The 70435-nt window shown below is 44.7% G+C and overlaps 3 protein-coding genes and 1 long non-coding RNA gene across 5 annotated transcripts in view; 1 reads left to right on the forward strand and 3 right to left on the reverse strand.

Annotated features, from left to right (window-relative positions):
- The first annotated feature begins 15342 nt into the window (after nt 1-15342).
- HNRNPU (heterogeneous nuclear ribonucleoprotein U) lies at nt 15343-29374 on the forward strand. The gene is made up of 14 exons (XM_087776481.1): nt 15343-16305; nt 17341-17452; nt 17583-17656; nt 20068-20207; nt 21774-21873; nt 23010-23122; nt 23533-23796; nt 24025-24144; nt 24663-24791; nt 25162-25330; nt 25865-26104; nt 26532-26734; nt 27766-27837; nt 28252-29374. The coding sequence occupies exons 1-14, from the start codon at nt 15564-15566 to the stop codon at nt 28303-28305; spliced, it is 2532 nt and encodes an 843-aa protein (XP_087632607.1). The 5' UTR covers nt 15343-15563; the 3' UTR covers nt 28306-29374.
- A 138-nt stretch (nt 29375-29512) lies between these two features.
- LOC148053262 (uncharacterized) lies at nt 29513-34821 on the reverse strand. The gene is made up of 3 exons (XR_015708733.1): nt 34622-34821; nt 32287-34005; nt 29513-31511 (listed from the first exon to the last, which is right to left on the reverse strand). It is a non-coding gene; the product is annotated as an uncharacterized LOC148053262 (long non-coding RNA).
- A 5616-nt stretch (nt 34822-40437) lies between these two features.
- Nucleotides 40438-45220, reverse strand: COX20 (cytochrome c oxidase assembly factor COX20). Of its 2 annotated transcripts, none has more exons than XM_087776485.1 (4): nt 44993-45220; nt 42721-42835; nt 42515-42598; nt 40438-41928 (listed from the first exon to the last, which is right to left on the reverse strand). In XM_087776485.1, exons 1-4 carry the CDS (start codon nt 45023-45025, stop codon nt 41864-41866), a joined length of 297 nt encoding a protein of 98 aa, XP_087632611.1. In that variant the 5' UTR covers nt 45026-45220; the 3' UTR covers nt 40438-41863. The 2 variants fall into 2 exon arrangements, with proteins under 2 accessions (XP_087632611.1, XP_087632609.1); XM_087776483.1 differs by having other exon boundaries at nt 42515-42578; nt 44993-45202.
- Nucleotides 45221-65486: 20266 nt separating this feature from the next.
- DESI2 (desumoylating isopeptidase 2) overlaps nt 65487-70435 on the reverse strand; it is a 15940-nt gene continuing 10991 nt past the window's right edge. The window contains exon 5 of the mRNA XM_087776482.1: nt 65487-69096. Within this exon, the coding sequence (XP_087632608.1) occupies nt 68863-69096 (234 nt within the window). The 3' untranslated portion in view covers nt 65487-68862. The remainder of the gene's footprint in view (nt 69097-70435) is intronic.

A 70435-nucleotide genomic window follows, 5' to 3' on the forward strand; every position in this document is an offset into this window, starting at 1 on the left:
AGGAACTAAGGCTACACATCTGAATGATCATATATGACACTTAATCAGTTTACATGACGCATGATATAGTACTTTTTAATACTCAGGAAAATCCTCCTAGCGTATGAGTAGCAGAACTACATTCTTTTGGAACATGTCAAGATTATTTGAGCATGGAGATATTGCTGCACTCACTAGGTTAGTAATAATCAAAATCAAAATGGACCTGGGTATAAGAAAGCCCATCAATTTAAGCACTTAAAATTTTTCTGTTTTCTTCGGAATGCAAGTTTTCATTTATTAAAAAAAAATAATCTAGACCATCTTCTTGTGAAGGTAATGTTTGGAGGATTCATGTAGCATTATCCTTTTAAATCTACAGTAGGACAGTAAAGGAGAAAATTGTATTCTATAACACGTCGCATTAACTTAATGTGTTTGGGATTTCACTTTACAAGTCTGACCCCACTACCTGCTCATGTTAACTTCAGAATTTCAGTGGGAATAAGGTTAAAGTCTGTGGGACTGATCTTGATTTGGTTCACAATTCATTCATCTCCACTGACACACATGGCACAGGATTAAGACTAGTGTTATAGCATAAGCATCACCTCAATGCTCCTTCATCTCAGAGTTTTTTTATTCAAAGGGCTAATTGCATGGCTAGCTTGTTTTTCCAGGTTCATGACATTTTCTTATTACTTAAAAATGAGCTTTAACTTTGCAGAGATTAAATTTATTTCCATATTTAAATAGTTAACTCTGATCTAACTAGAGATACTGTACAGAAAATGTTTTGTAAACTTTCTTCTATAGATATACTATTGTAAAAAGAAAGTGACTTTGAAATAAAAATATACTTTGTTGCATAAGAGGGGAAAAAAAGGAACAGAATTAAGACAGATCCAAGGAACATTTTCTCTACCTTTAGAATAAGAAAGAAATTGAACTCCCGTTTGATTCTGTCGCGAGGAATAGGGGACTTTGATGCACTGTGGCCAGAAGATAGATAACTGTATTAATGAAAATCTAATCTGTGCTCAGAGACTTTGCATGTTGGCTATGAATGTAAAATATTCATACCACAATAGACTACACTGTCAAAAGCTGAAGTTCAGCCAATTTTACCAGGAAGAGTTGACATTTTGCTGTATTCTTCATTCTAGGGAACAGGAAAAATAAGCCGTCAAAACTGCTCCTCCACTTGCAAATTTTGCCAGTGTAACTATTTAGATATGTAATAAATCTAGAATTAGGAAGCGTTTGTCTACTGAGCCATTTATACACAGTAACTCAAGCTGAGAGAGGTAACAAATACTTTGAATTGGTCGAGTTTTCAGTGGCACTGTGCCAGGAGGGCAAGCAGAGGCACCACCTGCTCCTGTATCGCCTTCTCTGCCATGCCCAGGGCATGGCCATGAAAGGATCTGAGTAGGAAACTGATTCAGCTAAAAAATACTCTTTTTTTTGTTGTCGTGGTTGCCAGGTTGTGCGCTGGGCTAGCGCAGCAGAAGGGGCAGCGTAAGACAACTGACTGGGGTTGAGGAAACACAGACCCACCACCAAGCACCAGCCTGGAGACTTTTGGCACAATCCTCCCTCAGTGGGTGGAAGGGGCTTTTGGTCCATCACTGGCTTGCCTTCTCCCAACTCGGATGCCTGCTGTTCTGAACTAGCTTCAGTCATGCTCTGTTCACGTGGAGGCCCACCGAGGAAGCAAAAGCAGGGCTTGAAGAGAGAAGCATCATCATTTATTAGACTAGCTGACAGAGCGGGAAAAAAAAAAAAAAGACTGGTTTTGGATATATGATCCCTTTTTCAGTTCTGAAATAGAAGTTGCATCCCTTCAACAGAGTGCAGTGGCCATCATTTTCAAACAAATTTACCTTTATTATGTTAAATCACTTGGACTATTGGAGTGAAATGGCTAGTTGGTACCTGCAAGGTAGAGGTGAGTGTTTGCAAAGGAAGACATGATAAGGACATTAGCCTTGTGGGACAGAAGGACAAGCAGTTATCACATGCAGAGCCCTAAGGAGTGGGGAAAACTGCAACATGCTAAACGGATTCTAATAGGTACTGGAGATAGATGCAGATAAAGGAGACTTAACAGGAAGAGGCACTTAAGTATCCTGATAAAGCCATTTAAATTGTCTTAGGGTTGGACATTCAGAGCTGTATCGCTTAGGCATTTATGAAGCTGTGCAATGAACCGCACCGGGGAAATGACAAACAGCCTGAAAAATAACCCAGTAAAAGCAAATAGGCAACAAAGTACTAATGGGTTATTTCTCCACGAGATGAGTTCTCATTTGCTGAATAGCCACGTAAATACTTCCACAGCATAAGGCAGGGAGCAACAACTGCTTAAGCCACAGTTGCTGATCAGACACACTGATCATACGCAGATCACAGTGTGTAAGATTACTCCAATGTGTAAAGATTTGCAGCATTAGGGAAGTTGTGATCAATTACCTGCTCACTTAAGGAAGTTACAGCTAGGATTATGCAGGACAGTGAAAATGGTCTACCTAATATATGCATGAGTTTTAAGCTGCTAACTGAACTTTACAAAGTAGAAATACAAGTTTAATAATCTGTCTGAAACTGAGGATCAGTAAACCCTAGATAGGTAACCTCTTCCCAGTTCTGTGTCATTGGCACCATGATTTATCATCAGGAATTGGATAGCTATGTAAATAAACCTCAAAGTGGTATCACTTACAGTGTGAGACAGTTATTTTCTTATAATTGCTTATTGAGGTATATAATTAAAACAGAACACATCTTTTATCTGTTTTATATATACTTTCATGATACAGCAGTATTTATTGGCATTGCTGTATTCATCATCGCTGCCTTGAGAGCTATAGTTACTGTCAGTTTAGATGAACTCAGCCAAACACAGAGTCTAAGAGGGAGGGTAGTTTTTAACTAAACCACAAGGTCTGGAAGCCTGAAGACCAAACCTTGCTGCAGTGATCTGAGGCAATACTGTTGTCTCCTGGTGACTTTACTGTCCACTGCCAGCTGGCATCTCCCCCTCTGTAACAGAAGAATCAGATAGCAATGGGTGTGGATGCCCCGGTATGTCTCCTTCCACCTCCTTTCACCTCACCCTGGCTCTTCAACCCAGCACAGCATATTTAATACTTTAAATTGATAAACAAAGCTGTGACCCAGGGAGTGATCACACATCCCATTTTGTCACTTCTCAAGCAGCGCAGCTGCTGGGACAGGAAGGTCTTAAACCATTGTAGCTAAACTAGACAGAATCTGCCAGTGAAGTTATTAAGTGTTGTTTCTCTGTTACCAGACCTCAGCTGTGACCCTGGCTAAGTCTTTTAACCCCCATTTTTCAAACACTAACACATGTAAGTGATTTTCCATCTGTAGTTATTTACAGGATTAAGAACAAACCTCCAAAAGTTCAGAATGCCTTACCTGAAAAGTGATATTGTATCATATATCAATTGCATGTGGGCTGTTAGTGTTGTATATTTTAGGATATCTTTAAGATAGTATAGAATATCCTTAGGTTAGTATTTGTACCTCTCTCCCCATCCCCTTTGCAAGTAGTTTGTCTCTTAGGTATAGTGTGGAGCACCCAGGATGCGTTGAAGATACATGATTGAAAAGAGAACTAAAATTTGTTATTAAAGAGGTGAAGCTGAGGTTAATCTGTAGAAATAAGAAAATGTAGAATAAGATAATGTAGAGCACGTAGCAAGAAGGGAGGCATGTGGGAACAATGTGGGACACAGATGGCATACCCAAGTGCTGAACCTTTTGAAAAGGTTCTTTTGTGTCCTGTGTGCCTCTGTAAGCAGCCAGAGATGCTCCTGGAAGCAGACACATCCTTGAAGCCTTCCCTTCAGTGGCACCACCACTTCTCCCCTTCCCATAGTGAAATATTTGCACACTAGAAGTCCAGATTTCACAGAGGTGTAGACAGGCCCATGACTGCCAGATCCCAAGACACTAAATGTGCCACTTGTTGATCTCTAACCCTGACACCAGCAAGTTTAACAAGGTCAAACAGCAAGGTGGTGCAGTAACGTCCTCACTTCTGACTGATGGTCAAATATATACAGCCTTGGTCCCACCAGCAAGCCTGCATGGCTACAGTAGTCTTTTCACTAAGCAGTTTATCTATGAAACCCTCCAAAATGGCTACCAGAAATCTGCCAGGATGCTCGAACCGATCTGGTAGCCATGGAGATACACATGATTCTTCTGATCTAAAATTTCAGAAGTCTGAGAATCTCTTGTTCTCCTAAACAACTCTAGCAGCCAAAATTTTGAGCATATTTTCAGAAGTCCAGTTTCCAGAGTGACTGAAGACCTTCTCAATAAATATGACACAGTCGCAGAAAGGACTAAAAGAGGTTTTCTGTCTTTGTGGGATTACTTTGATTCAATAGTAGAAGGAAGAAGCTGATTTTTAGAGCTCTGTTTTTATCACTTTCCAACCTATATTCATTGCCATAAAATACAAATGCATAAAGTTATCATCCTAGAGCTATTGGCTTCCCTATAGATTTGAGAAATGAGAAACACAGAGGAGAATCTCCGTTTTGAGACTTTGAAAGAAGTAAATACCCATCTCTCTTTCTGAATAGGGACAATCTTCAGTAATATCAGAGTTACAAAGGGGGGTGGGAAAACCTCCATAAATTCACAGATCACTCAATGCTCCAGGCCTGGCATTTGGATCTGAATAAGGTGTGGTTGGTTATGAAGGAGCCGTGCCATTAGCAGCAACCCAATGGCTGATGTTGGGAAGATGTCTTCTGCTTTTAAGAGAGCCATCACCAAATTCTCTTGTCCATCCTCCCAACATCCTTCAATAGCCTGGTGGATTGCAGCAGATACGAATTGATTTTATATTAAGCGTAAAGTTTCACAGACACACCTACCTTGTAAGAGCTCTTTTTTGTCAACTTTGTGATCACAAATAGTTGCACGGAATTAATCACTTACATTGTCACTTGGAAATCAAGAATAACAGTGCTAATATCTGGAACCCGGAGAGAGAGCATATGTGTTACCTACTGAGAAAGACAGATAATATGCACTGGGAAGAGAAAAGATCTGTGAGGTATCAGTGTTAGGAGGAGAATTAGAATGAAACCTAAATGAGAGGCTTTCAAAATAGAACAAAAATGAAGAACAGAAGCGAGAAAACACAGTCAAATGCTTGAAACAGAAGCATCAGAAAACAAAAGGATGAAAGGAAACTGGATATAGATAACAGATAGAAGAGTTGTATTTGTCAGAATGATATATAAAGGATCTTTAAGTTTTGAAAAAAACTGACAAGAGAGGAGGATCTAGTGATCCAAAATATCAGCAGATCTAAGTGGCTAATGGAAAAATCCCAGACTTGAGGCATATACTCATACTCAATCCCAATCATGAGGCATATATGTATGCTTAGCTTTACCTCACACAAGTAACACCAGTGAGTTCAGCAGTAAGCTCCACCAGTGTAAATCACACTTCTCCCTCTCTTACACCCCCAGTTTCAGCAGATGCAGCCACAGTAAAGACTGGAAAAAAAGAAGACAGAAATCAAATGCAATTTCCAATTCAGATAAAACATCAGACTGTTAAAAGTACTGAAAGAAAATACTTCTCCTTTATCCTTACAAATGTGGTTCCAAATATACCTAAAGGGCAGAAAGGGAAAAACTAACATACTGCTACCCAGTTTTAAGTGTTTTTATTTTAAAATATAGGCTGTTAAGATTTTAAGAGATCTTGGCGCCCTGCAACAAGCAACTTTATTGCTAATTAAAATACTGTGTTTCATAAATTCCCTTTTCTTAATTCTAAGGAGTTTTCTCATCTTTGTGATTCTCTAGAATTAACAGAATCTCTGAAGCAATTCCAGGAGAAGCAGTAATAAATTAGTTTAATGAACCTGACCAAAGAAGCAAAGTAAACTTCAAATTTCAACAAAACTGCTTAAAATCCAGAACACACTCTGGAAGAGCACAGTGTTTACCGCTGGTATTTATTCAATGTTTTTTTTAAACTTCGCTTTATTCAGACCCGTTCTGGATATCGCCCAAGAAAGCACCCTGTAGCATCCCAGCATGAGGCTGCTGACAGCCCACCCTTGTTCAGGCAGGCAGGCAGGCTCCTCGCTGCTCCACCAGCCCTTCTGCTTCAGCCCGCACAGGGTGGGCTGCTCCATGCTTTTTTTCCTGCCCTCTGCCTGCAAGCCACAGCTTCCCTCTAAGGCCACAGCACTCGTCCCAACCAAATTTTTCCCTTTGTTGCATCAGGCTGCAGACTTTTTCCAACCTTGGCTCAGAGGTATCTTTGGCCTCCAGGTGCGTGCTCCCCGGCAGATTGGGCCCAACGCGCTGCCAGCTGTGGGTGATGAGTGCATACCAGCCGTTGGCTCCTGAAGGGCTTGGGTTAGCTCTCTTGCAAAGGGAAGTGCTCTGTCCCTGGCTCCACCAGTGCAAGTTTCCAGTGTGGTCCCCACCACACCAGTAACTGTTCTCATGGCCGAGAGGAGGAGAAGGAAGGCGTGAGAGAGGGAGGAGTATTTTCACCCTTATACAAGTTTCCCTGCTGAGTACCCAAATTGGCTTCTGTGGATTTGTTACCTCTTCACAGCAATGAAAGTGAAAAGTGACTCAGCATCCATGTCCATTCACTTCCCCCCCAGGCTGTCAGTGCGGGGGTTATCTGGGGTAGCGTTCTCCAAAGCAGTCCTTGTTCACTTGGAAGCAGACGGAGATCTTCAACTCATTTCATGTGGGCTGCCGCACGCTGCGATCCACTGCCAGGGCGAGTCAGGTTCAAGCCAGACATTTCAATGTTCCAGCAACGTGAAGTTCTGCATCATTATGGTGAAGTATTTCAAGTATATGAAAGCATTGGAAATACATATAAATGGGGGAGAGAATATAGGGAAAGCTATAAACCAGTAAGGGAGAAGTACAAAGGAACAAAAGGAAATATTACCAGAGATATTTCCTAATAATAAGGGTGCTTCAAATAAACAGTGGGCCTAAAGCTTGCTAAAGCATGGCATTAGGTACAAACTCTCATATTGTCAAGCCTAAGAACTTGGACAGGGATTGCTAGAGTGAATTACTATGGAGTTAAAAAAACCTGTTGGCTTTCGTGATGAGCCCAGCTTCAGAAAAGAAATAGAGGGTAAAGGAAAAAAGTTGGGTTTAAGCATTCATTTAAAGATTTGCCATCTGAATGCTCTGCATTAGTTTCCTTTAAAGCTGATCAGCTATAACATTATTTTCTGTGTATTCATTTCATTTAAAGCTGATGAGTTATAACATTATTTTCTCACATAATTGCTTCTTTTTCAAGTGTTTGCATTTTTTTTTACTTTTACTCTTAATTGCACTTTGTGCGTCAGTGTATTAGAATTTCACAGTGCTGTCCAAAACTAGAGTATCTGAGCCTTTCCCATGTGGACTATACTGGCAATAAAAAAAAAAACAAAACACTTTCTAGATATTGTAGACAGCCTGATTCTTCTCTGTTTTGAAGGTGTGAGAGCTGTGCTTGGAGTGCATTTATCTTTTTTTCATTCCTTTTTAACAATACTTTTGGTTTTAAGTTCTTGAGTTTGTAAATGATAGACAAGCACGTTATTGTCACTTAGCAACCAGCTTTTATTTTATTTCAGAAACACTGTCCTGTATGTGATAATAGGATTGTTAAAACAGTTCCTTGTTATGACTGGTATGCTGTGCTCACCTTGCTCCTTACTTGTTTTAATTTTTGCTGTTAGGGATCTCTTACTTTGTTGGTAAGTGGAGCAGGAAGGAGCAGGAGAAACAAGTGCAGATGCCTCATCTCACAGAGGAACTGCCAGGCAGTTCTGTTTTCTTTTGTATGAAGAAGAACTCATAAAATCCAGAATCTCATTTAGGCCCTGACCCTGTGATGAACTCAGCAGAGTCATAGGGGTCCTGGGACACAGGAAGAGCTGTAGGATAGAGAGCCTTGGGTTGCAAATACTGATAATTCAGGGTGCCGCACAAAACGTGTTGGCCTGATGTTATGGCAAAGGATGGTTTGCTTTATATTCACCATCAGAAAACTTTAGCTGGATAGTTTAGGAGCTTGTTAACTCTTGGATTAGCTACCTTACAGCAGAAAGCCCCTAGAAAACTTCTGACCCTCCTCCCCCCCGGTTTTGCTGGGACTGTTCCTTTAAGGCAGCGTGACCTGATGGGATACCTGGCTGTGGTTTATAGTACCTGCTGGAAGGGCTGCCTGCCTTCTGGCAAGAGTGCGCCCCGGGAGTATCCTTGGACGATGGATGTGGAACAGCAAGGTTAAGTGACAGTGCTTTTCTCCTGGTGCTTATTGTCCAGTAATTGTTCTCAGAGAGTTAGCAGGGGGCTTACTGAGTTTTGGGATGCTTTCCTAGGAAATTACCTGTAGCCATTTGCTAGCAGTTACTTTCTTGTGTTGTCAGAAGAGTTTCGGTTGCTGCTAAGTCTGTCATCTGAAATGATGCTGGTTTTCCTCATCCTGAAAATAAAGAAAGGCTGAGCACATTTGCTCCAGCAGAGTGGGTTAAAGAGCAGTCTAGGGCAAAATGGCTTTCTTTCCAGGGAGCATTCTACAGTGGGGTAAACTTAATTGGACAAAATGCTGTTTCTTAAAAAACAAAAACAAAAAAAACCCAATGAAAACCTCTGACCTTATTTCTTTATCCTGCTTTTCTATATTTCTTGATTTATGGTGTACAGTCTTAAAGTTAAGTGTCACTCAGGCTTGTGCTTTTGTTTGCTAGTGCATAGTTAGGTTTTGTGTAGCCTTCTGAGCCCACGCGTATGTGAGGGGAGGCGAGAGGGCAGAAGGAAAAGGCTCTGTTTCCCCCTCCCACTGACTGTGCCGAGGGGTTTTTCCTCTTCTCTTCTGTCCTGACATATTCTGGGGCCTAACAGAAAAGTAGCTAGCCTTTGGGATGCTGCTTCTGAAGGTAAAAATGAAGAGATCCGAGGCCAAGCCTGTGGGGAAAGGCAGTTTTGCACTTTCCCAGTTGCTTTCTGATGCTTTGGTGTTTCCTGGAGCTCAAGATAGCAGACCTCAAGATTTTGTAGCAACAGCCTTGTAGGACTGCCAGAGCAGTGCCTAGACAGGCAAAGCAACCTAGCATCTAGCAATTCTTTTTTTTTTTTTTTTTTTTTTCTTTTTCTTTCTTTTTAATGTACTGGACATGTTTCCTATGTAGGAAGTAGTGCTGGGGAGAAGTCTGAGGTACTGCCTCTGTCTGCATGTACTTCTCCTGAGGCTGTAGAACTTTAAAAACAAATAAGCCAACAGCCTCAGGAAGGAAAAAATAAGCATCCTATTGCTGGGATATGTACGTTTGTGAATGCTCTGGGCTTCAGCTGTGTGGCATGTCCTCATTACAAAAAATGGCCATCTTGAAAGCATGCTAACATGGATTAATGAATATTCAAAAACAGTTTGTTTACTCAGCTTTGCCCATCACAGATTTCAGGTATGAGGTTGGATCATGGTAGTATCTTTTGTTAGCATACAATATTCTTTTAAGTTTTAGGGAGTTTATGTGGTTTTGTTTAGCAAGGCCTTCCCAGTCTGTAGAAGCCATTCGTTGTGAACTGAGGAGAGGGGACAGAGGAGATGGCCTGAGAGCTGGCAGCGCTCTGGTGCCACAAAAGGTGTGTGGCTGCTTTCCTTTTTGGACCAAAACGTCACAAGAGGAGGAGAAAGAGAAAGGTGTATTGAAGAGGCTTAAAGAGTAAAATGATGACAGGAGTGTACTGTGTGTACCGTAGAGGGTGCAGAGCATCAGAACAGGAGGGAAGGACAACCCAAGAAGGTGGTCATCTGGACATTAAATGTATGTGGCTGAGGGAGTGGGGGTGTTGTTTGGGTTTCTTGGCGTTTTTTGTCTGGGTTTCAGGGTTGGGTTTTTTTAAAGTCCAGTTGAACAGAAAAGTTGCATTAGGCAAGAACTGGTCTGTTGGCTGCCAGTTGTGAATTGTCCTGCCACGCACGCTTCTTGCATCTGTCTTCCGAGATCAGTTGGTCTTACTTACATATATTGACCATATGTTTCTTCTGGTATATTAGCAGGAAGGTACACTGGAGCTGACACTCAACTTTAAAACCTACTTATGATTGTCTTAATAGTCCCTTAAAGAGATTAATTGATACTCTCTTGAAATGGTTGTTTCACACTGTCTTCTTGCAGGAAGACAGTATTTTTTGGAAGTTGATTCACAATGCTACCTCCTCTTTCACAGACTGACTGCTCTTCAGAGGGGTTTAGTCTATCTAATTTTTCTGAGTTCACAGCCTCACTCTAGTAAACGTGTATACGTGGCAGTTTGCAAGAAAAATCTCAAGACACTGTATGTGTCTGATTTCCTGAACAGAATGTCTTCTTATAAATTAGTTCATATGTAACACTTGATAAGTGTGGTCAGGAAACTTTTGAATGGCTCTGAATAAAGCCAAAATGAATCCTGGTTTTAATGTTGGAGGATGCAGCCTTTTTTCCAAGGCCAGGCTTAGAAGCTGTGCAAGTCTTTGAATGCTCTGAATTGAGACGCTGTTTCTCAGAAACTCATGGTGTTGGTTTTTTGCCCTTTTTAAATAAGAAAAGCTACTTCTTGAAAATGGGGAAAGGGGGCTTCTTGTCTCTACGAGGTCAGTGGGTGCTCACCCTTTGAAGGGTGACAAACATGGGTTGTGGCTGATTTGTGATGTCCCAGTGTAGCTTTGCAGCCCTTCCTTCTGCTTGGTGGAATTGCTGAAGTACTTAATCTTCATCCAGCACAGGAAAAGCAAAATGGCATTGGCATCTTAAAAAGGACTTGTGTACTGACCCTTGACTGACAACCCACCTGGAGGCCCCAAGGGTACCATGGCAGCAAGGGGAATGCTATGCAGAAGTGTAATAAGAGAAAGATCCTACTGAGGAGGAACTGGCTAACCAAATCGGTGCTGGAAACCTGCATTTCAGTCCCTTCAATGCTGTTAGCTCTACATGTAGTCAGGCACTAACCGTCCTTAGGTCTGAAACCGTCCTTAGGTCTGAAACCGTCCTTAGGTCTGAAACCGTCCTTAGGTCTGAAACCGTCCTTAGGTCTGAACTGCTCTAGTTTCTGTGCAAGTAATAGGCCTTATTATGGCAAATGACCGCCTTGTTTCTGAGATGAATTGGACCTCATTTGATATTAAAATATCATGGAGAGATTATAGATAGTACAAGGCAAGGTCAATCTAGTTCAGCATCCTGATTCTGATAGTCAGCAGTAGTGAATGTCAGGGAAAGAGAGGAGCACAGCCAAGTGTAGTGGTACTTCTTCTCTAAAACAAACTCCCAGCCTCCTGGCAGAGTCTCTACAGATAAAGCCTCTCTATAGAGATATATAGATGGGGGGGTTCTTTGGGCTAAGAAATCATCAGAACTGAGCCTTTGTCATGCAACCTCACTTGTGAAAAATTAGCACTTTAAAAATGTCTGAAAATTCCTGACTGGCTCTAATAATGATTAATGAGGATTTCATGAGGAGAGATGAAAAGGGAGAAAGAAAAAGACTTGCTCCACATGCTCCCTGCTATCATAAAAGGCAGCAGAGTATTTCAAGAATGATATTCTCTTTTAAAGTAATGGTGTGTTGAATGTGGAACTCTGAAGGCAATAGTAATTGAGGGTAGATGGGTTAAGGACATACAGGAGAGACCAGGAGCATATTGTGATGGTCACACGTAGGGTAAAGCATGGGAAGAACAGCCAGAACAGGACAGACAAGGCTGTAAGAGAGCAGAACTAGGAAAAGATAAATGCCTGGGTCCTCCTGCAACACTGAAGGTATACAGTAAGGTTCAAAAAAGGTTCAAAGCCCAGGTGGGATCGGACCCCCGAGACTACCCCGTCCCCTCCTGAAGCCTGCTCTTTTTGTCACCCCTTTGCCACTGCTCTCCGCAAACAGGAGGAGGAGAGGCATTTGGAAGGACTAAGGGTGAATAATGGAAAGAACGTTAGGGGTGAGGACAGCAACTAATTGAAGCCTAAAGGAGCACAAACGGAAGTGAGGGAAACCAGAGTAACTGATCTGTTGAAGGCTCAAGTCCCAGAGGGAGGATCCCAAATTACTTTTGAGAGGGGAGACTAGTGTGGAGAGAAAAACATTCTCTTAAGTTAGAAAGTAACACAGTTAGGAGGAAAATGTTATATGATGGATAAATAAAGTGCATAGAATTGCATCTGTTATGTATGGGTAGATGTCACTTTCCATTTAAATGGAAAGTAAGATTTTTTTTTAATATATTTTGAGACCAAAGAAAGGGCAATTTTAATGGATGAGTACTTTTGGTTATCAGCAATGATGTTTTGTTTTTCATATGGCCATCGCTATCATACAAGTAGCAGCTTTGCAAATTAAAGCTAAAGTGCTTTCCTCTAGCAGTTTCTTGCTTCAGAATTTCACATTACCAAACACTCATTTTTATGATTTGGCTGGTATCTATCTGCGTGGTCTAGGAAAAGCTGAGTTGAAGGATCTACTGTCTGAATTAAGAGAGGGTACAGCAAGGAGGAGGCCGTATCCCCTTAGCTTATTTTTCCCCTTCAAAGTATGAATAGGGAAGAGGCAAACTCCTGAAACACAGGACTTGAAGAGGACAGGGAGAGAGTTTTTCCCAGAGGCAAATGTGTAAGAAATATGTATTTAACTTAAACAGCAAAAACTTAATTTGTTTGTTTGTTTTTTTACACTGAGAGGCTGTCATTAAGGTTACATGTCTATATCAATTATGTGTGTATTTGGTGTACTTAGCTTTATAAGAAATGCTGTTCTTACCACAATTAAATCACTTGGCATCTGAAAATAACTGGGATTTCTCACTTTTATAATAATGGGTAACAGCATACTGTAGTTTGAAAGCACAGTCCTACCACACTTGCGAGTCTTTGTTTGGTAGTGTAATTGAGTGGTTAGATAGTACCCTTACTACTATGATATGAATTAATCTCCTTTTGATAAAGTGGTTTAATAAAGAGATAGCCTTAGCAACTTAAAAAGAATTCTCAGGTTGGTTGTGTTAAATTTCCAGGAGGGGGGAAAAAAAAAAAAAAGATTCTTACTTTATGTACTTATGCCTTTATATACAGGCTTGAATGCTTTAGGGTAAGTAAGTAATCTCTTGACGTGCCTCAAAGCTGTTAGCTGTTTTGTTTCTCCATGGTAACAGGAGTATAAAGCAGTATGAGCATGTTACTGAAGCAGGCAGACATGACATTGTTTAGGAATGGGATTACATGTGAGGACTGCAGCTCTAGGGTGATTCTGAATGAGGGCACTTTCTAACACAGAGGTGCTGTGCATCTGTGCAGACGTGCTCATTTAAGGTAAGGCTCAGGGATCCAAAACTGGCCTAAAATAATTTATCAATCTATAATGTTTGCAGTGGTGAGAGGGATTATCAGATGATTATGTTGATGAAGCTCTTCCAGAAGCATGGCTCAACATGTGATGAGGCCTGTGCCAGCTCAAGGTCTAAACGTAGGGCTCTGTCTGAGGGTCAGATGTGAAGCCTTAATGATGTATCTTCCCTTTAAACTTTTTACATTCAAAAAAAAGAACATGGAGGTTGGACAGGCAGATGACATCTAAACTAATGCAGAGTTATCTGTAAGCTTCAGCCAGTAACCTTGCAATATTAACTAGGTGAACCCTGTTTACTTTTGTTCCCACTGTGGCAGAACAGTATATATCAAGAGTGCCTCAGCAGACTGGCTAAGACAGCTCTTTCAGGAAGAAATGGACAAAGGCCATGATTTATATCGGTGCAGCTTGATCGCACACTGACCTCTCCCTAGCACTGATGCACTCTTATCCTTTTCTTCCCCTGTTGAGATGACTCTGACCTACTAGACGGAGATAAAATCTACTAACTTGCATTTATAGTAAGGGAAAGGTTCTGGCAACCTTTTCCTCATCTGTACATATTGCATGAGGGAGCTCTCCCGGTCTCTGTTCCAACAAGCTGTTGTGTAGTGATGGGTTGAGCTAACCTTGCTGACTGAGTCATGTTTCCTCCAAATGGATCCAGCCTGACTGAGGACAGGGCAGCGTGTGTGTGTGTGTGTGTGTGTGCACGCTTGAAAGAGCCCTTTCCTTGTGCAGTGAAAACAGGGCGACTTCCTCATCTCTCCTCCCTTCCTCTCCGTGCAGGTAAACGTAACTTGTTCTGGTTCAGAAGGCCACGCGACTTGTACTAGCACTGGGCAACTTCATGCCAAACACACCTTTCCGTCAGTAGCACTTCATACTGATCTTCTAGTTGTTTGACTTGCGCCCTTTTTTTTTTTTTTCCCTGCAAGTGAAAATTAGCTTTTTATCCAGGCTCCCTAAGGAAGCAGATTTGTAGATCAGTGCTGCCTTTCTGTTCATGTGAAACCCTCTCTGCTGTTTGTTTTCAAGTAACTTTTGACCAAACTGGAAAAAATTCAACCGCTGTACAACTCTGGCTGAGGAGAGCCCCAAATTAATTCCCTGTGCAGAGGGGGAAAAAAGGAAAAACCGAGCAGTTTTGTTTAGCCGATCGGCTCTGTGCTGAGCTCCAGGCTAGGGCTTCTTGTCCAGTGGAGAGTTAATGCACTTGAAAAACCTTTGTTAGCCCTGTGGCTTTGTGAGCCCCAGCCTGGTCTAGTTAAAGATCAGGTCTGTGCATGCCTCTCACTGCTGCAGCCGGTGAAGAACTGGGTATATAGCTCTATTTTTGTCCTTACGTAACTGTGTTAACAAGGTTGTATCAGGCTAACTATTTTGAGTAGCAGTGTTCGTTTTCAAACCCTTTATGCAATAAATTCCGCGGACTAGGCCCGAGATGGGCGGCCGAGAGCGAGGGGAGGGAAGGAGCTGCCCGGCCTGCCAGGCTGGGGCCTGGAAACAGGGCGGGGGCGAGGCCGTTCCGTTGGGCTGGGACCGTATTCGGGTTTAATCCACGGCAGAAGGGCGGGCGGAGACCCGCTCGGCTCAGACGGTGACTGATTCCCCGTCCCGAGTGGATTATTTTGCCGAAGCGGTGCGCCGGCGAGGGGACAACAGCGGTGCGTGCAGCCGCGCTTCCTGCCGCCGCCTGCCCAACATGGCGCGGGCACGGCGGTTAGCGGGGAGCGGGGCGATCCGGCAGGGAGAGCTGCCCTTCCCCTCACGCTCGGCTCGGCCGCGGCAGCGCCCGCCGCCCCACGCGTGAGGGCGGCGGGGTCCGCGCGGAGCCCCTGCGCTCGGGCGGGTATTTACGGTACGGGCGCGCGCGGGCGGCCGTTACGGTAGCGCGGGGGGGGGGGGGAGGAGGGACTACGTGCGCGGGGGCGGGGCGGGCAGTGCTGCGTGCTCGGCCCCGCGAGGCGCGTCTCCCTCGCGAGCTCGGTGAAAGGATTTGGCGCCAGGCGGGTCCGCTCTGCAGCTGCCGCAGCCGCACGAACCAGCCGCGCCACCCACCCACCGCCTCCCGCCGGGGCCTCGACCCAGAGCCGCCGCCGCCCGCCCCAGCCCAGAGCCGCCCGCCCGCCGCCCGGGGATCGAGCCGCCGCCGCCGCCATGAGCTGCTCGCCCGTGAACGTGAAGAAGCTGAAGGTGTCGGAGCTGAAGGAGGAGCTGAAAAAGCGGCGCCTCTCCGACAAGGGCCTCAAGGCCGAGCTCATGGAGCGGCTCCAGGCCGCGCTAGACCAGGAGGAGGCCGGCGGGGGAGGCCCCGCCAGCAGCGCAGTTGAGCCTGGCAACGGCAGCATGGAGGGGGAGGCAGCCGAGAGCGGCGGGGGCGCCTCGCAGCTCCACCAGGGGGGAGGCCCCGACCAGGCCGCGGCCTCCACCGCGGAGGACGACGACGAGGAAGGGCTGGAGGCCGCCGATGGCGACGCCATGGAGCTGGGCGAGGAGAACGGCGAGCGGGCGGGGGCCGGGGGCGGCCCCATGGAAGAGGAGGCGGGCGGCGAGGAGGAGGAAGAGGAGGAGGAGGAGGATGAGAACGGAGACGACCAGGGTTTCCAAGAGGGGGAGGACGAGCTCGCCGACGAGGAGGAGGCCGCGGCCGGGGACGCCAACGGGCACGGGGAGCAGCAGCAGCCGCCGCAGCCCCAGCCCCAGCAGCAGCAGCCCCCGCCGCTCCTCCAGCCGCGCGGCGCCGTCAAGGAAGCCCCCGGCAAGAGCGCTGGCGGCGCCTCGGGGCCCCCGGCGGCGGCCCCCTCCGGCCCGGCGGGCCCCGCCAAGCAGCAGCAGCAGCAGCAGAAGAAAGCGGAAGGTGGCGGCGGCGGCGGCCGCCCCGGGGCTCAGGCCACTGGGGGTGAGTGTGCGCGGCGGGGGGGGAAGGCCGTTAATCCCCCCCCCCCGGGAACCCCCGTGGCGGGGGGGGGGAGGGGGAACGGCCAGGAGGGCGGTTTCCGGGGCGCGCGCGGGAGGGCGTTCGCGGTCGGCGCGAGAGCGGGCGCGACGGTGGCGCCTCCCCCGCGGGGGGGGAGGGGGTGTGGGGGGGTTCCACCGCCCCCCCCCCCCCCGCGCGGCCCCGCGTGCTCCACTCCAGGCGCTGCGCCGGGCCCCGCGCCGCGGGCGGGGGCGGGGGTCCCGCGAGGGGCCCCGTCGCCGGGGCCGGGGGGGGGGGGAGGAGGAGGGGCCGTTGCGCGGGGGAGGCGCGGGGAAGGGGCCGCCGCGGCGGGCCGCGGGGGGAGGGGCGGCGGCGGAGGGGCCGCTGGGGCGCGCTGTATTGTGCTGAGGAGCGCTCGGCGGCGTGACGTCACTTCCGGCCTGGGCGCCGCACGGGATGGCGTTGGGAAGGCCTGGTACAATGGAGGCGGAATCCCTTCCCCGCAGGCAGCCGGGCGGCCCCACGCGGGGCCGCCGCGCAGGGCCCGCCGAGAGGAGGCGCAGTCGTGCGGGCCGCTCGTTGTCCTTGCGAGCGGCCGGGAATGTCCTGCTTCCCAGGCGGGGGGGGCGGGTCTGGCGTCGCGGGAGGCGGTTTTTTTTTTTGTCCGATTTTTTTTTTCTTTTTTTTTTTTTTTCCTTTCTTTTTCACCGCTTGGGAGCGGTCTGGCGTTTCTGTGGGGATCATAACGTTGAGGACCGTACGAGCTGCTGCGTGCTGTGCTGGCCGCTTCTGTCGCAGATCAGAGATGATTTAGCAGACGAGTTTTAAGTCTTCTGAGAAAATTCGAGATACGGATTTTTATCTTAGTACAAAGCAAAATTCTTCTTTAGGGTGCTATTGCTTTTCTCTTGCTGTAGGTTCTTACAGTTTCCGAAGTTGGAACCATCGTGCAGGATTTTATTCCCAGTTAAAAGAGTTGACTCGTGTAATTAAAATAAATCACGAATTCTGTTACAGGAGATGCTAAAACGGAACAAAAGCCTGGTGAGAAAAAGAGGGGAGTGAAGAGACCACGTGAAGACCATGGCCGTGGATATTTTGAATACATTGAGGAAAATAAGTACAGCAGGTAGGTAAACTTGATGCTGGGCAGCATTTTGTTAATGAGGAGAAGTAAGGTACAGAAATGCTTATTTTAACACTGTGGAAATACATGTAGCTTTAATACCTTTTGTTTGCTGCTTTTTTGTTTTGTTCAGGGCCAAGTCCCCTCAACCACCTGTTGAAGAAGAAGATGAACATTTTGACGACACAGTGGTTTGTCTTGATACTTGTGAGTAGACATGCTTTCCTTTACTTTGGAAAGATGTGGTGTTATGCTTTTAATCTTAAAACCACACTTTCTGAAATGTGGGGTAAACACATTTGTTGGCTTCTCATTACCAAGTAACTTTAAAAAAAAAAAAAATCAGAAATGGTGTTTCCACACACTTTCAGTATACAAAAGCACACAAGGATACATGGGTCTTTATATTAGCAGTAATAAGCTTGGTTTTCCCATGAATTCTGTGATACCATACAGTTTTCTGAAGAAATCTTAACCAAAACACTAAACTAGTATGGAAACTAAGGTGGCCAAGTGCAGAGTGAACATAGAACACCCTAGAAACAGCTTGAGAAACAAGTTACATAGCACATGAGCTTTTCACTTCAGAAAGTTCTGAGAGTCAGTAGTGAGGTGGTTGCAGTAGTCCAACTTGTGCAGTGAGCTTCCTGCATAACTTGCTGAGGCTGTGTTTATGTACCAACCGGTGGAGTATTTTTTTTCACGTTTTCTGATAAATTTAACAAAAAAATGAGGTAAGGCCTCCTGGAAAGTGACCCATTTGCGCAACCTGGGACTTTGCGGGGCAGGGGGGTGATTTGTGCAAATGGGATGGCAGAGCAAATTAGTTACAAGGGCGTAGAAATTGACAAGTACCTACAAAGAGTGGGCTTTTTCTTGAGGCAGATTATAAATGTTACTGTGATGTACCACGACTGGGGTAAATTTGACATTTGTATTCTTGAGGGTATTTATAAGGACTTAGTGCAGTATTAAAAAACTTAATTAAGTGATGCTTGAACTTGCTGGATTCTTAAAGTGCCATGGAAGGAAAGCTTAAATTTTGACATTATCTGGCATATTTGCTAGTAGTTCCAGGTGTTTCTTTCCCAAGAAATGTTTTGAAATGGAAGGAGGTATTAGTGTACAGCCACGTAAATTGCTAAATATGCCATCATGACATTTTGGTAACTAAATTTCAAGTTTCTAGCTGCTAACCTGGTGCGTAGCCACCTTTGTGGGAACTTCTGATTTTTCCCAATAACTGAGTAGGAGCTACTTTTTATTATTTTATTTCTAGTAGAAAGTTTTTTTGCTGGACAAACTTTGTGATTTAGCTTAAAGTGTAAGCAGACTGCTTGGAGATCAGACATAGCTTTAAGACTGAATTGTGTAACAACTTGGAGCTCTCTTTTCTGGATCATAATGATCCAGACATATAAGAGGTTTAGCACTCTTAAGGGCTTTTTATTGCCTGTGTCTTACATGGAAGCTGGAACTTCAAATTCTGTTCTCATTTGTTGTAAAAGTAACCTGCACAGGTGGGTTTCTTCTGTATGATTTTTATCTTGTTTTCATGCAACAAATAAAAGTTACCAGTACTAATGAGAAAACACTTGGACCACAAATATTGTAGTTGAAACTGTGGGTGGCTTTATGCAAACAAAACGAGATCTCATGCATGAGAGTTGCCAGTAATACAGGGAAGACTGCATTTTAGTGTACTCGGGCAGCATGCAGACTTTCTACCAGGGCAGAAGAACTCACTGCTTTCTAATTTTGCTCCTTTCTTGTAACTGTCAAATAGGTTTGGAGTTTCTTCAATGGATTCCTTGCTCTGGGGAATTCAAGTGCTATATCCTGCACCTCATGTTACCATTTTGCATTGTCTTTTTGAAACCTGCTAGAAGATTAATTTGAAACTTCATGGTGCTGCAGCTCTGAAGATGTCTGTAAAACAAAGGTTCCACTTAAGTTCTTAGTGATAGGTGAATTCCTAGTGCAGATGGTGTTACTTAGGTGAAGTAGGTTCTCTTACCACATTCTGCGTGCTTAATGTATCTGCATTTGACTTAACTGACTTTATTTTAATTGGCTTAATCTAATTGGACTTGCTAAATGACTACATTAACCAAAGACAGTACTACTTTCTGTACTTAAACAAGAATACTTGTGTTCCTGTTTACTTCTCAGCTGCCCTTAGGTTTCGGCATGAGGGGTAAGAAGACTTCAAAAAAAAAAAAAAAAAGGCATCTGGCAAATAGTGCAAAGAGCACAACGCAGATTCCTTTGCTGTATATTGATGGAAAGATCTCGGATAACTGACCAAAAAGGTTCAAATAGATGAGATGAAATTTAAGTTTTTAAGCAGATAGAAAAAAATAGAGGGAATTTGGTGATAGAAGTGAAGATGGCACCTTGAAAATTATTCGTGTTAGTTAGCTTTTCATAAGATTTTTGGCCAAGGTTCAGCCTGCAGCTCTGTGTGTTCAGTTGCTTTCCGGAAAGATGCTGAGCACTTGCTGGCAGTTTGTCTTGAAAACGACCTTTGAAAGCTGAAATCCCCTTTAATGCATAAAATTGGACAGTTGTACTTTATTTTGTGATAAGAGTAAACAGAATGATTTTTATGTTAACAGATAACTGTGACCTGCATTTTAAAATCTCAAGAGACCGGTTTAGTGCTTCCTCTCTGACCATGGAAAGCTTTGCTTTCCTTTGGGCTGGAGGGAGAGCCTCCTATGGAGTTTCTAAAGGCAAAGTCTGCTTTGAGATGAAGGTGAGTTAAACATGTTTTATGGGAGACTGTTTTGCATGCTTACATATAATACTGTTTATACTTGTCAGTTTTTTTTTTTGTACTTAGCTGAAACTAATTCAGGTGAACAGAACTTTCAGAAGGCCTTCTCTTAGGAGCCTGTGAAATGGTTCTTGATAAAAGATGGCTCAATTTGCAAAACTGCTTCCTCTTTTATAAGAACTTGCATTTAACACACACAAAAACAAAAGCAGCTCGCATTTGCCCTGAAGATGTAACTTCTGGTCTCATTTTTGAACCAAGAACTTTATTTGACACCTCACACATAAATGCTTGGAGAATTTTCATACTTGTTAGTCAGAAGTTTGCTTGCACTTTCTGAAGGTTACAGAAGGCTTGGCTTTTTCTTAAAAAGGGTTCTAGATATCCCAGCAGCCCTCTTTTCTGTTCCTACTTAGTCTTTGAGTTTGACCTGCTCTAAGCAGGGATTTGGGCTAGGTGACCTCCAAGAGGTCCCTTCCGAGCTGAGCTGAATAATTCTGACTTACATATCCAGTGAATGTGAGTATTTAGCAGGTACTTGAATTTTGAGAGCAAGAGTTCTCCTAAAGGGTAAGAATGACAAAGAGCAATCAGCCTTGTAATGAACAGATTTCTCCAACTTGTTGATGAAAGAATAACAAGAGGCACAAAGCTTGATTTTTCTTTTTTTGACTTAGCCATGTTAAAGCTGCCTTTGCATATGATGTGCCTGTGTATATAAATGCTTACTCTGTTCTCTTCCTCTAGTACTGTCAAATCTAACCACTGCCGTGAGGAGTGGGTAGTGATCTCATTCTCCATGCTCTTGCATTGAGTGATTTCTGTGTCTGTTGGTACTTTTGGAAGGCCAATGGGGTGAAATTGATGTCAGTATTTATTGCCCTGTTCACTTTCAAATCAGTTTCACCTTAGTCACCTGACTCAACTAGTTGTGGAAACTGGTAGGATACTGATCAGTTTTTCACTTTAGTTCGGTGAAATTTGTAAAGGCAGTTAGAAAATAGCTGGTTGCCTACAGATTGCAGTGCTTTTAGGTGGTGTTTTTGAATCTGGTTATGTTGTTTGGAAGCTGGCAACTTGCCCAGGAAGTCTGCTTACTGTGGAAAGGGATGAGTGTAATATTTTCCCCAGCCTATGTAAAGCAATGTTTTTATCCATGACCACATCTTATTGGCAAAGTAATTTACTGTTAGTCCCAACTTTATGGCGATTATTTTTTAAAAATACATATATATCTTGTTTGTAACTTTAATACAGTATCAAAAGAATTAAGGCTTTTGGCCCCTGAGAAGGACTGCAGTGACTAAGTGCTTTGAAGGTATATGGTATCTTGCATCTTCGTTGCTTAGTCAGGAGATGTAACTATTTAGTGATTGGCTTATGATCTCATATACTTAAGCATGTTTTATTTTTGCAGAAGGTGATTACTCAGACTTAGCAAAGATGTAACCAAAGTGTAAAGGTTCCAGATGTCACCTTTGTGTTTCCATCTTTTTAATGTCTAATAAATACTACATATCTTTTTCATGAATAATTTAAAAATAGGTTACAGAAAAGATTCCTGTTAAACACCTGTATACAAAAGACATTGATATACATGAAGTGCGAGTTGGCTGGTCACTGAACACAAGTGGAATGTTGCTTGGTAAGCCTTAAACATTCTATTACTTTTGTATTATTTATTGTGTATGTGGTTGAAGTTTTAAGTCCTCTTTTCTTAAGCAGATGGGAAAAGCTTAGTGATTATAGTCCATGTGTTCTGAAAAGCAGTCTTAACTTGAATCGTTCACTGGACATGGCATGAGAAAGTTTATTAATGGGACCAAATAAAGCAATTAAGTATTCAGGCCTGTAATGATTACATGATTTGAGAGTTAATTCTTTTAGAGGCCAGGTATAAGGATTTCTCCTTTTAATGTAGTGTCATAACTAGGAAGAGGGGTTTTTTGCCTTGGGCGGGGGGGGGGGGGGGTGGCTTTTTGTTTGGTTTTTGGTTTGGTTTGGTTGGGGGGGGGGGGTGTTGAAGGGTGGGGTGTGGTATAAGATATAACCAGTGAAGAAAAATTCCTGGATAACAACATCATCATTCTTTTGGCTTGGGGGGCAAATCCTCATTTCTGAAAGTAGCTAGGAAGAAAGAAGTACAACTTCATTGGATACTTGGGAACTGATCATAATGGTATTTATAACTAATACCTGCTGCTGAGACACCTCTTTGTGGGGAATGTATAGGAATTGGTATGTTCTGACAGCAGCAGCAGCTTTCTAGTTAAGTATTGAAGTTCCACCTGAGTCCATGTGTTTGACACTTCCTGTTAGCTTGTTCCTTGCAGCTTCATCCTCAGCTGTCGCATAGGCTGAATGTCTGCTAAACTCCCTTTAAAATGGGGAGGGGTAAGTGCTACTGGAGACTAAATTCAGAAAGCCTGCCCGTCTAACTACGTTACAGGTATACCGGTGCATAATCAGGTCTTCAGAGTTTAAAAACACTTGGTCATGTCTTTATCTGGCAGTTCAGCTTTATGTCACCATGAATCTGGAACCAGCAGCGTAAGACTCTTAAAGCTGGGATGGGGGAAAAACACTGCTGTTCCATATCAAGTGAGAGTATAGAGTTCTTGTATTCAAGAATGAGCTGTAGCTGTTTGGGGCTCATAGCTTGTTTTGGCATTAATAAAAACATTCTGAACAGCAGCTTACTTAAGTAGTTGTAAAGTGATTGTGTTTCTAAAAGGTTAGGTGAAAATGCCTGTTTTTAATAAGTTTAAATTATTTCTTCAGGTGAAGAAGAATTTTCTTATGGGTATTCTCTAAAAGGAATAAAGACATGCAATTGTGAGACTGAAGACTTTGGTGAGAAGTTTGATGAAAATGATGTGATTGGATGTTTTGCTGTAAGTTTTCACTTTTATTTTCTTCTGAGGAAAAACATCCTTGAATTTTTAGACTGCTTTGATGTGAGAAGCAGTAAACCAAATACAGAAAATCTTGGAGCAAGACAAGTTGTTTAACATAGGGAGGAGGCAGAAATAGCAGGTATTATCAACAGTGACTGCTGTGAACATGTTACGATTTCATATTCACAGACAAATATCTTTAAAGCCTCTTAAAAAAAATCAAGATCTTAAACGAGATGGTCATTGACAGTAACTCATTTTAAGATAAAGCTTTTAAGTAGTTCCTTCATGATACAACAGTGTTACAGAAGCTGAGTGAATATAGCCAATATAGTGAAATGACTAATATAACTTTATAGAGCGAGGTGAGCAATTTTATTCAAACTAATGCTTTGTTTGAAAACCAGAATTTTGATGGTGATGAAGTGGAACTCTCGTATTCCAAGAACGGACAAGAGCTTGGTGTTGCATTCAAAATAAGTAAGGAAGTTCTTGATGGGCGACCACTCTTCCCACATGTTCTCTGCCATAACTGTGCAGTTGAGTTCAACTTTGGTCAGAAGGAGGAACCTTACTTTCCTGTACCGGAAGAGTATACCTTCATCCAGAAGGTCCCCCTGGAGGATAGGGTCCGAGGACCAAAGGGACCTGAGCAAAAGAAAGATTGTGAGGTAAGTTTCTTGTTGATAATCTCAAAGCTGTTGAGACAGATGAACTGAAGTGGTGGAGTTTAAGCAGACTCTTGTACAACTCTGACCTTTTTGTTTGGGGGGCTTTAGTACTTGGCGTCCTGTGACTTGACACCCTGACCCCCAGTTGCCATTAGGCTTGCTGGTCTAAGTTGCGTATTAAAGAAAATCTTTGAACTAGTATCTCAAGTATAGAACCTGTTGTCATAGGTGGTGATGATGATTGGCTTGCCTGGAGCTGGCAAGACTACATGGGTTACCAAGCATGCAGCAGCAAATCCTGGGAAGTACAACATTCTTGGGACAAATACTATTATGGACAAAATGATGGTAAGTGATAATACGATATTTTATTTCTTGATATGTTAAAGACTTGCTGTAAATCCAAGGTCTTCAGCTGCCATGGGGTTATCTTGTATCAAAGAAATCTAAGAAACAGGCTACTGGTTAGCTAGTGACCATTAAAGATTTTTATCTTGCTGAGCTGCTACTCATACATGGCACAGCAGGATTTTGAAGCTTTTTGTGGTACTATATAAGAAATAGTCAACTGTTGTTGAGTATTTAAGTATTTCTATTTCTCTTTGTTTCACTGTCCTCAGAATAGAACAGTTAGCTTTGAATTAGTAATGTGATGAGCATACCTTAGATTCAGCTGCATTGATTCACCCAGATTCTTTGCTTATAAAACCATATGTCTTATGGAGGCTTTGGGAATTTCAGCTATGAGTTTGAAGCCGTGGCCTTGAATTGAACAATCCTTCAAGTGAGGTGAAAAGCATTTAGCAAGGAAAAATGTCAGCCATGTATATCAGGGGCTACTTTAACTCTGGGAAATCTTTCTGTAGGTTGCAGGTTTTAAGCGGCAGATGGCGGACACTGGAAAACTGAACACACTGTTGCAGAGAGCTCCACAGTGTCTTGGAAAGTTCATTGAGATTGCAGCTCGTAAGAAGCGGAATTTCATTTTGGATCAGGTAGAAGCTTCAGTGAAAAATGGTTAAAGAAATTTGTTATAGGCTGTAGTGCAGTAATTAAATGGGATTAAAGTTACATTGTAATAGCAGTTGTTTCCCTTACTGACTTACTACTCATTCAGGGGACGCAAAGTTGAGATATTACTACAAATGCTTGTTTGAACTTCTCTGAATTTATGGGATGTGGGAGGAATAGTGTTTTAACACGTGGATATGAGCTCGTAACTTTGCATTATGCAGCATCTTTATGTCCAGTTATTTGTAAACTTCATTGCAAGCTCTTGTAGAGGTGAAGTCTATACACCATAAGTTGACTTCCTTAACTCTTACAATGACAGCTACGTGTAGTAAGTTACTGCATTTTTTTCAGACAAATGTGTCTGCAGCTGCGCAGAGGAGAAAAATGTGCCTGTTTGCAGGCTTCCAGCGCAAAGCAGTTGTTGTTTGCCCAAAAGATGAAGACTACAAGCAAAGAACACAAAAGAAGGCAGAGGTGGAGGGAAAAGATCTTCCAGAGCATGCAGTTCTCAAAATGAAAGGCATGGAACATAATCCTATACTGTGTTTTAGGATGCTGAGTATCTGTTTAAAGGATTAAGTAAACGTGAAGTCTAAAAAATCACTTTATCTTAAACAGTTGTACTTAAACAAAACTGGAAGACTATTGTAACTTGTAGGACAACACTATATTGTGTTCCCTCTGCTGCAGTCCTTAACACTACTCAGTTATGCTGATATGCTTCATGCAGATGCACAAAGCTGTCTTGGCATAAAGTGCCCTATATAAGTGACATATTTGGCAGAAACTGGTATTCTGAGTGGAGGCTTATAAAAGAAAAAAAAGATATAGGCAGAATGTTTTCAAGGTTTGGAACAGTACTGGCAACTCCATGAAGACCTGTTTATTTCTTTTGTCACTGTTACATTTCTTAAATGCTCAAATTATGTAATTTTGTCCCTATGCTGAGGGAATGCAGGGGGTGGGAGGAAGAATTGGGAGAAAGGTGGTTGAATTACGGCTTTGATTGTAGCTGGATGTAGATGCTGAATACTCAGTGTTTTTGCAATTATAGGGAACTTCACACTGCCAGAGGTAGCAGAATGTTTTGATGAAATAATCTATGTAGAGTTGCAAAAAGAAGAAGCTCAGAAGCTTTTGGAACAATATAAAGAAGAAAGTAAGAAATCTCTTCCACCGGAAAAGAAACAGAACACTGGCTCGAAGAAGAACAAGAAGAGCAATAAAAATCAATTTAATAGGGGTCAGAGAGGTCGTGGAGGATTCAACATGCGGGGCAACTTCAGAGGAGGAGGTGAGCCTAGAGATGAGCCTGTAAATTTTGGAGGTTGCTGCTGCTGTGGAAGAAGAAAAAAGCATGTAGTACTTGGCATTGCAGTTACTATGTAGTGGGAACCTTCATTTCAGCTTCAGTAAGTTTGATGTATTAGTGCAAAGTTAACTGTCCAACTTTAAAAGCAAGGATTGCCAAAATCCTGGGTATCGCTGCTCATGTGGTTTGAGGCACAGCTTCGAGTTTTTATGTTCGGTTTGGCATTCGCTTGTGTACCAGGCTGTATTGGGGGTGTAGCGCATGGGTAAATTACCATTTTTCACTATGACCAGATTGACTTAATCTTTGCATTGAAATTTTTGCACTGAATTTGGACATCCAGTAATCTTCACGTAAGAAATACTTAAGGCTGAACAATTACTTGATTGAAGTAACTCTCTTCCTGCAGTCCCTGGCAATCGTGGTGGATACAACAGGAGGGGAGGCAACATGCCTCAGCGAGGTGGTGGAGGTGGCGGTGGTGGCGGTGGCAGCAGCGGTGCAATTGGCTACCCATATCCTCGTGGCCCTGTCTTTCCAAGCAGAGGTGGCTACTCAAACAGAGGAAACTATAACAGAGGTGGAATGCCCAACAGGGGAAACTACAACCAGGTGATGCTTTTGGGGGGATTTATTACCTGAACTACATACAGTACTTGGGATGATGTTGTCTCAAAGGTTTGGTGGCTGCGAATACCCACAGACTTGGTCACGGTACTGCACTAATCCCACACTAGAAGGCCTAGCTTTCCAGTTTCGTGTATGGGCCCAGAGCTCTGAATGTTGTGGAAGAGGTTCTGATGCGGGGGTTCTATGTTAAGACTGTACCTCTGTTCTGCTACAGATGAAGATTTTTAGGGCATGTGTGTGAAGGCTTGTGTTTGGTTTTTCTATTTTGTGATTTTTTTCTTTTCTCCAAATATTAGTAACCGTTGTTTGTCCTTACGGTCAAGGTGTATCTTTATCAAACGTTTAGGGAATGTTCTGGAAATAGCTCTGGAGTCTTTGTTTTGGTGTCTGGTATCAGACACAACTAGTAAAGACATACTAGCCTAGGTCTTAACTGGTGAAATATCAGTGGAGTATTTGAAAACATAATTTGGATTACTGAAGAGCCAGCAGATGGAGCCCAAGCTAGTAAACATGGCTCAGGTTTGTCTAATACTGACAAACAGGGGAAATGCAGTATTTTATCTACTAGTATCAGTGACTTTTATTTGAAGTTTTGTGGACTAGCTCTTCTATTTTCAGTGGTATGACCCATATCCTTTTGTCTGATCAGATAACACATCCCTGTAGCAACTACAGCCTTTCCTAACTAAAAATAAGCAAGCTTTTGTATTTTTAGTTGTCCTGGTGCAGTTTATCAGCTGGAAATAGGGTGAGGCAAAACTGGATTAGGCGGCTTTCCAGACCACTGGCAACAACAGTTTGAGCTGGCTTATTAATTCTGAGGTTCTTGCCCCATGTTTAAGAAGCAGTTGCTTGGAGGGGGAGGCTTTTATTACCTAGGCCTGATACCTTGTATTTGAAAGATTCTATATGGTATGTGATGTTTTGGGTGGTAATAGAAAGACTGGTATTAGTAGACTTCTGAAAAATCTGTATAGATGAAGTAGTTAAAAACTGTTGTCCTCTTGCAGAATTTCAGAGGAAGGGGAAATAATCGTGGCTACAAAAACCAATCTCAGGGCTACAACCAGTGGCAGCAGGGTGTAAGTAGTCATAACTTTACTTTTTCACTGATTGTTAACTTGAACGTTTCAAAATGCTGTCTGAAATAATTAGATGTGTAATCAAAACTGGATAGCAAAATCTTTTAATGCCAGGTAATACTACTATAAATAGTTTTCTGTGCAAATCTTAATCTGGCTTGATGGTCTTGATGTATCAAATATCAAGCTATGGCTTATTGGTCTTAATGGTATGTAGTATTTGGCTTCACATTACTACTGTGAAGTGAACTTAACTGCCTTCAGTTGTTTAGGAACGTGCTGCTATTTAAGAGGACTTTAATCTCCTCAAGTTTCAAGGGAACTAGATGTTTATTAAACACTTATTTTTCCTGTAAGAAATGTAACCATGATGTGATCACAGGTTAAAATTAACTATTTATCCATTTATTGCAGCAATTCTGGGGTCAGAAGCCATGGAGTCAGCATTATCACCAAGGATATTATTGAATACCCAAATAAATGAACTGATACATATTTCTCCAAAACCTTCACAAGAAGTCGACTGTTTTCTTTAGTAGGCTAACTTTTTAAACATTCCACAAGAGGAAGTGCCTGCGGGTTCCTTTTTTAGAAGCTTTGTGGGTTGATTTTTTTCTTTTCTTTTTTTGTACATTTTTAATTGCAGTTTTAAAGTGATTCGTAAGAGAACCTCAGCATTGTGCACGATAAGAGAATGTGTCAGTATTTCAGGGTTCTACATTTTATCTGTAAAATGTGACTTTTTTTTTACCACAACAAAAGTAAAACGTTGCTTTGTACCTGGTGTCTTTTTATTAAAGAATTTTCTCCTTTTTCCCCATCCCCCAATTTCTAAGAAACAGTCGTGAGTCATGTCACAATACGATAGAAATGTTAGCAACCAGATTCGTGCAGAGGCTCCTCGGTAGCCCTCATGAATACCACGAGATCATGTAAAGCTCCATATTACACTCCATCCTCTCTATGAAGCTTCTGGGTGGGGAGGGGAGGAGGGGGAGGTAAAAGTTTCTGGCAATAACTAGGACTTTTTTGTAACATTTGGAACTCAATAAGATGTTGGGGGCAAAGAGGAAACCTGGGGCTACGTAGTGAAGGTGGAGTGTATGTAGAAGCTCTTAAAGTTGTAAAACTTGGTTGCATTATTTGTGGAGGCTCAAACTTGTGAAGGTACAACACCATAATTTCTTTTCCATTTGTTCTGCATTTTGATTCTGAAAAGAAGCTGGCTTTGCCCATTTCTTATTAAACAAAACTTGTTGTAAATCCAGTTGTCTAATGGGATCTATATGAAGTTAGCTGTGTGTCTGTATAACTCTTTCCCCACAAAATACTGTATACCTAGTGTGCTTGTAGTAGTTACTCCACCATTTTGTAAGCTAATGAAACTGTGAGTCACCCATTTTATATCTAATTTTTAATCATGTCAATTCTCAAATGGGTGTATCTCCTTAGCCTGCTGATTCCTTTTCTCTTTAAAGAAAGTGGGTGGAGAAATTTAACTCTAGACGTTTGTTTGCAATAAAATAAATTCATTTTACTCTTTGTTTTGGGATTGTCGCCATCAAGGTCTAAAATCCCTTTAAGGCTATAGAGGAAGAGAATGTATGAAAGCGGTGATGTTGGGCAGTTTCAAACTCATTACTGTGTACATGCTGAAATACTTGTGTTTCTTTAAAAACCTAAACTGGTGGTTGCTCTGTTAGAGATATATCACGTGTATAATCTCACAATTTAACATGGTTATATGTATAGGGCAAAAGTCTTTTGAGTTGCGCTTGCATCATGTAAATCCACTTAACCTATTTATTGTAAAATAGACGTTGGGGCAGGAGCGGAGGAAGAAACTGGACAGGGAATAGGACAGGAGAATGAATCACAGGGAACGAATCCTGCAGTGGACCAGAGCTTCAGTTTGGTTTAACCGCTATTTTGTTCAGATTTACGCTTTTGTAAAATGGTAGTGGCAACGTTAGCTAATAATTTCCTTGCATTTTAATGCCGTAAGACGGCAGAGACGTAACCGTCATCAGTTGGCCTCGCGGCGTGCGTGCGCCAGCACGTCACTGCCAGCGCCTGGGCGTTGGGGTTTGCCTGCCGAGTTCCTCCTGGCAGCGTACAGACTAGCAGAGGCTTACCAGCAGCGTAGACCTAGAGTTGGTGTAGCGTGCTTGAAACTTTTCTCAAATGTTAGTCGATTTCTAATAGACTTCAGAAGTAAAGATAAAGTTGTGTTGCTCTTCTAGCCTTTATAGCAGCTGACGTTGCATATTGACATTAAACATGAACAGCACCACCTCCTTGTTAATATTGCTTTAAATCATCCCTTTACTTTGAATGAGAAAAATGTAAACCGTCTTTAAAGAAACACTATTTAATGAACTAGAAATGTGGGGAATCTAAACCCAAATCTGTTTTGCTGAAATGGAATTTTCTTTAGACTTGCAAAAAAGTTTAGTGTAATTGAAGTCCATCTCCCTTCTACCCTCCTCACAAGAACTAACACTTTGTATGGAGTGCTGATCCTTTGCTTATTTTGGTACTCTATAAAGTTATATAGTCTTAAACTGAAATATAAGAGCTTACACTTACTATGTGGTTGTAAAGCTTGTATTTTAATTCAAAAGTCTGAGATGTTTTGTTTTAAATTCTTCAGTGTATGGTGTTTAAAAAAAAAAAAAACACAAATGAGAGGAAGTGCTTCAACTTCAACACTTGAAAGAGGAGTATATTTCTACTACAAATACTCCTATATGAAAAGAGCTGTCGTGATAAGTTCAGCAGTATCTGCTGCCTGTGTTCCGAGGTACAGAATTCAAAAGAGCTTGAACATAAGCGCCGCTGAGGCACGCGTGGTTCAGAGAGGTGATGCAGAACTTAACTGCTTCCCCACTCCCTCGCAGCAGAGCAGAGGCCATCGCGTGCCGGGGTCCACCCACAAACTCCATTTAGTTCTGATTATTCCTAGAGAAGGGATTTATTTTGCCACGTGGAAGCGGCTTGCATAGAAAAGCCATTACCTAGAAAATCACTAATATTAAAACACTTGAATTTGCAGTTTGTGTTTAAAAAAGGCAATAGAAAACTTAGCTGATGGCTACAGAAATGTGAGGAAAGCACAGCTGTATGTTACCAAAACGAGAGGGCTGAGCCATCTGTCTTGTTGAGTAACTTCTTGCAGCTTATTAAAGACTTGTTTACAGCAGGAAAAGAACCCGTGTTACAGCAGCCGCGCTGCTGGCAGCGGCGGTGCAGACGCTAGTGACGTACCGCGTGGGTTTGGGGGTTGTGTTCGGTTTATTTTTTCCTGATGGAGTACGAACTGGGTTTGCTTTTTTTTTCTCATTGAGGGGGTTTTGGTGGGGCGTTCTGGTTTGTGGTGGGTTTTTTGGGTTTTGGTTGGTTGGTTGGTTGGTTTGGGTTTTTTTTTCTAATGGAGTACAAACTCGGAGCTGGTTCGGTAGCAGTAGGAACTTGGCATGTGATGTCTGTGCAGCAATTAGCAGCGGCAGCGTTGCTGCTGTGGATGCTCTCCTTGCAGCCCTGGCTGCTGAAGCTGCTCGCGTCTCCCATCTCGCAGCAGGTTGTAGCTGCCTCGCGTTGCACGATGGGGCCGTGTGCGCTGCGCTGCAGGCTGGAGGCAGGTCTGTGCCGGATATCTCGGGAGGAAGTTCCCACTGAAAACAAAAAAATGCTCCAGTTGTATTTCTGCCTTTGCTGGTAGCAGTCGCTAGGATACACCGGGTGTAGGTGGAGGCACATCCCTGACGCACCGGGGTATCGGCAAGGGGCTGTGTCCTGGGCGCCCTGAGAGTAAACGGGCTTTGTAAATAGACGCTTTCCCGCGGGACATCAGGGCCTGGCTTTTGCTCCGGGGTGCCTTACGGGATCCCCGTCCCCGAACCCCGGCTCTGCTCGTGAGCTGGCCCTTCCCGCGTGCTGCATGGGCCGTGCTCCGCAATGCTGCGGCCTGCGTGTAGGAGCTCAGCGCCAGCGGCACCTGCACACGAGTTCGTTTCAGTGCCTATTGCACAATAACTCTTGATCAGCAAAGACATTTTCAGAAGTTCTGCTCAACTTTTCTGATAAGGGAATAAATTAAACCCATGTTCTGGCAGTGCCATGTGCAGTCCATGCCACTTGCATAAAAAAAATTGCTTCTTCATGGTGTAAGCCGCTAGGTTGGTGGTTTTTTTTTTTTAAAAATCTCTTGCAACACTCTTGACCAATGTTTTTAGTAGAAATAGATGATGAAGTAATCTTTTAAGATTCAGAGGTTTCCTTCTAAATGACCTTTTCGAAAACCAGGCCAGTGCTTTCTAAAAGTGCAACCTCAGACGAGGCCACAAGAAATCAAACTGAGTTACGGGGGGAGGTGAGGTGCTTCAGCACTTCTGCAGACATTTAACTGCCGGAGGTTGGACTCTCCCGAGCTAAGAAGCGTGCACGTACCTTAGTTGCGGGGTGGTGAGGCAGGAGTAAGTACGGCTGGAGCCGCCTCGGCCTGAAACGCTGTGGAGGATGGGGAGAGCTCCAGGATGTCAGAAAAAGCCGCTGCGAGGCAAGCGGAAACTCAGAAGAGCGGCTTTGTAACGCCGGCGTTAACAGCGGCGGCGGTGAAGTCAGAGCAGCGCCTCTCTCTGTCACGCACAGCTCACCTCGCCCTGGACAAGGCCAGCCCGTGTAGGTGGCGGGGGCAAGGCGGCCTCTCTATTTTAATAGCAGATTAGCGATGAGTTTTGTGCAGCTTTTCTCCTCTGCTGGGTGACCGAGGCAGGAACCGCGTCCTGCAGTGCAGCGGGCCTCGCCAGAGCTAGCTGCTGCAGGGAGCCGCCTGAAACCGGGGCTTGGCCGGGAATCGATCTGCTTGTAGCTCTTGCCTTAGTTTGTCTTTCTGCCAGTACTGGGAGCAGCAGGAAGGTTCAGCAATGAATCAGCTGCTATGTAAACTCAGCTGTAGCTTAAAAAAAGATGCTAAATGCTTAACACGTTGTCAACATCAAAAGAGAAAAAACAGAGGCCAATGTAAAAAAACTTGTAATATAATTACTCATGTGGGTGACTTGATACACCAGTGTTACTTTAGAGCAAGGTTTTTGTTCTGTTTTCTGGTTTAGGCAATCTCCGATCTGCAGAGTAATTTTGGTCCTAAAAGTTACCGAAATCAAAACTATGGGGAAGACAGCTCAGGCAATTTTTCCCTCAAACTTTTTCATGCTCAAAAAATTTTTATGACTTTGTAGTCAAGGGCAGATGCAATTTACACTGAACAGTGACTCAGGGTTCTGCTGCCTGGTTAGCGCACAAGGATGGAAAGGGCACTCGTTTTTCTCAGTGTTACTTCTCCCTTGGCTAGGATGAGGCGGCTGCTTACTCGGGCACCTCTGATAACTAACGTGGCACAAAAATGCAAGTATGCGTTTTCTGGTCTGAGCGTGGCCCTCGTTTATGTCACGTCAGCCTACATTAACTCTAATGCCACTCTGCGCTCGGGAGGTTTCCCCCCAAGTTCTCGCAAAAACGGGTTTGCCTCTGACGTGGGGAGGTCTGTGCTGGCGAGGAGCACTGATGGACCACGAGTTCTCAAATGGTGCTGAGGCCCAAGAGAGTTGTAAAATAAAAAGGCCCAGAATAGTACCGAAGATCTCCCTGGACGTAAATGCAGGCTTAAAATACCAGTGATTGTTTACGCTCGATTCTCTTCTTTAGTCTCCACGTAACCTATTCAGACACAAGCTAGAGCTAAGTTCAGGCTCTGCTGAACTTTCAGCTTTGTGGGGCTGTCGAGCAAGCAGATAAGATAAGCCCTTATATTATAAAAGGACTTTTGTCTTTGTGGTAAGAAAGTAGTAAGAGATGGGGGAGAGGAAATGAGTAAGCCTCATTGGAGGGATTTGCTGTGATATTTTTTTCTGAAAGAAATGACACTTGGGTTTTGCTCACATCGTGCTAAGAAACAAGATTCGGAAATAGCTGAGCTAGCAGAGGTGGGTCCACATGCAGCATCGCGTGCAGGTTGCGAGCCGCGGAGCTACGTACCCAAAGCCTGGCAGCTCCGCCTTGTGCCCGCTTCGTCTTCTCCACTTCGTGCTCCCTGCTGCCGCCAGAGCACCTGGGGTGCTGTGGGGCCTCCGGCCCAGCCTGGGAGCACTGCATCGGGGGAATGAATTCCTGAAAGCAAACGGGACGTTATTGTGTGGGTGGTCCTCTGCACCCCACTGGGCTTTTTCTGCCTCAGGTTTTTGCAGATTCTCCATCTCTTGGTAGGTCGCAGAAATGTTGTTCGCAAGGCCCACTGGAGATGTAGTCCAGCCTCCCACTTGCAGGACTGGCACTTGTACTCAGGTCAGCCACAGCTTTCTCTAGCTGAAGCTCAAAAGCCTGCAAGGGTGGAAATTACACGACCTCTCTGGGCAACCTATCCCAGTGCTACGCTGCCCTCGTTGTAAAACAGTTTGTCCTGCTGCCTGGTCGGAAGCTCCCAAGCTAGAGTTTGTGGCCATTGCCCCTGCCACATCACCTGCAACTATCGAAGAGGCGTTTGGCTCCGTCTTTGTAACTGTCCTGCAGATAATATTAGGCAGTTATTAGGTCACCCCACAGCCTGCTCCTCCTCAGACTAAGTCCAACTCCTTCCACCGTGTTTCCAGAGGACATGCGCTTGAGCTCCCTGAACACCTTGGGAACCCTTCACTGGAGCCTCTATGTTTTTTTGCCCCCCTTGTTGACTGACAGCGCCGAAGCTGGCCAGCAATACTGGACACGCCGCTTCAGCAGTGTCACGTACCGATGGAAAAGTGCGTCCCTTGATTTGCTGGCCACACACTTCCTGAGGGAGCCCGGGCTGTCGGTTGCCTTATTTGCAGCGAGAACGCTCTCTTGGCCCGCGTTCAACTTGGCGTTCACTCTAAGTCCTATCCTTTTCAGCAGGGCGGCTATTCAGCTAGCTGCTTCCCAGCCTCTAGTGTATGCTCTGTTATGCAAGCAGCTACTCTGCAATAATAATAATAATATTAATTTAAAAAAAAAAAAGATAATTTATTAAATTGTTAAATAGTAAGCCAAGCATCTCAAAAAGGAATATTAGACATGAATTACTTGTGCAAGTTAGATGTCTTGTGTATTCCCCATTTGCTCTGAGAGACCTCGGAGAAAGCGGCTGTGATCGATAGTGCAATAAGAACTATTTTGGTACTTACATATCAGAGAGCGCAACACTTAAACGTCACAAAGCGCATTTGGTTTCCAGCCCTAAGACGTTCCTTCAGTCATAGCTTTTGTATGAACTTGCCTGCCTCTTTTTTTACAAAGAGAGGGGAAGCATCTCCCGCGCGGAGCAGGGGCCACCGAGTGCCGTGCCGGCTGCCAGCGCTCGCGCCGACCGGCTGGCTCCCATACGCGGCTGCGGTAGGAGCTGCTCTCTCTGACAGAAAGGAGGCAGTGGAAAGAATTGCTGCGATGATCCAGCGCTCCGGCCCGCAGGGCAGCACGCTGAGCACAGCTCTGCTCGCCACTGAGGAAACACCACGGTCTGCTCGGCGGTGGAGAAGAAGGTGGAGGCCAGGAGACGCTTCCAAAAATACAGTGTCTCCCCAGCTGCTGCCGCCGGACATTCTCGGGAGGGGGCTGCTGCTACTGCTTCGGCACAGCCCTGGGATATTTATGTGCTTCCGCAGCCTGGCAGCTGGCCAGTCCCTTTTTATTTTTTTTCTTTAAGGAAACACCCGCGGAAGGGAAAGGAGAGACTCCAAAGGTTTATTTCGGCAGATCCTAGCACAGAAAATGAAGAGAAGTTTTCAGGAATGAGCTTGGTTTTATAGATACTTACTGCCCTGAGAGGTGTATTATCCAGCAAGTACCAAGTATAAGTATTCTTCTCCAGTTCCAGAACAAACCAGTGAAAATTACACTGCTGAAAGCAACCGAATGGCTGGTGGGGGAAGGGAGGGAGTGCACGGGTTCCTCCTTGAATGGTGGCTGTACCTGAAGCATCCCAGTTAGCATGGATCCCACCGGAGGTCACCAGTAGATGGACGGTGTTGCTGATGCATCAGTAACGGGACGCCTCTGAATTTTGTCGGGTTTGCCGCCATACCGGGAGTACGCGATTTAACACAGGGCTGCGGTCTGCGGCGTCTCACAGCCTTGCGGTTCTCGGAGCGTTCCTGAAGCAGGGGGAGCGTGGCTGCACGCCTGGCTCCACATAGGCGTGTGTGCGGGGGCACCCTCCCCTCGCTGGAAGGCAAGGCTCTTCCGAGGCTGCCCGCCCTGTCACCCCCTGCGATCTTCTCAAGGTGCGCCTCAGGTGGTCTCGAGAGCGCACGTGTGGGGGATTGATAGAGGCGTAGAAGCCGAGGTATGGTGTCTCTGGTAGAAGGATGAATGGAAATACAGAAAACGGTGAGTAGAAATGGTGAATGGTGACTGGCTTTTGGGATGGAGAGGACCGTCGTGCTTGTTAGCGGGGCTAAGAAGCCCTCTGCAGTAGTGGTTCGAGGGGACTTTGTGAGGTTTAGGAAGAAAAGGCTGAGCTCTTTTTATCCATCTGGGAGCCTGGGTAGGCGGTTACTGAAGAACATGGCACTTGTATATGATCAGAGCCGAGACACCGAGTCAAACAGGTTCTGTCACGGCCTCAGGGTGACCCTCGAGGGCTTTAAATGTTGGATGAATGCGTTCTAAGCACAGCACGAGATAATCACTGGTAGTTCCAGATTTCTCCGTGGGGCCTGAGCAGAGTACCAGCCCCTCTATTTTGAGGAACAGGCCGTTGAAAATTTTTTTCCTCTATATTTGCTCTATGAAGGACTCGTGCAACAGCCATCTGTGATAATGTATCTCCCCAATAATAAATCAGTTATTGGCTTTACATCTTCAGCGATGTTGCTACTACCTCATCCAGAGCCTGAATGTTTCCTGACAGGGAAGGGGGTGTTACCTGCCCTTTAACTGCTTTAGTATCGTATCCTAAATGTTCTGCTGGCGGGAATTGCGGGCACCCCGGCTGTGAATTTGCTCAGGAGAAAGAGCCAGGGGCAAATGGGCTGGGTGGATCTCTCACCTCATTTCCGCAGCATCTGTGCAAAGCGTCACAGAGACGAGGTGGTGCGGAAAAATTTCTCACGGGGTTTGGCCACCTGGCAAAGGTAAAGCTGGTAAGAACTCTGGACCTGGATGACGGAGAGCGTGAATATCAGCCAGGGTTGTACAGCTTGTAGGTGAACTCTGAAAACCTGTCATGCATGTGTATGTGGGCTTGAAGCCCAAGAAGTCTCGGATAAATGCACACGGTGACCACCAGCGCTGATCACAGGCCATTTCCCACCAACAGGAGAGACGAGGATCTTGTCCGGGGAGAGAAGCCACGTTGGCTGAGAGTGCATCTGCTGCTTTTTGTAACAGCATTTGACAAAATAAGCAAGGCGTTTAAAAAATAAGCAAAGCATGTGTTTCGTTCTCTTCAGAGCATGAAGACAGAGCGGGGGAATCTTTGGTTCTGTTAAACAGATCACCACAATATACGGGCTGGGTATTTTTGGAGCTGCGGCCAGTCTGAAGAAAAAGAGCCCTGCAGCGGTAAGTGCCTGCTCCGACGGTACGTGCCGTGTCCTGCCTGTGGGCTCCTGGCACGTTCAGGAAGGCTGAGGGCTGCGACGCACTCTTGCTCACGACAGATGACAGAAGCTGGAAGGATTACAATATCCTCCTCAGAACGAACTGCTCTTAATCTTTACAACAAGCAGATACAGGGATGCTGCGGCCTATTCCCACAGGAACAGGCAGACGATGAGCCCAGGCAGAAAAAAATAGAGAGCGCGTGAAAACGTGGGGGCCTACAGTCTTAGTCAGGGTTTTGGTAGCCATGAACAAAAGCCTGTGTTTTACTCACGTTGTCTCATCCAAGGCTTTACCTTCTCTTTTCTTCTGTTCATCAGCCCGCTTCTCCGCCCCCATTTGAGGGTCTAACAGCCATACCTGGTTAGTGTAATAAATATTTTCATTTTAAGCGTCAGAAGGATGTACGTTCCCAGGCCTTGAGTCACGTTAACTAAAACTCAGCCCCACTTCTGACATTTAATTAGTTCTTGGTTCTTCAAATTAAAAAAATCATCAAAAGATCATCTTCTTGATCATATGGACATACTGTAAAGACTTTGTTTTGATCAGTTTTTCAAGGCAATAACGTATTTGTTTCAAACTTTAAATGGAGCAAACCAAACAACTTTCACTGGTAACCACTGAGCTCTTGAGCTCAACCCCGGGACAGAGGAATGAGAGAAGTATGGGAATTAGTCTACTAAGCTGGAGAAAATCTTCCACTTGGGAGCTCGTTACAACAGAGTTCACACAGTACTTCATTGTTACCTGGGTTGCTCACACCAGAAATAACAAATGTACTTCTCCCCCACTCCCCCCAAGAAACCCACCCGACCAAAAGCCAGACTCATTTGTTGATGACAGGAGGTGACCTTTCCTTTGCAGCACTCGAGGACTTGGAGGGGGTGGCGGTGACACACGAAATAGCCTGGAAGCCTGCAAAATGCAGCGAGAAGGCCACGCCAACACCGCCTCCCAAAAATCTCTGCTTGGGTAAAGACGTGCATGAGGAGTTTGGGATGACAGCTGTAGCTGCCTCTGCTGTCAGCTTCAAAAAAGCTCTTGGGTTCTGAGCCCGTCGCCACTGTCGATGGCTGAAGCGTTCCACCGGCTTGAGCGAAAGGCACGAAGGGCAGAGGCGATCCGATGGCAGGCACCCCCAGTGACGGAGCTGGCAATTAACCTCAGGTTGCCACATTTCCGCCTGTGGCCTTGACAGCGACCTCCCTTCCCGAAAGGCTGGGAGGGCGCGCGCCCGGGCGCCGCGCACTCTGCTCGCCGTCGGGAGCCCCGGGTCCGCGCTCCTGCGGCGAGCGGGGAGAGCGAGGTGCGGAAGAGCGAACAGGGCCATAAACCCATCTATTTATTTTGGTGGTGCTTTAGATGGCTTGAAGGGAGGATTTTACCAACTTCGGGGATAAAAACTAAGTGCGCTTGTCAGTCACCGTTTACTGACCAAGTAACGTAACCATCAGTAAAATAAAAAAGATTTTAGCAACTTTATAGCTTAAAGTTGCTATACTTCATTCTCTCCTTTTTAAGGCCCGTTCAGAGGGCTGCAAACCAAACACCTTCAAAATTGCTATTTCTCTTCTTTTCTAGTAACTGTCCTGTACGTTTTAACTTGAGGAATATTTTGAACCTCGATAAAGCAAGAACTATCACATCTGTCATTAGCAGCAATACTTAAAATAAAGATATCAAGTCCAATAATAAAACACAGATGCATGCTATGTGTTTCCAACAATGACTTAGATTAAAAAAATTTGCATTAACAGGGATACAGCTCACTAATTAAAAAAAGTTAGGAAATTGCTTTCAAATGTTTACTTCTATTAAGTTACTACAGTTTTTATTTTCTTGTGAATGCATCCTAATTTACAACAACTAATAGCTTTAAGATTTTGGGTTTTGTCCTGTCCCTCACACTTTCAACAGGGGTTTGTAACCCACCAGTCGCTTTCAATCCGCTTCCCACAGCTGGCGCAGGAGCTGCCGCGGCCGGCGCTTCGAGGAATTATGTCAGGCGGTTTCCCCTGCACGTTTAACCGTCCGCATTCTTCCCTCTGCCATTGCGGACTCTCCCCTTTCACACCAATCGAGTCCAGCTCCCAGCTCCCTTCGCTCACTCTCCCCGCCCCCTTCAGCAAAGGCTCTGGCTTTTGCTTAGCTCCATTCCACCTCCACTTTTACTAGATAAGGAAGCTCAAATGTGTCAGCCAGCACAGAGCCTCTTTCCCCCTTTTTCTGTTAGCATCTGGCATACTCATTTTACATTTTGCACAGCGAGGCACAAGTACTAGATCGGTTACCTACGCAGTGCAGATTCATCTACAGTTTCATAGCTACTGGCCAGAATTGCTAATGCTGTAGTTAAGCTGCTATTGAGCTAATACCCTTAAATGCAATGGCTTAAACCACGGCCAATTAACACTGGAGAGGATCCAACGCTGCAGTTTTCCCCAGATTTTTTAATTTACACAGTATCATGATGCTCCTGCTTTTTCCTCGATGTAGTCACAGTACTCATGCATTTTGCAGGATGCCATTATGCACGGGCAAACTTCTTTCCTATCAGTACAAAACGGCACTCTCTTCTTTCTCTGCATCTGCTCTTCGCCAAAGAGTAAATTTTCATCTGCATGCTTTTGTTTCCTCGCTCCCCTGCTGAACTACGACCTCACAGCCCAAAGACCCCCTGCTTAGGCTGCAGTTCCTTTTCTTAGGTCAGATAGGAAAGAACTCAACCATGTATTAAAATAGGAGCTTGCAAAGTCCTTGCTCATGGCTTGCTCAGTTTCCCGCTGCCGCTCCAAGGGCTTTACGAGGCAACACCTCCCACCCCCTCAGCACAGAACCAGGGGAGACATTTTGCTTTTCTGAACTAAGAGTTAGCTACCAGTTAACTGCTGAGTTTAGATTTCGCAGAGAGGACAGAAAGCGTTTCATTGCGCTAACCCAAGTTTTCTGGAGACTTTTTATATAAAACTATTGAACTGAATGTCCTCCATAAAATTTATCTTTATTGTTTCCTCCAGAAGAAATGGAAGGAATAGAGGGAAAAAAGGAAACAGAGTATACAGGTTTGTTTTCTTCTTGTAAGAGGCTAATCCGCAGAGGGTAAAAATTCAATTACCTCACTGTAAATAGCACATTTGTTGAGTGCTTTCACGTATATTTCCAAATTAAATAAGTAGAGCGATGCTGCTGTGTACATCTGGGTTCCCAAAACTTCCCAAACTTCCCCACACCTACTTGAGTCGACATCGGATCGCAAACTCTCTCAGACTAGAGTATGGGGTGGGGGGAAAGGACTATTTTTGCTCAGTGAATGCCTTTAGACCAAGAAGTGCTTACAGCATAATATACTGTAAATCATTCTGTGAAAAGAGTAAGTAAGTACATTGTGTCACTGGTGCAGAAAGAAGCAAGCAAGGAATATTAAGCCATCACTCGTCTTTTTACCCATATGCTATCAGATCTAATGCTGTATTTCCAAATAAGATGGTTTCCTTGAAATGATATAGTGATATTTCTTTTAACTGAAAATATACGTGTAATATACAAGTAGAACATGCCTGTTTTTAAAAAAAACTACTGACCATTGCTACTTACAAATAATGTAAACTATTATTCCACCAATTGTAGGGAAATGTCTTAAATAGAAGAGCAAGATTTTTAATCAAGTAAAAAGATTACTTACATAGCTTAGACTGCTTCTGAAGTGTGATTTTATTCTCAGTTTCGCACAAACAGAACAAAAATGGAAATTCTTCAACTTCACAGTGTATATAAATTATCTGAAGTTATTCTGCAGCTGAAATCTTACAAGGGCTACTGATATCACCCACCTTGCACAAGCAAAGCCTTCGCCTACTGTTCAAGTATTCCTGTTTTACAAACAGCACAATTAACAGTAGCACCGAAGGATACATTTACATTTACAGAGAACAGCTAATGAAAATATTTTCCTGTATTTAGATGAGATGTAATTACAACTTTGCTAAGATGAACCATTCTGTTTATAATGGAAGTTAAAGCAGTCCCAAAACACTGCCATTAGTCCTCCGAGGCCCTGTAACAGAACACATCAGCTCCCAGATGTTTAACAGGAAGTCATTCCTAACTGTGTACATAGTCATATACACACACACACACATACATACATGAAACAAAGAAAGGCTTGTATACTGACTTTACAGATTCGCTATGATTTTCTTGCTCGGATTTGCTAGGAAAATCAGCATGATTTATCAGTTTTAGGCACCTCACACATTTACAGGGCAGACTGCCATTTTTGGACCGCCTTCTCCCAAAGCTGTATTAGACCACAGATTCCTGCTGTAGACAGCAGACTATGAATCGCTTCTTTCATTGCCAGTCTGTTTTCTTTCTGGATCAAGGGAACTGCCTTCAAATAAAATTTTGTTTCTCATTCCTTCTTTAAGCATTCTTTGCCGGATTCTGTGTTGGGCCAAATTGTACCTGCAGTAAAACCTAGAGGAGGGATGAAAAGAAAATACGATTCCCTGCCTTATACGAGTGACAGTATCAAATCAGAGTTATTCAGCCCATTGAAAAGTTGAAGTCACATATAATAATGCTGGTAAAATTCATTATGAAATGATGCATAATGAAAATACTAGAGTAACTGCTATTTCTTTACGGCAAACATTATACAGCTGCTGAGGAGCAGGATATACCAGTCCAATGGAAAATGCTAATTTCTATAATTTGAATCTCAATTTCATAACCATTTAGTATGCTGCCTTTATAATTAGGACAGAAGGATAGCATATGTGAAGGAAAAAAGAAAGAATTAAGAAAGACTGAAATAACTGGGTGGTTTGATCTCTTAAGATTAAGAAACAATACGAAGGGTTTTTTTTAATATTAACATAAAAATTCAAAGCCATTGTACTCTTTTCCTTAAAAAAGAAATATTTCGGGGAGAAGGACGAGGACGCTTTGCTAGGCAAGTTTTTTATGGAGTTTCAAAAACAGTGTGAAAGGTCACATGGGGATCATGTTGTACAAAGCAGCCAACATAGGTCTGTCAAAATTCAAGAAGCGTTTTACATACCAGTATCCCAACATTGTGCAAATAAAGCCACCGACTGCAAAGTCACAAGATCTTCTAACTCTACCTGAAAGAAAAACAAAAGTCCTCCAAAAAATTAGAGAAAAAGCCTTGGATGACTTCCCATTATTAATAAAACCTAACCGCAAACAGGAATTAATTTTTCCTTGCAAATAAATATATAAAACCCAGAAGGAATAAGTACTTACTAGTTGCTACAAAATGTCCAAGACCGACAACTAAAGATCCCAGGGAGCCGTAGAGCACCGATTCTCGTGCACATGGGACACTTTTAACATCAAGAAATCCTAGGAGTTTAAAGGACTGTAAGAAAAAAAACCAAACATACCATAAATTTAGAAAATTACTTTTGTAGAAGTCTATGATGCCAACTCCATTGTAAAACTGACTTGTTATCTTAGAGGTCAAAAATAAATACTTGAGGATTTCCTACTTCCAGGGTTATAGCTGAGCAAAAGTGAACATACACAGCTCTATCAGGAATGGTTTCGGAGTTAACTATTGATATAGGTGACATCATTTCATACAAGCCTATTGATCCGTCCTTTCTATTGAACATAATAAAAGAAATATTCCATTTTTTCCTTTACATTCCCCAAACAAGGAAGGGAGAAAACCCTTAAGAATCCAGGATCTTTGTTCAAAACCAAAACACATCACAACAAACAGGTAAGGTTACAATCAATTATGCAGTAAGTTATGCCATGTAATTTTAATATCTGAAAAGGCAAATGTGCTTAAAAAAAAGTGAAATTACTGGAGAATGCACATGTAGTAGAGAACCTTATACCAAACACTCAATAAAAACATTTATAAACCAGTAATTTTTAACCTAATCCTATGTATAGGCAGTGGCTGTGCACAGAAATTCTTCTACATACAACACGTAAGTTTCTAAATGAACCTACCGGTAAAAATTTTTCAAATTATTTCATACTGTGCCTCACATTTATAACCTAACCTAGCTTATATCTATCAGTTTTCTATTTAATTTTCAAAAATGGTAATTACATGTGGCATTCATAAACCCAACTGTGAACTGACAACTATGTTTTTCATTTCAGAGATGCCTACACTGGGTTCTGCATAACCCAAGTCTTCTAACTGGCATACAGCTCATGTTTTCCACCTGACAAACATCCTTGCAAATGCATGTTGGCGCCACAAGCAGGAGTGACAAAAAGGCCTCAAGATGACATGGGTCAGGGTTAAGGCGCCTGCACTGTAGTAACACCTGCAGATCTTTCTGCTATTAATTATTTTGTTAGGGATGGTGTGAGAATTCGTCTTTATTCTGTTGTGTTTAAATCCTTACACCATTAAATACCACATATGCAACTGTATCAACTAAAATTTTGAAAGATGATTTTTAAATGGTGTCAATTTTTTGTAAAGCTATTCTACTTGGACAAAGTAGATTTTGAAGATGGAGTACTACAGTCAACGCTTTGTAGAAGGCTGACAACTCTGTGAGACAAGTCATTGTGAAACACGCCGGACTGTGGCAACAGGGATGGCAAGCATCTGACAACAGCTGGATTTGTATGCAAGTATGGAAATCCCCATCAATAATTTTATCTACGTTCCCTACGGACGACCATCAGCTGTTCCCACATAACCCCTGTGTGCAAACGAGACAAAAAGGACTTGGTCTATGTCGGTCTAGTCTCCTAACGAGTCATTTCAAGTACTCTCATACGGAAGAAGTCACTTGATACGTTGCTGTTGTTGACTAAGAAGGCATCCCCGCTACATCCATGCAGCATGATGCATCCTTTTAAAATAGTATTTCACCTGTTGCCATACTTGAAATCACTTGTTATGACTCTGACCATTGCTAACCGCTGGCGTTACGAAGGCTCAAGTGTCACGACAGCGTGTCACCCACACAGAGAAAGCCCCGCAGGGGGGGCCGTGGAAAAACAGACAGAGACACCCGCCCCGCCCCGCCCGCCGGCCCTGCGGAGCCGCAGCCCTGCCGCCCGCTTCCACGTATTGTCTCCTCTGGAGCAAAACCGGCGGGGGCTCACAGCCGGTGCGCCGTGCCCGCCGTCTCCCCGGCGCTGGGCTCCCGCCCCGCGCTTTCGCGGGCGCTGAGGCGCGGGGAGCCGGGCGGCTGCACAGCGGCTGCACAGCTCCTCCTCATCCTCCTCCTCCTCCTCCCAGCGCCCGGCTGCGCTCCAGCGGGGCGGGCGCTGAAACGCTGACACGCGTGAAAGGCTCCGGGCGCCGCCGGCCTCCCCGGTGTGTGGGGATTACAGACCCGGCCCGGCCACGCCGCCCGCAGCGCGAAGCCCGGCCGGGCCAGGCGGGACCGTACGGGCACGGCTCCCGCAGCCGCCCCCTCAAGCCGGGGGTTGGCGGGGGGGGGCGGGGGGGGGAAGCAGCGCCCCGCTCGCTGTGGTGAGGGGGCGGGAAAGGCCCCTCGCCGCCGCCGTCGCCCCCCCCGCCCTCCGCTACCTTCCTCGGCTCAGAGTCGCCCTCGTCCGCCATGATGCGACAGCGCCGTCCGCGGCCTGCGCCCCCTCCCCCGCCGCGCACCAGCGAGGCCGGACTACGGTCGGGTAGAGAAGGCAAAGAGGAGGGGCCGCTCTACCCGGCCGTGCCCGCCCCGTCTCTATGGTGCCCGCGGGGGGCGGGGGCGGGCGAGCGCGCCGGCGCCATTTTAGGTCTGGCGCTCAGATTCCAGCAAAATCCTTTGTTCAGTGAAATGGGTCACGGAGCAGGGCGCGCGCACGCACGCACGCACGCACGCACGCACGCACGCACGCGGGGGCGGGAGGGAGGGAGCGCGACGCTGGCGCTCAGCCCGCGCCGTCCCTCCCCCCGCCACCTCCAGCTCCAGGCGCGCGCCGCCGGCGGGCGCGGGCGGCGGCAGTTGCGGCGCGCGGCGGCCCCGGCGCGGCCGGAGAGGCCGCCTGCGGCTCGGCGGTTGTCGGCGGCGGCCGGAGGGCCCAGCGCCACGCAGGCTGTGGGCCAGGGCGGGCCGGCCCCTCCCTGCCTGCGCCGCCCGCCGCCGCGGGTTTCAGTTTGCTGTTCCGCAGCGCCGGCAGCCTCGCAAGGCCGCTGCGATGTCACTCGTGTCCGCGGCCCTTCTTGCCTAGGGAGAGCGGCACGCGTCCCTCCATATGCCTCCCTGTCGCTGTCTGGGTCGCGGCGCTCCTTGCCGCAGAACAGCGCGTTGAGGACGGGCTTAAAACCAGCTCCCTGCTCAGTGGCGTACCATAAATCCTCGAAGAGAGGCCCTGCTGCAGTCTGGCGGCCTGATGGCCTAGGCCCCAGCCTGTCTGGGCTGAGTTATTAAAAGCTAAAACAGAAATAAGGGGACTAGGACATGTAAACATGCTCAGTGAGTAGCATCTAGTGGGAGAAGGAGGTTATGGGAACCGTCACAGGGTGTAGAGGCCTGAACAACACCGACATCGCAGGGAGGGGGAGGTTATTTTTGGTGTCTGCAGGATACAACCCAGAGCGCTGGAATGGGCTGAGGGAAAAGATGACGTGCAGCTGCGAGAAAAGTACCCTGGTGGCAGGGGGAAGGAGGTGCAGGAAGAATTGTTTCTTACAGGAACAACTGTTTCAAAAGAAGTGCTCTTGAAGATGATCTCGTGTGGGACATTTACAACTAAATTACAACACTAGTGGGTTCAGTAGGGCTAAGTCCTGCTGCCTTGCCAACATGATTTGCTACAAGGGCTGGACCAACCTTTGATTAAACCCTTGGTACAGCTGGCCCAGCAGAGGCACATCCCAGAGTGTCTTCCCTCGTATCCTGCCAGTGTGTCCTGCAGGGAAGGTGGCTGAGCAAGAGCCTGGCCTGTACACCTTCCTCCATTGACAGGGATGCTATGCCATTTCTGGAAGCCGGGCACCTTGTGTATACATTTGGAATTGCTGCCTTGGTTTTCTGACTGTAAAGGACATGACTCACATAGAAAGATACTTCTTTCCTTAATGACATGATCTGGAGCTGGAGACTCTCGATGGAAGCAGCTCGATTTTATCCATCATAGTGTGCTGGCTGACACTCGTTCTCAGCAGTTTGAACTTTTCCTATATTTATGCAGTCCTTATTTTTATTAGTGTTGATCAAGAAGGTGTAGCATCCTTTGCTGTGAAGCTGCATGCTTGTCCGCACCACCCTGAAATTGCCAGCTTGGGAACGGTTTGGACTGGTCTTCGGCAGCAATCCTTGTTCTGTCCCGTCCCCCTTCACCTCCGTGTTTAAAGGTCAGGCCAGGCAAAACTCTTGTCAGTCCAGCAGCGGGAAGGAGGCCACCGTGTACAGGACACAGGGCAGCAGACCAAAGGCACTACTGCCACGCAGTGCAGACAGGACCCTGGCTTAGTGACTTACGCAGCACTTATTTCCTTCATCACACAGAACACTCTCTTCAGGGGTCTGAACCTGCATACAAGGATCTCGTCACTTCTGAAACAATTGGGGCTGTACTCCCTAGAAGAAGGAAGCCATCACACAAATGTGGAATTTCCTGCCTTTAGCACCTCTTGGCCAGGTAAGTTATTCCTATACCATAAGCTGTTTATGTAAGCCTTGTGGAGAAGCAAGCACCTGCAAAAGATGTGACAGCCTGTCCTAAGAAATACATTTAATAGGCAGTATGAATGATACCCGCTTTAGGTTGATGGCTACCATAGACCTTCCAGATAACTAACCTTCAGTGAGATGAATTCAGGATCTCCCTAAGGGTTGCATGCTCTGCCCAGGTAGTTTGCGAAGGCTCTCCTCCTTGTCTGTCCGTAGCAGTTGTTACTGGCAAGCGAGGGCTGCTCTGTCTGCTGGTATCAAATCACTCTCTGCTTTGCCATTCAGCTCCACACACAGCTTAAACTGCTCCAGGGTGGGCTGCAGACACCAGAGGTGGCCCAGGCCTTCCTCTTCTTTGCTGTGCAATCCTGCCTTCTCCTTTGTACCGCCAGCTCTGCCACCTGAGGCAGCTGAAAATTCACACTACACAAAAAGCTGTTTCCTGGCCGCTGGGAGGGGAGAAGCACGCTGGTCTTTTGAGAGCAGTGCAGATTTAGATCAAGCGCCTCAAGAAGTCCCTCTGTTGCAGATGTTGTTTGGTCGGTAGCAGGCCATCAGGTTCCTGGGCTAGTAGTTGAGGCGTGCCTCAAGACAAATTTTGGAGATGTCCAGCGGGACTTTTTATCTGTCTTCATGGCCACCCTGAAGCTAGTTAAAGAGCAGTCAAGCAATTGCTTGTGGTGACCATGTGCCATTTTGTAAGCTGTGAAAGCAAGGGGTACTTAGAATTGCCAGAAGTTGGGAAAGAGGATGGTTATTCCACTCATGTCCTCAGTTGTCATGAGGGTGTTTCTCCTTCAGGAGGAGGACAGGATGTTAATGGATGCAAGTGTGTAGGAGTTATGTATTTTGATAGCTTTGTGGTGGTAAATATTTATTATGATGGCTGTAAAGATACTGTGCAGTAGGTTATGTTGGAGTAGCCACCCTTGTGGGGACGGGGCGGGCACAAAGAATGTGTGCAAGCTGCTGTTGCCAAGGCCGTCAGCAACCACGCTCGTGCAATTGAATAAAAAAAATTACACTTTTTTTCCCTGAGCATTAATGCTAATGCAAATTAAATTTCAACTGCAAGACAGTTTTATTCTGGGTTGTCTTTGCTGATTGTTTCTGTAGGCTGGCTTTGCCTAACGTGTTCCTAACTGCCTGTACAAATGATCTTTTCAGCTGCAACATGTAAGAGATGTTAATTCAACGTACTCCTCTAAAAGCCAAGGAAACAAGAGCAGGCTTCTAATGGCTTTTTTCCTTTTCTCAGATCTTTTATTCTGTTTATCTTACTCAGGCACCTGATTCAAAAAGAAAGAGGGGTTTATATTAAAAAAGAAGGCTTATATAAAACATAACGCTTATAATTGCAGCTATACTGTTAGATGTAGAGCTACATGTAGAATTTCCTGACTTAGTAGCAGTTGGACGAATTTACTGACTTAGTAGCAAAAAGGATGCTTCTCACTAAAAATGGAGCAGGGTTTTTCTTAATTAACCAAAATTTTTCATATAATGTAAATGACTTTTATTTTGTCTATAAAGCATGTCTTAAATGTATTAGCGGCAAATACCAACAGACACTAAGCTTGCTTGTACGTCACTGCAATCCACTTCAAGCAGATGATGGTAGTACTTATTTCTGTCATTTTTTGGTCCATTTTTTTAAGTTGCAACTTTGTAAGATGTAGAACTTGTTTTCTGAAATTGAAGACGTTAGGAGATACATGCTATTTCTGAAACAAATCTGAATAATAATTACCTAGCAACCATAGTGTTACAGAAACAGGAGTGTGGAAGAGAAGTCTGCTCTTGCCTCAGAGCTACTTTACTTAGGCCCGTTTAATTCCTGATGTGTTTCTCTAACTTTCTTTTAAAACTTCCCCTACCATTTCACGTCTTAATTTTTTAAGATACAGTACCTGTCCTGAGGTTTCTATCACGAACAGTGTGGAGGGGGGTTGTTATGAACTCTGAGCCTCATGTTCCACAGCTGTCATATGAATGTGTCAAGCTTAATCTTTATTAATGCCTGAGGGAAAACTGGAGACTAGAACTAATAGGATATTTGTATGGTAATTGTTTCTTTTGGGATGTGGTTTCTGAGAATTCATAACAAACTGAAGAGGGTTGCGCCAGTAAGAAATTTATTTAGAAATAAGCTATTTAAACAGCACAACGGAACTAGAAAATTCATAGGAGAAAAAAAATAAAATCTGTTGAAGGCTGTTAAATGTTCAGGCACCCTCTCAGGCATAAGAATTCCCTGAGCACAAGTCGCTGGAGGCTGCAAGGGTATTCTGAGGAAGTGTCACTGTGTGCTTCTCCTGTCTTTACACTTTTCCCTATATATTCAACACTAGCTAAATTAACTTTTTGCATTACTCACTGTGGCTCCTGCATTTTTGCCAAGATTAGGTTAAAGCCCAGAGAAGGGACAGAACCTTCTCATTGCATTAATGTGCTATGGTCTGGACCACGGGTTCATTTTTAACACAGACAGTGATATAATATAATGCTATCACTGAACTGAAGGGTAAGAGAGGAGAGAAGTGGTGTGCCAGGAGCCACTTTGGTAATGTGTTTTGCATGCAATGTGCCGTTAAGGTAGATGTATAATTAGGAGCATACAGGGAAAGAGGAGTCACATTCAAGGAGCAGAGCATATCAAAGTAGACACTCAAATCAGACAACTGGGAAGGATGTCCAGAAAGGGTGCCATGTATCAACTAGAAAAAAAAATGGTGCATCAGGTAGATCTCATATCTTGGTTTTTGGTTCTGGTTTTTATTTTTTTTTCCTTCTTTTTTTCTTCTTTTCTTTTTTTTGGGGGGGAGGGTAAGGGTTTGAGGGTTTTGATTTTAGTTTTGTAATCAAGTACTGAACATTTTAGAGTAGGTTTCACTGACGTATCCCCCCTCCACCTTGTCTGGTGACATGGCTGTCCGCTAGCACCCTGCCAGATGCAAGGTGTTTTGTTCTACTGGAAGTAAGAGTATACTCCTAAGACAGCTGCCATCCAAAATACATCAAGAGATCCAGAGAAGTCAGGGTATATTTTTTCATCAGGCTACAAGGGCTGGTTTCAGTATGCTAGGGCAGGATCTCCTATACAAAATAGCACACCTTTGGCAAGGGGCAAAGGAAGGAAAGCTTATGGCTTCAGAAGGATCTTGTAAGAAACAGCCAGTCTGCAAGGCTGAGATTTGAGAGATCAAAGTCGAGCACAACATATTATTTCCAAACAGTTGTTCCAGATTTGCAGGCACCTCAGGTGTCCTGCTGCGGTGTCCAGGTTCCCTGGCAAGAGTTCAAGGTTTTTCTCATTCAGTGACAGGAATGACTTCATGTCTTGCACACTGAGAGCATTAATTTAGCATATAAATATTTCTGTATCTGATACAGTTTCTGTTGCTTTCTGAGAAGGATCAGAGATTAAAAATACTTCATATCTTGTGGCTGCTCTTTTCAGATTCAGTATTTTTTACTCTTGATACCACGCTGTGACCTGGCCTCAAGGCTGAGTCAGTCTGTTGGTGACTGGCTACCGAGGGCTGTGACCTTCTGTCGGATTTTGATTTTGGAGGATCCTAGTTTCCTGCCTAAAGCAGGTGCTGGGCTAAAGTCACTTACATCTATGAATTAACTCTACAGAGAACCTGATGCAAGGCAGCCAGCAGAATTTGGTGTGGGGCAGAAGCTGTGCTCTGAGGTTTTGGAAGATAGTAGGGCAGCTAGAGCTCTCTGGGTGGACTGGGGGGATTCGTGTGCACCCCCTGCACAGAGCTGTTAGTTGTCGTCCCCCCTGCACGTGCACAGTGGTGCTGCTGGGGAAGCCTTCAGGAGTTTCCCTAACCTTAGTGCAGGGCCCAGTGCCATTATCCTCACCAGTGAAATAGCTAGCTGCCCCCTAAATTCAGTTACAGACCTCCTGGGTGTGGGCATCTATTCGGTGGCTACTGATCTATGCAAAAGTTTTTTTTTATTTATGCTAGTAGTTTTATTTTCCCATACATTTTCCCATGCTGATAGTTTTATTTTCCCAGCATGTCAGGCTGCTGCCTTCTCAGTACATCTGCAGGAATGAGAGCAGAAGCTGAATATGTGCTTAATTACCTCACTTATAAACTGTTTAAAATTCTTAGAGAGCTGGATATAATTGATGTCCAATAGATTAGTTTTTCTGGTCTGCTAAAGCTAAAATAGCCTAACACCAGCCAGAGGTAGCTGGTGAGTTATTCTTCCAGTCCTGGGGAAGACTGTGTTGGCAGGAAGCTTCACCGACAAGCTTCACCAAACCCTGTGCTTCAGAGAGGGGCTATTTCTAAGGTGAGGATGGGAAAGGAGTGCTTATTTTGATGAATGGTCCTTCAGAGTGCTAACTTGGGCTTACAACAGTATAATTCTGAATAATAGTGTCAGTTCCATCCAATTCCCACCTCGTCCTCACGCTTGGGAGCAATACATACACTCCCGTATTTTATGGTTTCCTTTTTACATTTGTTTACCTCCTGTGAGGGTACTTCAAACTCGTCGATCAAGATGATCATTGCGATACAGCAGTTTGTCTTAAATCCCCCATCTTTTTCAATTGCTTGTAATGAATATTAAAAAAACAGTGCTGTTCAAAGTTCCGGGTTTTGGGGTTTTTTTTCCAAGCCTCAGATTTATTTGGAACACATTAGAGGTCTCTTTAAAATCTTATCTATAACTGGCATAATTATCTGCTCAGACGAGTTGTGGCAAAAGACGAATCCCTAAAACTTCAGGCATTGCACTGTTATTTTTAAGCCAAATCATGGAACAGTCCCCAAACCCTCACCTTTAATTTACTAGGTCTTTCTCCAAAAAATGCACAGCTGCTATGCACTTGGAGGAGTAGAATTTAAGGATTTTGATTTTATTTAAACCTCAGTAACCATCAGCTCCTTAGTTACTAGGGGTGTGTCTGCTAAGAACAATCTGTCACCTGTCACTGGGCTTTTAAGCGACTGTGATTTCAGATCCAGAGCTAAGACAGGTAATTAACGAAATCGTGCAGACTTCAGTTGAGAAAAGTGCTAATTTTTTATATTATCGTTATCCACAAGAGTGCTGCTTTTTCAGTTAATTTCACATTCTTATACAATTTCAATCTGTAGTTACGAAGAATTACACATGGACTGATTTTAGCTCATTTTTAAAGGTGTTTCAGCTACAAACTGTCCAGAATCTGTGAAGTTATATAAATGCTGGTTAAATCTAATTTTTTCATAATTAATACAGTTCAGTTTCTGGAAGGTTTCTAGAATCCATTTTAACACACATACACTGATATTTCACCAAAACACTAAGCTCACCAGATCCCTAAAGCTTACTGATAACTTTTATTGAGGTTATTAGTATGATTTTGGGGAAAAAAGCGGTCAGAGTACAGACACTGTGAATTTTGACAAGTGCTAAAATATCATGTAATCCATGCAGAATAGCATCATTAAATAAAACAATAAAACCTGTTTTCTTGTCCAGAAAGATAAGATATTGTTATTGGACCTCTATCCCAATAACAATGAAGTTACCATATTTAATGGTGCTATAAACTCTGGAAAAATAGGGCTGAAAGGGATCCCAAGATGTCATTTTGTCCAAAATTATGTAGGAAGTATGGACTAGATGAAAACCACACATAAATCCTTTCTGTTTCTAGCATCCTTCTTGCGTATGTACGCTTTCAAGTCATCATTACAAATGAATGTTCCACAAAATATTGATGTGAAAGGAACATTAGATTTCCTGTATTTAATTCTTAGTACCAATATATTACCCTGGTGGTGCAGTCTGCTTTCACATTGAGCTAACATGTCTGATCAAGTAAATCAAGCATCTGGGAAAGCTGTGATTTGGAGGACAGGTACCATACCTTGTATGTCTTCTGTTGTGAGTCAGGCTGGTCGGGGCTGCCTGCATGGAGCGGGAACCTGAGCAGGATAGGTCAGGACAGCTGGAGGAGCCCCGAGAAGTGAAGTCTGTTTTGGTTTTTAGTTCCACAGAAGAGCAGCTGTAACTGTGTTCCCTTCTCTTAGGGGGAGCTGCTGCTGGCTGCCTTGTTGGTCTCCCCTCCACCTTCCAAGCCCAGTATTTGCTACAGCTTTGCTTATTCCTGGGGATCTTTGTGCTAGTGGAGCTATGTCTGCTTTAGAAAGTAATTCAGTGCAACAGGACTGGATCAGTAGGTTGAAGTATCTGGTGTTCGGGTGATTCACTTCACGTGAATTACGAAACACAATAGGGTTCACTAGAAGAATTCATTACTTTCACATCTTCCTTAACTCCAGCTGTGAACCAGCGAGGATGCCAGCACCGTGTCTGCAAGCAGGGGCTGGATCACTTGTGGTGTCTGGGTGCCCCTTTACATCGCGGAAGATGCCACACACTGCTTTGCATCCTGGGGTCACAGAACTATGTCCCTGCACGCAGTAAAAAAAGTCTGTGCTGTGTTTACCTCTGGCCTCACCACATGCAGTGTGGAAGCTGAACATGTATTTAGCTGTCTCCCTGCGAAAGGGTGGACCCTGGACAACAATCAGGCTGCCAGTCTTCCCGACAGCCTCTGAATTGCCGATGATTGCTGTGCCCTGGACGACTTGGGCGAGGAAGCAAGGCTTGTGACCCACCATCCCATCCTCACTGGCTGGCTGTGTCCTTTTTGACTTTCCTTGAGCCACCACCTGGCTGGGGGCTTTGACAACCAACTTGAGAGCCCTGAAGAACCCTCCCACACTTCCACAGAGCTCTGGGTAACCTGCCGTCAATAGCCTTGAGCATACTGGCCATTATAGCCAATAGCCTCCAGCATACTGGAGAAAGAAGGAGGTAGCCACGGTGGCTTGGGTATTCTGCCCTGTAGAAAGCAGTGGCGGAAGACTGCTTCTGTGCTGCTTTGTGAAGAGCTGACAGGAAAGGGAAAGGAGCTGGTGCGTGGTTTGCTTAAATGCTCCTTTAAAAGGAGTTGGTGGGAAATGGGGTGGTTGGAGGGAAACTTGATAGTGTCTGTACAAGCATCAGTCACAGATGGGAACTTTGATAAAGGTTAGAGGGGTTGGAGGTGGAGCTGGTGGCTCCTGCCCTGGAGGGTTTGAAGGAACCTTCTCAGCAACGAAACTTCCTCCTCCCCCTCCATAATCAAAAGCTTTCTCGCTCTCTGCGCCATTTCAGCTCTCAGGAGAGATCACCTATTCTTCCACTGACAGCTTCATGACCATACATGCCCCATGCTCCCTCTCCAGTAGGGTTCTGATAGGCAGACCTCTTCTGTCCCAGAAACTTTGCCTCCTGCAGGAAAAAGCACTGAGGCATGCAAATACCTTCACCTCTGTCTTTCACGGGAAGGTTCTGGACAGCTATTCATCCAGGGTCGGGAGAGGCCATCAGTAACCCTTGGCCCATGTTCTCTACCTGCTTCCAGGTCCCCCAAAGAATACAAATACTAGGAAAGTGTGCAGCTCTAGGCAAAGATCAGACATGTGGTTACAGAAGTGGGTCAGCAAAAGTGCCTTAACACCACAAAGACTTCTTGGTACTACCATCACTCCATCCCAGCAGTGCTGGGCCCCTCTTACAGATCTCATCATTGATCTTCCATGGTTAGAAGGTAACACGCTTAGTCCAGGCTTAGTTGATCAGTTCAGAAATACTCAATTTCACTGCCTTTTTGAAGGTCCCTTCCTGCTTCAGAAACTATTTTAAAACCATATTTGAAATTCTCCAGGCTGCTTGCCAGCAGTTACTGACCAATGAAGTTCCATCTGGGGGAAAATTCTTCCAGTTATTGGAAGCAAAGTTGTTCTCACCTACGTGTTGCCCTCAGACAGAGGAAGTGAATGCATGAGTCAGACTAAAAAAAATAGAATGCTTCTATTGTTTTATTGCTCATCAGGATACACAGATTTCATATGTGTCATTTGCTTGACTTGCCTACAGCAATTCTGGGTGTATATCTGCCAGCCCCAGTTTCTTCTCACGTTGCTGAGGATACTCAAGTCTTATTGCTATAGGACAGCAGCTGCACAGCAGCATTGGTGAACTGAAAGAACACCTTGGTGTTGCAAGAGAAAGCTACAGAGAAAACGTTCAGTGCCACTGTCAGAAGGCCCTGCTATTGCGATTCAGGATAGAGTTCAGTTATCACTGTGTGATCAAATTGGATTTGTCAGTGTCTCGGACAATTTTCAGTTAACGAGTTGCACAAGATACTCTTTACAAGGCTGATGGGTGATTTTCCTGTACTTTGTGTGCTGCTATTGAAAAGGAGCACTGGGAACCAGTTTTGAAACTCACTCTCCACTCCCATAGGGACTGTGGGTGAAGCAAATTCTAGACTGAAAATTGGTTTGAAAGTCAATGTGTTTGGCTGAACAGAGGTAAGAAAGACCAGCTGAACAATCTGGGAGTCAGACATGAGTGTTTGTATCCTGATCTGAGGGTTTGACTGTCTCAGGGGCAACTAGAGGCTTTGACAGCAAAGAAAGAAGAATGTACGGGCTCGCATCCCTGAGCAGCCAGTATTGCTGCCTGCGCTGGGATGAGTCAGCCAGCAGGCTGAGCTGACCTTGCCCTGCTATTCTCTGCTTTTCCTCACATGGCTGTCCAAGGCTGTTTTATTAGAATAGAAAAGCAATTAAGTCTGACAACACAACTCTCTAAACTACATTGTAAGACAGAATAAAGATTTTGAAAACAATCTATCCTCTACTCAGTGGGTCCTTACAAGGCAGGTATCCTTTCCTTTAGGGTTTCCTTGAGTCCCTCTTGTCTTCTGTCCAGGCTCCTTCCTTGTCTTTTCAACATCAGCTTAACTTCTGACCAAGCTTCCTCCCTAAATCCTTGGTTTGATGCAAAACCTGTCTTCTCTGATTGCTGTCCAAGACCTTTATTTACTATGGGACCCATCTCCTGATTCTGTTCTGGCCCTAACCATTTAGATAGCACCCTGGTGCTATGTTTTTCCTAACAGCTCCTGAGTGCTAAGCCATGGCTGGATGAGCTGGAGCATGGAGCCATGCACTTTGCAAGCTCATCAGGAGAGTGACTGAGCTGTTCTCTCAGGGAACGCCTCCCATGTGGGTGAGAGGGTTTCTGAGGAGGTGGAGTCCTTTGAGACAAATTGCTCATCCGGGAAGAAAGGTAGTAGGCTGGAAAGCTGATTCCCTCACATCAGCCTCTGCCTTCCCTGGCAACGCTCCAAAGAGCATCTGAGCCTCTTCTGACATGAGCTGGGAGGAAAGTTCAGAAGGAGATCTGGGAAAGGCTACATGATGGAGAGCTTGCTCAATCCTGCAAATCCTGTCCATGCCAAACAAGTTCCTTTCACATATGTGAGTTTCGTTACTCCCATGACGATAATAAATCAGCTGGAAAAGTACCTTATGTTTGGCTGGCTAAACCAAGAGGCACTCAATGCCAGTGTGTAGGCAACTAAATCGTGTCCTGACTGTCCAGCAGCTTGAGTCCGAAGAACCCAAGCCACAGTTCCCCTCTCTGTACATGTAATCACTGCCTTATACGTCATATAATGTATTCTTCTTTTGCTGTCCTCATCTATGGAGTGACCATTATGTTCTTTTCAGATAATTAATCACTTTATTGATAGGCTAAGCATACATTTAAAATCAAATCATTGGCAATACCATGTGTCTGTTCACGCTGTGTATCTTCAAATGCCACAGTTAGGCTTCTGAGCTACATGTTTCTTCCATAAAATACCATATCTGTCTTCTGAGGGGCTTTGTTCCTCCTTTGATGGACTATAGACCATCACGTTCTGATTCTTAATTTAGCATCTAATTGCTTATTAGTGGTACTGTAAAGTTCTTTATGACTTCAGTTACATGGCTACAGTAATTAGTGTTTATATTCCGGAGGCCTGCATAACAGTGCTTTAACAGTGCATAAGGAGATGAAACACTCCCCAGCAGAGCACGAATTGCTCCCAGGATTTCTAATTTTACATCCTCAAGTTTTGTAGAGCCTTGCTGTGGGAGTCTCTCCAGAAACAGGGTCATGGGTAATCCGGTATAGTCATTTCGAGTGGATTTCACAGCAGAGATGCAGAAAAATATTCACGGGAAGCTTCCAAGATCATGTAGCTTTCACTGCACCAAGGAACATGGGAACTTTTCAATAATGAACACTTGTTTGTTAGCGCCATGATCAGCTGTCATATTTGCAGGACTTGAACAAAAATATTTGATGTCTGATTTGGCTGCCTTCAGCATTTCTGTATTCTTGACCACATTTTTGGAAAGTGTTGGAGCAACTTCTAGAAACATGAAAATTCATGCTAAAAATGAATTCCACCCTGCTAGCATCTGTTTCCAGATGTTTTCTCTGATTTGCCTAATTATTATCCGTTAGGAAGGCTGTTCTTCCACTATAGTGATTACCTGCAGGTGCTAGCACTGCATTAAGTTGAACAGGCACAGGGCACAGTCCTCACGTCTGTTCTGCCGCCCTTCACAGGAGGTGCGAGTCGCTGTTGTGGTGGTGGGCACAGCTTGTCTTCACATCACCAGTTCTGAGCATTAACCGCAGGCTGGTTAATTAACCTAACCTGGGCTGTGGCATTTCTCTTGTAAGGCTAAATGCCTGTTTATATTTTCGTGGACTCTTTCCAAATGAAACTTGATTGAGTAATTAATAATATGTAGGGAGAGTTAAGCTTTTTAAGTTTTGCATGTTTTCCTGCCAATTATTCTATCAAAGACTGGCTCGCTTTGTTGCTACAGAGCTTCTCTGTGAGGCATGGCTTTGGTTTATTCAATTATACATATATTTCTGAGAGCAACTCACATAAGAGTTGGCCTATCCAAACTTCGTCTTCGTACAAGAATGATTTTTCACCACTCAGTGGCCCTGTCAAATATGAAAGCAGATACTGAATAAAGTGTCACCTGTTCAGTATTTGGGTGAGAGGGACAGGCAGTCTCTCAGTAACTGCACTTGTCTCTAACCCGCCATTGCTGCCTTTACCCTCTCCACTCCAGGTGCTGCAGCACAGTCTCCTTGCAGCCTCTTGGAGATCTCGCCGCACAATCATACATTGCTGCTGCTTCTGCTGGCTTGGCTTTTGCAGGGCAAACAATAGATTTCAGCACTCAGGGATGGCAGTAGTGCTGCCTCTTGTACTGGTGTGAGCTGTGCCCACCTGCAAGGAGGTAATGGGACCTCGTGGTCCCTGCTCCTTCCTCCTCTTCCTCTTCCTCCTCTCTCCTGCCTGGGGTTTGTGGCTGCGCCAGCTGCCAGCGACAGCAGGTGATGCAGGTGGGGCAGGTGATGCAGAGCTCGCTGCCAGCAGGTTGTCTCGGGGGTACCTGCAACTTCTCTGAAACTGTTTTTACACCACATGCAGGGCAATACAGTGATAAGTTCTTCTACTCTCGTTAGAGCAAAGCAAATCTTTTAGCTTTAATCTTAGAAGTCGTTTTCATAGCATCATTCTGCAGCAGCCGGTTTCCATGGAAACCAAGAAACGACTTGCAGCACGTACAGGAAAGACGACCGATGACCTGCTTGTCCTTCCCCAGCCCGTGCCACTGGACTCCTCTCTTATTTGCACATACACATGCATTGCTCATTGCCATGAGGTGGCAAGCCCAGGCCCAAAGGCTTCAACTTGTTCCACCAGCAGCAGCCCAAGTGCAGTGCCTCTCCCGGCTGCCGCCTGTCCTCCTCATCCCGCCTCATCCTGCCTCTCTGGGCAGCTTGTCCTGCAGCTGGGGGAGGAGGGCAGGGGGAGGAAGGGTCTCGAGATGTCTTCACCCCCTCTCCCACCGCTGTGGCAGTCCCAGACCCCAGCAGAGATGGGAGGATTTGTGGTTAAGGTTGTGTTACCTACTTGTCTTTAAATGGCTAAAGGACACTTAGGTGCAAACACACCATTGTGCCTTTTGAGGCCAACTTTGAAGTCCGAAGCTGTACAAGCAGCATTAGCATCAGTCTGTGCCTGTGCTGTGTCCTCACTGAATCCGTCCTGCCTGGAAAGTGCTCTTTTCCAGCCACAAACCTTGAAGGGATCGGCAAGAAGAGGGAGCAGAGAGGTGCTCTCTCGTGGGGGTGACGCCCAAGGTGTCCAGGCACTGCTACTCTGGCACAAAACGTGGCAGTGCAGGGCAGATGCTTGCTTGGGACCGGCCATGTTTGGATGACTTGTAGCATTTCCATAATCAAGACTTGTATCGGGATACTTGGTGCCTGGCACCAGGCAACATTTTTTTTAATTAGAGCTTGAGCTTTCAGCAACTGGGCATTGATGAGACGCTCTTTCTCTGGGCACTTTTTGGACTTAAACTAGCCTTGAAGGAGAGCTCTTCCAGCCAGCAGAGAGAAGCGTGTCTGCATCCTCCTGAGCCTGGTCCCTGTGCTCGCAGGATGTAGGAGTGACTTGAGTCTGTCCTTCAGCCCCATGGCAGCAGGGCTGTTTGGTCCCCACAGCCAGCAGTTTACCACAGAAAAAGCAGTTTCCACCTTTACTTTTGTTCCAAGCCTCATATAAGCATGGCAAGGCGAGCAGAACCCCGGCTTTTTGTTTAAATGGGAATATTGTGTTATGCAAACATTAGAAAAGCCCTTACTTTTCTACATAAAGTATAAAAGCCAGGCTATTTATTTCTTTGCTGCTTGTCCAAGTGAACCAGGTTATTGACTGAGTGCCTTAAGCACGTCCCTATACTAAAACCTGCAGTAGAGCCTTATCCAGCCCAGCCCAGCCCAGCCCACCCATCCCCTGCATGGATGGGACTGTGTTACAGGAGCCAGGCTCACTGCGCAGTGTGGTGGGACAGCATTTCATTCCCTGTTCAGTTTTAGAGCCCAGCTTTGTTATTTTTCAGGCTTGCTTATCAGTCTCACAGCACAGAACTGAAGGGGAGCCCCCCTGAAGGCAGGCAGTTCCTATGCCTGCTGCCAGGGAAGTGGGAGAGAGCGGGGTGTTAGCTCCCCTGCCCACTGCCTGGACGATGAGGACAGTGCCAGGACGGACCTTTCCCTCCTGTGGCCTTACCCTGGTGGGGAGGGACAGAGCCGCTGGAGAAGACTCCAGGAGTGCTTGTGCCTAGTGTTTCTGTCACAGCATCGCCCTGTGGGTGGGACGCTGGCACCAGGGATCACAGAGGGGAGCGATGGCTGGGCTTTTTCAAGCCTCCCTACATCTGTCTCCCTCCCAAGGCAGGTGGTGTGTCTTAAGGAGCCACAAACCCACATCATGCTCTTCCATAACTAGAGGTTTTGTCTGTGCGTTTGGGTAGAGAGAGGAGACTTGTCTGACCCAGGCTCAGCTGCAGCTTTTGGTTGCATTTCTTCAAACACTGCAGGCGCCAGCATGGAGTGTGTTACTTAAAAACACGGATTTAAATTTAATAGCAGCTTTAGCCCTTAGGTCTGAGGGGCAGCCCTCCCGCATGCTGAAAGGTCACTTAGCGCTAGAACAATTGTGTCGGGGGCTTCTTCTGAAGTGGGAGTAAGGTGATGCTATGGCAAGGGGGGGACCGAGATGGAGCCCTTGAAATCTCTTGCTGGGTCTGCGACAGTCTGTCCTGCTTGTCTGAGTGGCATGGCACGGCGCAGCACTGTCTCGGGTCCCCTCGCGGGGCACGCTCTGCACCCACTGCAGCACCCCAATGGCAGAGGTTTAACCTTGCCGACAGTCTGTCCCTGTGGCTCTTGTCCCAAAAGCAAGTTGCTCTTGGGAAAGGAGCACCGAGAGAGCTTTTGTGGGCTGCTCAGATGGGAGGGCAAAGGTTTCCTTACTCTGAGGTCATCATGGAAGGATGATGTCATCAGCACAGGCTTCCACAGTTGAAAAACTAGAAGAGCTGTTAGGGAGTTTCTAATGTTTCTCAAAGACTAGCTTCTCAAAATCAAGCTGACAGTCACTAGAAGTGCACTTTTTAGGGTGGGTTTTTTTCCTTTAAAAACGAAAGATTAAAATTTATGAAGGTGATCAGCTGAAAAGTAACCTACTTCAGCACTTTCCTCCAGCTTGCAGACACAGCTTAAAGGCAACAGCTGGTTCGGAAGGATAGCAGAAAGTCACCTTGGAGTCTGCAAGGAGGGACAGAATCGAACTTTTTCCAGGCTACCAGGTATAGGCTGCAAAAGTCACCACTGGTGGACATTAAACAAGAGCCCGTTTCTGGGAGGTTGCTGCTACTTCAAGACATTCTCAGTAAACCTCCCCAGAAGATAAGGAAGAAGTATAGATTAGCTCATGACACAGTCAGGGAAGAGTTTTATGACCTATAGGGTTACCTGGTCTGCAGGTAAAAGGCAGGTCCTCAGAGACCATTTAGGAAGTTGAACATCTGTAGAGGACAGAGTGAGGGAGAAAAAGATGACTCTGAGGAGCTGATTGCTCTGGATGGGCTACATATAGGTTATGCCACAGGCTAGGACTGGGAAGGTGCGTAGTCTAGCTCTGAACAGATTCCTGTTTGCACTTGGTTTAATTCTGCAGTATTAATGTATTATCAATAAGTAATTACGTCAATATATTTAGTATAAAAGCCTTTTCTTCCATATTCAAAGACAATTTCAGCAATATTAGCACCAACCATTACACCTTTGAAGCTCAGTGCAACCTGGAGAGGTGCTAGAGGGTGCTTACCTCTCTGAAGGCTGCATTGCAGGTTCCCCCCACACACTCATCTGTACTCTCCGAAAGCATGGGGCGAGCATGGTATCCCTGTGTGCGCGCCACGGCGTGGCCGTTTCACTGGAGGAGCATTTGTGCAAGGAGCTCTGGGGCAGAGGCAGAGGCCCTGGCCATGGAGGCCATCCTTCCTTTAAACCTCTTGATGTGCACAGAAGCCATAAGGCTCCTGAAAAGGGCAAAGCAGCTTAAAGAAAGAAATTGCAGAGGTGAGAATATCCTCAAAAACTGGGGAACTCCCTGAGGCATTTCTCTGCCCTCGACTCCAGAGTGCTGGAGGTAAGAGCCAGCCCAAGCAGCCTCTGCTCAGCTGGTCACCCCGACTATCGTCGGTTCTCGTTCAGTGCTTTTACTAAACTTTCCAAGTGTGACATAAAAAATAATTGACCTTTACAGTTGTGTTTGAGCCGGCTACATTAGCATCAGCTCTTGCTAGTCCTCACTACTCAGATCATATTTGCTTAATGGCATGTGAATTAATTTGTTGGAAGCTGACACTTCACTGCAGGATTAGTTTGTGACTCTAACACAGGGCTGGTGCACAAAATTGAAGATGCAGAGCACCTTTTGGGGGGAAAAAAAAAAAAGGAGGGAAATTTTCCAGTGCGCTTGGAAATCCTCACTTTTAGGATGCTATGACTGGGGTAATGAATGAGCTGAAGTACAGAAGAAAAATAAACTCAATTCCAGCTATTTAAAGGCTCAGCAATTCCTTCCAGGCGGAAAACAAGCAGCTATTGTGTGCTTGCAGGGGAGAGCTGGGGGGAGGCAGCGTTTCCCACAGGCACATTAGGAATGGGAAAACCAGAACAAAACCCGCAAGCCTCAGAAGCCCGAGTAGGGAACACAAGCCATTTTCTGTTCGACATGATTTGTGTTGTCATTAGGTGGGTTTAACGGGGCTTTATTCTTATTCTAGGAGGAAAGCCCTGGCTTTACTTGAGCTAACAGTAATGACTGTTCAGACCTGGGAAATGTGAGGGAGCCAGCTGAAACCACATTTGCCGTGTCACTCAGGCGTGCACTGGGAACAGAGGGTCTCCTCCTTCCCCCCATCCCTTGCTGGCTGTGGAGGTTGGCCACATTTTGCTAGAGCCCAATAAAAACTTGCCTGTGCCCTGTTTGGGGGGGGGGGGGGTATCCAATTAATGTCATTTATCTCACTGTAAAGGAAGACCTGTATGGGCCCTGCCAGCAGCCACGCTGGGACCGGACCCAAAACACACAAAAGGTGTGTTTGAACCCCCAACGCTGCTGCCCTGCAGTCGCCTGGGGCAGATGAGGCCAGCATGACGGCTGGAGGAAAGGCTTTCCTCATCTGAGATGGCTTGAACCCCTTCCTAACCCTCTTCCCAAGCTATGGTGAGCCCTCGCAGGAACGGTTCAGCAACACAGTCGTGGCTTCTTGAAGTCCAGTATTTGGGCACCTTGTTTCAGGCTGTGTAAAGGTGAAAGGAGATAAGGAGGTAAAAAAAAGGCTCCCATGAGCTTAGTTTGAAGAGCCCCCATGGGGCACACGTGAAGCCCCTCTCTCTCACCTTTGTTGGCTTCATTCAGAGGACACTAACAGCGATTTCTCTCCTTTCACACAACCACACGGGCTAGAAGCAGCACAGCAGGTAATCGGCAAGTGCAGCAGGCTTTCCGCTTTGAGGATTACAGGATTGGCACACCACTTTGAAAAGAATGTGAGAATTGCTGGCCACCCATCTTCCACCTGCAGAAGGGTAGGCGCTGCCTTAGCTCTGCTTGTCCTGGGCTGCTGCTCAGAGACGGACAGGGATGGAGAGCTGGTCTGGTGTGAATAACATCCCTCTCTAAGGAGACCCATAGATATGTGTAGCCTTCTACCATCCCCAAAGCAAGCTAAAACTGCACCAGTGCAGGAATCTTGCGTTTCTTTATGGCTAGATCCTGGTTTAGTTTGCAATATACTAATTTTAGTGGACCAGACTGTGTGAAAAATACAGGATTCCTGCTCTAGTCCAGCAGGAGTGAGAGTTGCTGGTGGAGTACAGCTGCTTTCTCAAAGCAATGCCATGGGCTTCCCTCACAAGTTGTTACATTGAAAAGTTTGTTGAAGGTTTTTTTATGATCTGATTTAGATCAAACCAAGGGGTAGCAGAGAAAGTCAGGAACCGTCCAATAACCGTTTTCATTGCATTACATGAAGCACTGTAAAAGAAAACATTTATTTTGGGGAAATGGTATGACTAAGGTGCCTTTAGTCATAAAAAAAAGCTATTGAGATGCTATTGCCTATTGAGAAGCCGTTCTGATGACAAATTTGCAACATAAACCATGCATGTCTGTAGAAACTGTTTTAGAAAATGAAATTTCATTTGAAACATTTCTATTTTCTTCAAGAACAGTTCAGTTAAACTCAGCTACTCACCCATTAACAGACAATGCAATATATATTTTTTGTGTATTGATCACCTTCCTAGAAGTGGATAGGCACTCTTGGCCATCAGATGCCACAAGTGAATTTATCTGGAATTCAGTTTTAAACTGATGAACCCTGTCAAAGTTGCCAAGTTTCCTTTCAATAGGTTACAAGTTCTTCACACTCCCTTCCAGCTTTGCTAGTGATTAGGGTCCAGCAGCAGTTGGAAAAGGAAACACACCTGTATCTTAGCAGCTTCTCCAGCATGTCATGTCCTAGCCAATCTTCATCAGCAGTGCACACGGAGATGGCGGGCTCAGCATGCACAGAATCGCAAAACACATCCCCTTGCCAGCTGGGAGGTGAGAGGGGCAGGGCAGCACCAGCTTTGGCAGCTACAGGACAGCGCTCCAATTTACCAGTGCCCTGAACGTGCAGAGAAGCATCTATCCTGTTAAAAGACGTGCACCCATCCGTGTTTTGCAAAGCCCAGAGCCGGCACCACCGGGTGCTGGCAGAGCCCACCCTCAGGGGCTGCTGCCAGCTCTGTGCCTGACCTTGGGATGTTTGGGGAACTCACTTTGCCGGCTGGCTCACCGTGCAGCTGCCCCATGGCACCCCACGGCCAGTGTGGCTGCAAGGAGCTGCCAGTTCTGCTGACCAGAGCAACCACTGCTTTGAGCAGAGGTGCCCCCACCCCACAGAACTGCGCAGGCAGTCAGGCTGCAACCTAGCTGCTGAACTGCCCTGACAGGGAAGGAGCTTGGCAACTTTTTAATTAAACAGCCTGGGGAGTTTCTCCAGTCTGGGCCGTGGCACCAGCAGCACTGCCGCTGCAGCAGCAGGCACAGCACAGGTAGCAGTGGCTTCGGCTGGTGTTGCCGCTGGTACTTTACCATAGTCTCGGTCCTTCTGCTCTGCTCAGAGGAACTGGCAAGGCGCAGGCATTACAGACCCCACGCGCCTCGTGGCTGCTCAGTCTGGTGCAAATCCAGCCTACAGATCTGGGCTTTTGAGCAAGTTTGTAGAATATGGCACATAATATCTGCAACATATACCAGGCACAGCCTAAGTGTTTTATACCCCAGTAGCTGTAGTTAGCAGACCAAATCTGAAAACATTTTGAATTTAGTCTATTAAAAACTAGTGGCTCTTAATAATGCCTCAGACAAACCAAACTGCAGCTCCTGATGCCCATGTCAGAATATAGCCTATAGCTTAACTATAGGAAACCCTTGGATAATTTTACTGTCCTTTGAAAGCGTCTCTTTCAAAACCAAAGATCAGCTTGGGTGGCACTGACAAAACAAGCTGTAGGTACCAGGGGAATAACACACGCAGCCAACTGTCTTTTTTTATAAAAAGTATTTTTAATAAACTGATGGATTTAAGTTTAAGATGCTAGACAACTTGTTGCCATGTACAGGTAACAAAAGTCAAAATTCTTTGAATTTTATACAAATACTATGTAGTACAGTAAACTTGAATACAAGTTTACAAAAAATGCATCAGTGAATATTCAGCTTGTAACCAAGTTCCAACAGTGAAAATTATCATGTATCAATAGTGATCAGAATTGCATTGCAAATTTTAGAAGTAATGCAACTATGTTTTTACCAAGCGACTCTGAAGTTACTGGTGCACACTGACAGTACATTGGATTTTTTTGGCTTGCTGAACAGAAAATGGCATTTAAATAAAATTACTTTGAGTTAAAGAATATAATACGTATCAAAAGTACTATCTTACAGAAAATTAAACAAGAATGAGAAAGTAAACAGAGCAGAACCCTGAAGGAGTGATATTTTTCTACCCATTTTGATGGAAAAGACTCCACAGGTGTCCAGCTTTCTCACAGCATTTTGGAGTGTTCTAGTCCTAGCACAGTGTGGTCATTAGTAGACTAAAGTAATCCCTGCTTGGCAGTAATGCTGGTGAAAGGTAACTTGCTCTATTGCTAACAAATCGGAGTAACCACTGGCAGGGTGACTTCTTGGAGGCATCCAGTGGAGGCTGAGTTCACAGCACGCGACTGAAGTTACAGTACCGCTTGCCTTGATACAATACCCAACAGCCTTCAGGGTTCAGGTGTCAGTTTCCTCACAGGACTTACAAATGGATGGTTTTGAAACAAAAACAAACACAAAAAATGGAGCATAAGACAGTATTTCCAGCTGTACAGCTACCGATAAAACGAATGGTTTTGTTACAAACTTTCCAGTCTGCTTTATAAAAAATAGTCTTAGTTTTACTTCTAAATAAAAACTGTGCTGTGATCTGTCACGTTCTTGCATTGTACATGCTGTAGTTGTGTGTGTTAATGAAGGTGTAGAGATTTGTGACCTAGTGCTCTGGATACATCAGAAGCCTAAAAAGCTGATTTTGGTACATAAAAGTTAGGTAGCAATGAAAATTCATTCTATTTATTTTTCCTAAAACCTAGGAAAAGCTACAGTACATTGCTAGATCAGTGGCCTCAACCCTGAGCTGAAATAAAGGACCTGCCTTGGCCAAGAGACTTAGTCACATTACTACCACAGCTGCACAGCAGAGACAAAATAACCTGTCTGTGGCCTGTTGTCTTAGCTGTAAGTAGCGTGAGATTTAGTTCTGTAATGCTTGAGAGTTGACTGGAGACCACCATATTCATTTTCACTACAGGAAAAAAAAGGAGAACTCAAATTCAGAGATTCAAGTGAAAAAGCACTCAACAGGGACAGTCAGTATGTCCAGCTTCTGGAGACCAAAGAGAACGTAGTTAGTGGTAGACTTGTCAGTTTTAAGCGTTTCCCAGAAGAGAGTATTAGAAGAGAGTATTCAAACATGTACCAAACTACAGTTAAAGAGACTTCTACTATTATCCCACTCTTTCCAGAAGGAGTCTCACTTGATTTTTTCCCCCCAGAACTGAGTGTCTCTCTCTCTGTACCTACACTGCATCACAAAAGATGACTGAAAACTGAAAGACTGTCTGACAAAGGATTCAACCCAACTGCTAGCAGAAGAACTTCCGCTCTCTTCTAACATGAGTCGGAGTTGGCAATCATAAGAATTCTTACTACCATACAGCCTACTGCACCTTCCTGTAGGGTTCAATGGCACCAACTACCCATGGCTAGGAGCATTTGTAACATGAAGCATTCTTGCCTCCCAAGAGGATTTTTTTCCTTTTAAACAGCAGAAACTGTAGAGTCAGTATTTCACTTAATGGAGAAACTAAACCCAGCAACAGACTGAAAATAAAGCTTGTAAGAATCATTTATACTTCTAGTAATGCACACTTCTTTGTGAGCTGATCAGTTTACGGATGGTATGTTTTTTGTTAGTTTAAGGCAGCAAGTCTTTCAAAATACACAAGCTCACCTCCCTCATGTTTGTGCTACTGTATCCTTATGTGCACAAGAGAACCTCACTAATTTACACTAATGACCGGAAGAACCATTAATTCTCTTGGTAAGTGAACAAGAATAAGGCATTCCATTATATATTCTGATCACTAATTATAATTTAGCTCTAATTATAATCTACCAGCAAACATACTTCTGTGTTTTAGAAAATAATCTCTCTTACCTCCAGATATAATTATGTGTGCAGATTAGTGGGTTCTGCTGTGTAAACACGCAGGTGCATAAGCAATTTTCAGGTTTTTCTTCATTACATCTGACAAGAAAGTTAATGCCACAGACAGAGACTGTGGGAAAATAAATTAGGATTTCTCTATAATTTGTGCAGATATGCACAACTGGGCAGTAATTTATAGCTCAAAAAAAAGGACATAAATGTTTACAAACTCAAATGAAGCAAAATCAGCAGCAGAAAGCAAGGCCATTCCCCAACGATAAATGGCTTGTATTACACCATTCCGAACTATATGAAACAAAAAAAGAATACAAGTACTAACTTTTATATAGAAGTTTGAAATCAAGTAAAGCAAACAGTGAAAAATTTGTTGATGCTTCTAACATGATATTCACATGTCTAAATCCTGGTTGAAGTAGACTGTAAATACAGACAGAACATAGGATGCAAACTACATGGCTGAGTTAAAACAAAACAAAAGGGACCGATGTGCAGTGTAATGAGACAGAAATTTCCCTTCATATGTGCAAAAATCCACAGTTTCATTAATGTAGAGGTCATACTTCAGTAAAGGATCTTAGACAAAACCAGTCTCCCTACATCCTGGAATCTACCTGTTTACATCAGCCACTTTAAGTGCACAGTACCCTGTTCACATATATATTATTCAGCAGTTTCTGGCATTTCTCAGAAATTGAATGTTCACCTGCCTTAAATCTTGAAAACAAAGGGGAGAGTTCATCCAGGGCATCATACCACTGCTTTTGAGTTATACCAACAGTTAAATCAAACTCAAATTCTCTCTTCTTCCATGATGGCAGGAGTCCTTACAGGACTTGTAAACAGCAGTACACAATACTGTAAACAAATAATTTAAGTTCTGCTTTATACAAGATGTTAAGTTTAACCCAGGTCTACCAAACAGGTGAAAATGAAAAGGGTGGCTTCACACAAAATCCTTCCCTTTTCTCCCAGCAATTCTTTTCACTACATAAATAATCCTGAGCTGAAACAGGGGTCGATGAGAGCCTTTTTTGCATATAAAAACAATGTTCTAGAGTCAGCTCTCACGTTCTGTCAGGAAGTCAATTGCTGGAGAGATTGAACTGAAGTATTTCAAACCATTTGTTACTTTGGAGGAGGACTTATAATTTGGTGTGGCGTCCAGTTCTAGACCCAGATGCTGAGCTTGCCAAGGAAGCTGATGCTGCTGCATCCTCAGCTTCCTCCAGCTCATCGTGTAGCTCCTGGCTAACGCTAGACTGGAGGGCTGCAGGAGTTAGCCACTCCTTCGGCAGACAGCTCTGGAGAAATGGTATACAAGAGCTGAAGTAGGCAAGGCGATTCACCCATCGTGGAATCTCTTTTCCACACAGAATCTAGGCGGGGAAGGGAAAAGAAAGGATTAATTTGTCTTCTGGATTCAGCAGTAACAAAACTACAGTACTGTAAATAAAAAGCAAAGGCTGCAGCAGCCTTACGATTTACATGTCACAAACGCCAGTCAAGAAGCATTCAAGTTAGCTGCGCTAAGACAACTTTCTCCATGAGTAAAAGCAGCATCCTAAGTCACACAAGGAGACTTGTTTTCCCACTGTGAGAGTTCGACACATGGTTCTACACTTTTTTGAGGAGTCCTGAAAAGCCGAATCACCTCACTCTTTCTGAATAACTTCCATAAAAGGCACAGAAATGAGTTAAGGTATGCTTTCTATTCACCGCTAATTCCTCAGAAAGAAATTGCAGGAGAAATCTCACTATTACAAAAAAGCACCCTGAAATCAAGCCGTCAAAAAGAGAGTGTCAATACTAGTTACGTGGAGTTACACATAGAGCTGAGACTATTTACTGTGACGGCCTCTGATGACTTTGCACGAGACATCACTGTCTTAACAGCACACAGGCCAAGCACACACACTTCGGTTCACTAGAACAAGAGAAGCTATACAATGCAAAGCTGGTTTCAACTCCCCAAAAATATATAAAGCTGCATTAAATACTTGGTTTTACTGTACATCAGTCATTAAATGGTTTTGTCATCACTACTCAAGGAGTGAGTTATTTTACTTAACTACCTCCATATTCACTCCTGGTATTACTTACTCCAGTGCAAATCTGGAGAAAATGATAGCTCATAGGAGCATTACTCTGCTGTAATTGAGCAGCATTTAACTTGTAATTATATCCCTGTTTTTATAGCCAATCTGCACACTAAATAGGACAAGACATAAAATAGAAACAACACGACCATGCGGTTGAAGAGTATGGCAAAAACCTGGCCATATAGGCCAGATTTCATACCAACCGCAGCTTTGTCAGTGTCTCACTCTACTTATTTGTCCCAGTGTTGCACGTGAATCATCATCTCAATAAAATCTTCCAGTACCACTGGAAGATCAAACAGTCTACACAAAACACAGGCTATACAATAAGTGTGCCATTAACTATTTTGAAAAAAAGAAGACTTAAATTTTATGAAAGTTCACCACAGAAAAAATAGCCATCCCTTTTTTGGCGTGCTTCAATGAAACATTAGAATAAATTCTGACAAGCACAGATTGCTAACTGCCGATAAAAAACACAATTGCCATTCCCCTCTTCGTCCTGGGTTACTTGTTCCTGACCCTTTCTCTTGTGTTGATGCACATGTGAGTGATCAGGCATTCAATCATATTGGTGAACTGATCATGTCAAAATAAAGCTGAGGGGAAGAAGCAA

This window comes from Nipponia nippon, unplaced genomic scaffold, assembly GCF_047370975.1.
Source record: "Nipponia nippon isolate SJK-2023a ecotype South Korea unplaced genomic scaffold, ASM4737097v1 scaffold_4, whole genome shotgun sequence".
NCBI lineage: Eukaryota > Metazoa > Chordata > Aves > Pelecaniformes > Threskiornithidae > Nipponia > Nipponia nippon.

Excerpts from the sequence above, each read along its gene's own strand:
- HNRNPU (XM_087776481.1), top strand. The coding sequence starts at position 15,564 with ATGAGCTGCTCGCCCGTGAACGTGAAGAAGCTGAAGGTGTCGGAGCTG. Across the intron at positions 21,874-23,009 it reads CACAAGTGGAATGTTGCTTG|GTGAAGAAGAATTTTCTTAT; the intron begins GTAAGCCTTAAA and ends TTATTTCTTCAG. Across the intron at positions 27,838-28,251 it reads ACAACCAGTGGCAGCAGGGT|CAATTCTGGGGTCAGAAGCC; the intron begins GTAAGTAGTCAT and ends CATTTATTGCAG.
- COX20 (XM_087776483.1), bottom strand. The coding sequence starts at position 45,025 with ATGGCGGACGAGGGCGACTCTGAGCCGAGGAAG. Across the intron at positions 42,836-44,992 it reads GCGACTCTGAGCCGAGGAAG|TCCTTTAAACTCCTAGGATT; the intron begins GTAGCGGAGGGC and ends TTTTTCTTACAG. Across the intron at positions 41,929-42,514 it reads TGCACAATGTTGGGATACTG|GTTTTACTGCAGGTACAATT; the intron begins GTATGTAAAACG and ends TCCCTCCTCTAG.